A 70,900-nucleotide genomic window follows, 5' to 3' on the forward strand; every position below is an offset into this window, starting at 1 on the left:
TTTCAATATTTATATTTAGCTGCTAACAGCCGTAACGTTTGCGGATTTAAAAATACGATAAGACTTTGTATTCTGGAGAGATGAATGACTGTAATAGAGTTGCAGTTATGAAGTGCTCTTGATATTTTTATATATTCTGGAGTCACCATAAGTAGCTCCATAGTTAAGGTTGAAATGAGATTTGCACTTAAAGCAGGAGATAAATGTCTTTATTTTGTGCAACAAATACAGTGTATTTCCCCCAAATTCACAGCACATAATCGGAGAGTAAAGACTACATTTTCTAAGGCTACTCAAGTAAATCTGTTAATTAGTTTCTGAGTAAAAATTAAATAAAAAGGGTCCTTTAAGACTTATTTTTGTGATTTTTAACAGTCCCTAAAGAGGCAAAAATTCACCATCTGTCATGAACCGCCAGGCCAGGATCCTACAAAGATCTATGAACATAGTTAATTTTACGCTGTGTGATAGTCCCATTGATTTCAATAGGACAACCCATTGGGTGAAGTCCTGCCCCACTGAAGTCGGTGACAAAACTCCCATGGTTTGTGGAGTGTAAAGTTACGCACATGCATAAGTCTTTGCAGGGGCAGAACCACAGTCATTGCTGGCACAAGCCATAAGTTTCCTTTCAAGAAAATGGGCTGTGATTAAAGCTGGTTGGAAAACAACATTTGTAATGAAAAATGTTGAAATTTCACATTTATTTCCATTCCACTGGGTAGGAAACCAAGCTGGTTTTTGTTTTTTCAAAAGTTGTAGTGAATTTTTTAAAATAAAATATTTATTGAAATAACGCAAACAACGTGGAGTCCGGTGGCACCTTAAAGACCAGCAGATTTATTTGGGCATAAGCTTTCGTGGGTAAAACCCCCCACTTCTTCAGATGTATGGAGTGAAAATTGCAGATACAGGCATAAATATCATATTAATTATCAGATGTTTATGCCTGTATCTGCAATTTTCACTCCATGCATCTGAAGAAGTGGGGCTTTTTACCCACGAAAGCTTATGCCCAAATAAATCTGTTGGTCTTTAAGGTGCCACTGGACTCCTCATTGTTTTTGTGGATACAAACTAACACAGCTATCCCTCTGATTATTCAAATAATGTTGTTTACAGGAAAAATGTGGCTTTCAATAAACAAGACGTCAAAAACCACGTAGAGAATGTTTTTACACAAAAATTTCAATAAAAATATAATGAAAAAATATTTTTTTTTAAAAAGGCCACTTTCAGGTGGATAATTCCCAATAGTCTAATTGTAACCAAGCCAATCTATTAATGTTTCTTGTATGCGGTTGTTGTGATTATAATCAGGGCCAGGTCAATAGTTCAGGTCATTCTTAAGCCGTGTCATTGCTTGTGACATCAGAAGTCACTCGGCCAAACCTCGCAGTTCTTCTCCAGTTAATTTACATGCTCCCCCCTTCTCTCGCTTGTATGCTGCAGGGGGTGTGGGAAGGAGAGGCCCCGTGACAAGCCAAAGGATGCAAAGATCCAAATGGAAGATGTCTGGCCTCATCTAGGAGGCACAGGACAACAGCCCTCTCTGCAATCACTTTAACATCTGCTACGCTTTCATGGCATTGCAATCTGATGAAGTGAGCTGTAGCTCACGAAAGCTTATGCTCAAATAAATTGGTTAGTCTCTAAGGTGCCACAAGTCCTTTTCTTTTTGCGAATACAGACTAACTTGGCTGCTACTCTGAAACCAATGTAATGATGATTTCACAGTGCAAACAGAACCAGACATCATGGGTTAAACATTTATATGCCCAATGGCATAATGTGTAAAATGTGGAGCAACTAAAATGTGAAAAAAATCCGACCTTTACGAATCTGCAGATCACTCCTCCCTCCCCCTGTGTAGAGCCAGAGGCCAACTGAAAACCAGCCACAGCAACCACCAGCTTTATCTGGCCCAAAGTCACAGCAGACCGCTCTGTGCCTCAGCACATCCTCCATTGTCTTGCCTTGGCCAGTAACATTTCCAGTGCTCCTTTCGCTACTCTTTAGTCCCTCTAAGGGCACAGCTTTTCCCCCCTCCTTTTTAACAAATTTGCCCTCTCTGTGGCTCAGCTACTGCATGCAATGTACAGGCTTATGGTTCCTGCAGACTGGGAGCATCTGGATCTGACTCTATTTGGATAAGGACAAAAAATGGATGGAACAGAATGGAATGATCCCATTTCAATTTCAAAGGCTGGCTAGCAACCTCCGTCCTTAGCTACCTGAGGCCTGTCAGGTAGTTTACTCATGGCACCTCTTTATTTTAGAGTGTACATTTGTTTGTCTTTATCATTAACTTTACCCAGCGTCCTTCCAATTAGTTAACCCCAATTAATTAACCCTTGAGCATGTGGAAGCTGTACACTACAATGTCATGGAACTTTCCAGTCTGAAAGTCATAATGACCGAATGAATACCAGGCTGCTGTTTCAACTCCAACATTTCATTTTAGAAATGGTCAATTTTCAAACGAAACCTCTGAAATAACATCCAGCTTCCATGCAACGAACTCTCCCACTGCCTGACCTCTCACATCACAACGTCCACTGCCCCACGTGGCTAATGGGAGGTTGGTGTCCTGCTGGGTTGCGGCCTCATGGTCAGCTTCCAGTGCACCATCACATCCAAACCTGACACCCCCCCTCCTGCCCCGCCCCCAGTTCAGCCTGCTGCCTAGACCGGAAGCCCCAGCTTACACGTGGTGCTGATCCAGACGCAGGTGTTTGTCCTTTCGTTGCTTTCTCATCATATCACCCAGGATGTTACTTTCTATTCTGGTTTCTAGTCACGTCGCTTTCGGCACGACTGGAGGGAGCTCTGATATTACAGTGCTGAGCACGTTACAAGAGGAGAATAGAGACAAGACTAGCCTGTGATAAATGGAGCATGTAGTTTTGTGAATCAACATACTGAATTTAGTTCAGATCCGGAAAATTTCCCAAATTTGTCCCAAAAGTTCATTTTTTGTTGTTGTTGCTGTTCTCCTGTTTCAAACAGAATTGAGGAAGCAGGTGCAATATCACGTAAGCTGGGCGACCAATCGTATGACAGCAATCTAAATGAGGGCTACTCAGTGTGACCTGTTTGCAAACGGTTACCGTCTGGTGACAGGTTTCAGAGTGATAGCCATGTTAGTCTGTATCAGCAAAAAGAACAGGAGGACTTGTGGCACTTCAGAGACTAACAAATTTATCTGGGCATAAGCTTTTGTGGGCTAAAACCCACTTCATCAGATGCATGTGGTGGAGAATACAGTAGGAAGATATATGTACATAGAGAACATGAAAAAATGGTGTTGCCATCTTCCTGGGGAATCCTCACAAATGATCAAGCTGGTTGCAGAAACCAGGGCTGTCTCCTGAGCCATTTGGAGCCCAAGAAAGAGACTCCTGTCAGGTGGGTTATTTTTTGAAAGGTGAATTGGGATCAGCTCCATTTCCATGCTTCCTTTGCCTGTGGTTTGCCTATGTGTTGTGCTGTGATTGTGGGGTTCACCGTCCATGTCTAGAGCTTTTGGGAGCCATTCTGTGGTAGAGGAAAGATGAGGTGTCCAAAGAAATTCAGTGGGTGTTGGGTACTTACCCCCCAACCTCCCAACAGTTCCGGATGTCTCGGGACTCCCCCAGCCCCTCTGTCCCAGCTGAAGTAGAACATTTCCTGCACTCTGGCCTGGATTAACCAATCCGCACTCAGCACACTTGCACAGGGCCCAATTTTCAGGGGGCCTGCGACGGCCAGATTGGGTGGGAGGTGGTGTGATGGTCCAATCCTGAGTGGTGCTGCGACCCCATGGGTCAGGTCACAATGCCACTCACTGAGATTTGGCCTGGCAGCCCCTCCATGTGGGGCAGGTGATGGGAGCAAGTGGAGCCACTGGGTGGCAGGGATCGGGAGGAGCCGCCCTGACCCAGGATGGAGCAGAGCACTGAGCCGTGGGGTGGGGAGGAGGAGGAAGATCCCAGGGCAGTGAGTGAGGGGCTGGCAGTGAGTGAGGGGCTACAAGGTGAGGGGTTGGAGGCTATGGGGTGAGTTGCAGGAGCTCTGGAAGGAATGGGGGATGTTGGGTGGTGGTGGGGTGAATTGTGGGGGCTGTGAGGGAATGGAGGGTGTTAGGGGCTGTGGGGTGAGTTGTGGGGACTGGGAGGAATGGGGGATGGTGGGGGCTTTGGGGAAATGGGGGTTGTTGGGGGCTGTGAGAAGAAATGGGGGTGTTGTGGGGGAATGGGGGGTGTTGGGGGCTGTGGGGTGAGTTGTGGGGGAATGGGGGATGTTGGGGGTGGTGGGGTGAGTTGTGGAGGCTGTGCGGAGGAATGGGGGATGTTGGGGGGTGGTAGGGTTGGGGGCTGAGATGTTTGTCAGTGATGGAGACAGATGAAAAATATTGCTTTCATTATTTTGAATGTGTTACTGTTATAGGCATTATACCAACCCTTCCTCAGAAGCATAATTACTGTATTGATGGTTTTTACTCTGTCCCGCTTTAGCCACTTGCAAAGTTGGGAGATGTGACTCCCTTAGGCACCCTTTAAATTCCCAGCCTTAGATATCAGTTAGCCAGTTCTTAATCCATTTAAAGTGTGCTATGTTAATTTTATATCCTTCCAGTTTATTAATCAATATGTTGTATGGTACCAAAGCCAACGTCTTACGGAAGTCTATTACATCAACATTCTTACCTTTATCAATCAAACCTGTAATCTCATTAAAAAAAAAAAAGATACCAAGGTAGTTTGACAGGATCTGTTTTCCATAAATCCATGTCAATTTGCATTAATTACTTTATCCTCCTTTAATTCTTTATTAATAGAGTCCTGTATCAGCCACTTCATTATCTTGCCTAGGATCGATGTCATGCTGACAGACCTATAATTATCTGGGCCTTTCCATTTACCCTTTTTAAAAATTGGCACAATATTAGCTTTCTCACAGTCTTCTGGAATTTCCCCAGTGCTCCAAGACTTATTGAAAATCAGCACTAACAGTCCAGAGAGCTCATCAGCCAGCTCTGTTAAAACTCTTGCATGCAAGTTATGTGGACCTGCTGATATAAAAATGTCTAACTTCAGTAGATTCTGCTTACATCTTCTGTAATGGAAAGAGTGTTATCACCATATGATGAAGCTATATCATGTTTTTTCCCCAAATTCAGAGCAGAAATATTTACTAAACACTTCTGCCTTTTTTGCATTATAATTGATAATTCTATCGTTTCCATCTAGTAAAGGACTAATACCATTATCAGAATTCATTTTGTTCCTAATATATTTTTAAAACTCCTTATTGTCCTTAACTCTGCTGGCCATAGATTTCTCCTTGTGTCCCTTTGCTTTCCTTATCAACTTTCAACAGTTCCTAACTTCTGATTTATATTTGTTATTATCAACTTCTCCTTTCCTCCCTTTGTTATATTTTACAGCCACCTTCACTTCCACTCTAACCCAGGTCATTTTTTTTAAAACCAGCATGTCCTTCTTCCTCAGTTGTAAGACTGTGGCTTTTTGAGCATGGGAAGGTGTTCTTAAATGATTCCCAATGATCATTTACATTTTTCTGGTTAAATTCTTCCTCCTAGCTGATTTGGTTCAATTATTTTCAGCTTTGTGAAATTGGCCCCATTAAAGCACCAAGTACATATATTACTGGTCTGGACTTTATTCTGCTTGCACATCATAAAAGTGATCAAGGCATACTCACTTGTATCTAAGCTCCCTTTAATTTTTGTTCTGTTATCAGTTCCTTTATCTGTTAGGATAAAGTATAAGAAACAATTTCCCTGTGTTGGCTGCAACACTTTTTGAATTAGGAAATTATCCTCTATAACAGAGGTGGGCAAACTACGGCCCGCAGCAGGCCATATCCAGCCCGCGGGACCCTCCTGCCTGGGCCCTGAGTTCCTGGCCTGGGCGGCTCACCCCCAGACCCTCCCCCACTGTCCCTCTTCCCCTGCCGCCTCAGCGCACTGCGCTGCCGGCACAATGCTCCAGGCGGCCAGGTAGCGCAGTTGCAGAGCCGCGGCCTGACCTGGTGCTCTGGGCGGCCCGGCTGTAGTGCCGCCAGCCACCGGTGCTCCAGGCAGCACGGTAAGGGGGCAGGGAGCAGGGGGGTTGGATAGAGGGCAGGGGAATTGGGGGTGGTGGTCAGGGGGTGGGGTGTGGATGGGGGGAGGGGCAGTCAGAGGGCGGGGAACAGGGGGTTGGATGGGGCAGGGGTCCCGGGGGGCAAGTCAGGAATGAGAGGAGGGGTTGGATGGGGCAGCGGGGGGCAGTCAGGGGTGGGGCTTCCTGGGGCGGTCAGGGAGCAGGGTGCAGTGGATGGAGTAGGAGTTCCGGGGGGGGGTGCGTCAGAGGATGGGGGGCAGGGTTGGATGGGGCAGGAGTCCTGGGGGAGCCATCAGAGGGCGAGAAGCGGGGGCAGGGGGTGTCAGATAGGAGGCGGGGGCCGGGCCACAACTGGCTGTTTGGGGAAGCACAGCCTCCCCTAACCGGCCCGCCATACAATTTTGGAAACCCGATGTGACCCTCAGACCAAAAAGTTTGCCCACCCCTGGTCTATAATGTTTAGAAATTCCAAGGATGTTTTAATACTGGGAGCACAAGACTTCAGCCTACTCCAGCCTACAAATTGAAGCCCCCTGTGATCACCCAGCTTTGTTTCCTTCACATTATAAATAGACACACAAGGAGGCGGTCATCCTGTTTCCTAGTGTGATTTGGTGGCCTGTAGCAGATACCAACTAGCACCCCATCTTGAGGTTTACCTGCTAGGACATAAAAGAAAATTATCTTGAATGCATATGGATCAGAGTTATTAGTGACTCAGAAACAGGTAATGCCATTTTTGACATGGAGTGCCACCCCCCTCACTTTTTGCCCACTTGATCCTTCCTAAATAGGTTATAACCATTGATTTTAACATTCCAATGGTGCAAATTGTCCCACCAGCTTTTAATAATAGCAACTAGAGTGAACTGAAGTGCATGAATGAGCAATTCCAATTCCTCTGATTTGTTACTCAAGCTCCAAGCATTGGTGTATAGGCAAGTCAATATTCTGACTCAGTTTGTTCTGACTGTCTTTGTTTATAGTGTGACAGTTCTCGGGGTGCCCAGGACTATGAGTCACTTTGTTACCCCCTTGCCTCTAGCGAGACTTGCTTGTGTTTAACTGGGTGTCAGTTCCCTGACCTCATCAGCATGTGTGCCACCCAAACACTCTCCTCTGGGCAATGCCAGCCCTTACTATGCTTTGTGGGTTAACGATCGGTGCACCCCTTTAAACATTCTCCAGTAACGTCCAGCCTCTACTCCACTGAATACTCAGAGAAATACCAGGCCAGCTCTTCCCCAGGGACTAGTGTGCACCCCAGCTTGTATGAGTCACTCAGGATCAGCTCCTTGTATAACATCGCAGTGCTGAGATAGATTTATAGTGAAGACAGCCCTAAGTTTATTATGAAACATTTGAGATTCAAGAGATACTAAGGATAGAGGAAAACCCACATATCCTCTGCAGCGTTTCAACCATGGTTGTGATCCTGTTTTCATGAGTGTAATTGCCCCACCAGATTACTTCTGAGGTGCAGGATGGAGGGCTGATCATTCCCCGCATATCCCCCAATGGTCTTTGTCTGTTCCTGACTCAGGATAATCCCTCCATAGCTTATTCTCCAGAGCGCTGCCTCCCTGGTGATTTCACATCACCGCCGTTGATGCTGTATGTAAAGGGGCCTCCATGGTGCCAACTTACAATGCTTAGTTTACATGGCTGACCGAAAGACAGGTGAATAAACACATTTTGTCTGGCAGAAACCTGTTTGTCAGCTCTGTCTTGATCCAGACTTCAGGAACGTTTGTTCTGTATCTGTAGATAACTCCTTACATAGGATCTGTACATACCTGTCACAACATTAATGGCCAGCATGACCCCAGCTTTCATTTGAGACCTCAGCCACATTCTGTGGTGAACCAGCATGTACAGACAGCGATCAGGACATTCCGGTAACCCCCTTGCCAGCAGGCATTGGGGGGCTTCTCAGGATCACATACAGGGACAGGTCTGAGACAGACACAGCCCCAATGTTGTGTGTGTGAAAGCAGGTGCAGGCATATGTGCCTGTGTATATATGCAGGTATTTGCATATATGCGTGCGCTCGTGTGTGTGTCTGTGTAGGTGTATATCTACTCCACCAGGGCCCTAACAGTGGTGGATGGTTCCACCACTGGGTCAGCAGGGATCTCACCAAAACACACCGACTCGTTTTCCGGCAGCACAACCAGACTAAAGCCTGGTTTCCCTGGGCTACTTCCATCTGGGAGCAGGGCTCCATAGTCCAAGGGTCCGCCATCTCCTTAGGGTACACAGCTGCCGGCAATCCTGGCAACTCCTCTCCGTGGACAGTCTCCTCCAGGGGCAGGGTGTTGCACAGTGCAATTTTGGCTCCAGAGTTCTGCACCAGGCTGGAGACATCTACCTTCTTCCCAGGCTCCAACCCAACTGAGCTACAGGGCCTGTCTTTTATACTTCTTGCCATGCCACTCTGCTTTGGGCATAGGGGGCGGGGCTGGTTTGACTCCTCCCACCAGGGGGAGTGGCATGGTCCCTCCCTGTCAGGCTCAGATGGAGGCTACTCTGCCTCACTACAAGAGGCCTTGGTTTAAAAAGAATAGCATTTATTTTAAAGTTGAAAGTTTATTGATTAAACATAAGAAATTAAAAGAGGTTTTTATACTGAATTAGAATAAAAAATACTTAATAGGTTTTAATGAAATTTGTTTTGCATAATCACTTTGTTTTGTTTTTGGAGGCAAAATATTAAAGGTATTTTATGTTATTAACAGCTTTTTGTGATGAACAGGAAAGAGTTCATTTTCCTGCCAGTCCTGATGGGCGAAGGGTATTTATGTCTCCTGTTTCTAACACCCAGACTGACACAAGGTGGAGGAGATCCAGGATAGAGAAGGTGGGGGCAGCAGGGCTTTCGGGGACGCTGTTGGAGTGCTGGGCTGTTACAAATGGACACTCTGGCTGGCAGGTCAACTACGACACCTACTGTTTGGACCCTGGTTCGTGTCCCAACCAGGGACGTTCTTGGGGTGGTTTTCAGGGTTTTTTTAAGACAGGGCAGGACTGGTCCTCTCAGCTGGCTGTGCTGATGCAGTGCAGTTGTTTTCAGGAGATGCTGAAAAGGCAAGAGAGTGAGAGGGAGGCTGGGAGGAAGGAAGGTGGGGGCAGAATGTAACCCAAGGGAAGGGAGGCAGAACAGGCTCTCTGTCTCTGCCGTGCTGTCACGTAGGTGGGTGAGGTGACAGTGCTTTCACCAGTGGGTGAGGACTGGATGCTATGATCCTATGATGACTTTTACAGCTCATAGGTGAAAAACCAAGTTCCCTGAAGAAGAGCAAGGCCTGTTGGCATTCTTCTCTGGAAGAAAGTCCTCTGGCCTATTGCTCCTTCTGTTCGGAGTCAGGGAAGATGAAGTGGGAGAAGATGAGCTGGGATGCACTGGGAAGATGAGAAAAGATGTACACCAACATTTTTTATTTGCAGATATCACTGCAGTGGCTCATGGGAGTTGTAGTTACCACATTCTCCTCTATGGGCTAGGCTCCCCAGCCGGACTACATCTCCCATATGGCATAGTGATCTCTGCTCATGGTTTGTCACTGGGGTGCATCATGGGAGTGCAGTGGCCATGGTGCATAGTGCCATTTTCTTGTACTTTTCACTGCTCAGGTGTGCACTGTGGCTCACGCTCAGCATTTCTGACCTTGTGCTGTGTGGTATTATGACACACTGGCCATTGTACAGAATCCCAGCACACAAAACAATCTCATAGCATGCTATGCCTGGAGGTGCCTGGCTGTGTCTTGCACCAGCCATCCAGAATGACTCCCTAAGAGAGAGTCATTTTGGGGTTCATGGTTGAGCTGGTTCCATTCTGTTTCAGAGATGGGCAACACTTGGGTCAGATCAAATCAGACAGAGCTAAGGAATCTGAATTAAAAACGTTTATAACTGGACACTCACAGTGCATGTTTTGGGGGGTGTTAGTGTGTGGGGCTGACAGGTCAGAGGTGGGGAGATGAAGGTGGAGAGAAAGAAAATGGAAAGAAAATGCTCTAGTGCATGATAGGAAAAGGAGAGATTCATAGATGCTAAGGCCAGAAGGATCCATTCTGATCACTCAGGATACATATACACTGCAATTACACACCCGTGGCTGGCCCATGATAGCTGACTCGGGCTTGCGGGGCTCGGGCTAAGGGGCTGTGTAACTGCGATGCAGATGTTCTGGCTCGGGGTGGAGCCCACACTCTAGGACTCTGTGAGGTGGGAAGGTGCCAGAGCTCAGGCTGTAGCCCAAGCCCAAACATCTACACCACAATTAAACAGCCCAAGCCCCGTGAGCCCTGCTCTCTGTCTTGCTTCCAGATCTGCGAACAGTGAGCAGGGTTACTGCTTTGGCTCAAGAGGTAGCAGTGTGTGCTGCGGTGATGAAGAGCTGGGTGCGAACTTCTTGGATGGCATAGGGAGGGGCAGAGAGAGGGGGACGGGGCCATCACACATGATGGAATTTCTTGGCGGTTTCAGTTAGTTTTATTTTACAAATCTAGGAAATTCCCCTACAAAGAGCTATGTTAAAAACATTGTTAAGGTTGCCAAGTCCGGCCCCAACCACTGCTTCCAGGGAGGTCTGGCAGCGCTGCAGCCCCCAGCTCAGCCCCTGATTGAGAGCCCCAGGGGGCTTCATTTGCCCCAATTCTGTCATAGGTTCAATTTTCTTCTGAGCCCCAGGAATAAGGGGGTGATGGGAAGAGACAGCAGTATGCCCTGACCCCAGTCACACAGCAGGGTCAATCGCTCCATCCCAGGACCAGCGAGGCCCGTCTCCATTGGCCCCAGGTGCACGGTCAGCTCGCTGGGGAGCTGCGCTGCAGCAGGACCCCAGTCCAGCAAGGCAGGGGATGGTGCACTCAGCTACCAGCAGCCCGTGAGCGGGGCTGCTCCCGCGCTGAGGGCCTTTGCGAGGTCAGGGGAAGAGACGGGGACCATGAAGCAGCATGATCACAAAGAGCCAGAGGGCACAGAGAAGGCCCCAGGTTGGCAGTGAGGACTCATATTACCACCCTCTGGAGGCATGATGCCACCCAGAGCCTCCCTGGACACAGGCTAAGCGGGCGCATGACACTGCCATTCAGGAGGTGGAGGACAAGCCCTGCCCTGCAGTGCCATGGCCCAGCTCCTGCCCAGCCCTGTCCAGGAGAGGGCAGGCTGCACTCGCCAGTGCCACGGGTGCACAGGGACGAGGAGGGCACTTTGTACCTGCCCCTCCTGCCCGGTCATCACTCAGCTGCCAGAGCCTTGCAGGGAAGGGCAAGAAGGCAGCATTCAGCCCTGGGGACAGCCCCGGGGGTCACTGTGAAGACCAAGCCCCCTGTCCCTGCCCCTGGATGATGTAGGAGACCAGTCACAGCTGGGAGCGACAGCTGTTTGGGGCTCTCAAGGGCCTCATGTTTCAGGTCCTCAACTGGCAGGGAGCCAGCAGGGGCTGTGAGCAGCTCTGCTCTTAAAGCGCCAGGCTGCTCCTTGAAGCTTTCGAATTCTTCCCACAGCCCTGGAATACATCACCTAGGTAACCAGTCTTAACCAGCCAGCCTGCCTTCACCCCAGCAGAGCATTTACAGGCAGAATCCTTGCAGGGAGAACAGCAGCGTTTTCCACCACGTAAGTGATTTCTGAATCCTTCCTAGCAGGCCGGCGGGGGTGGTGGGAATGGTCCCTGTGGAGCCGGGGCGCTGTGTCGGTTGCATGTTAATTGCATAGATGGGGATTGGCAAAGTACCCCAGGTGGCTTTCTCTGTCCTTTGCCTTTGCATCTAGCCGGAGGAGACAGGAGTGGTGTGTGGCTAGGTTTCAGGGCTGGGAGGGAGGCAATGTAGATCCAGGCGGCAGCCCGGACAGCATGGGCTCAGGGCTGGGAAATGATGTTGATACATCCATGGGTTCGGTAGGTGAAGTTTGGAGGAACTGCGGCACCATTGCCTCGCAAGGATTGAAGGGAATTCCCTGTCTCCAACAGAAAGCTGCTTTTGCAACAACACACAGGGACACAAGATGGTTTGGAAATAGCCCACAGCAGAATATTTGCTTTTTCTTTCTATTGTACTGGCTGATGTTTTTAGAGTGCCACTCCATGGGATTATAAACCTGGCTCTGTCAAACTTCTCTGTGCATGGGTGTCCAGCACACTGTGCTCTCAGCCTCCGCCCTTGCAGAGCTCAGAGACACAAAGAGGTGGGGATGTTGGAAATTGATCAGATGAACCTGGATTTTCCTTCTCAGTGGCAGTCCACACTGAGATGCCGGCTGGCTGGTATTTCTGCTATCCGTGCTGAATCTCTAAGCAGCAGCCACTTTGCTACAGGCAACGAAAATGGTGCTATTTTCCCCCCCTTAGCCAAAGGTTCAACCCCTCCCGCATTTAATGGCTCTGGGATCCGGGACTGCGGCATGGGCTGGTGTGTGTGGCTCACTCAGGCTCTGTACGCCTAGCTGATGAAATGCAGAATGCCGACGGACATCTGCACATGGGCTTTGTGTGTTTGCGCAGGAAAAGGCATTCGCTTCACTCGACTTCTACCTCTTCCCCTCTGCAATAAGCAGCGACCTGTGCTCTGTGTCCCCACCAGAATGGCTAAGGCTGGAGAGCATTTTCATCGCTTCATGTCGTTATCGGCAAACCGTGATTCCTATTTTTAGGCACTCTGCTTCCTTGCCCCTCCTTTCGCTAGCGTGCTGAGTCTCAGAAATAACCTGAGCCTCGTTTGCATCATGGGTGTGGGGCTGGACCTTACTCACACAGCTGATGTAGCAGGTTTGGCCGAAGCAGCAGATCTAGCTTGTTTCCACCCAGTCGCTGACAAAGGAGTCAATATGAGAGGTGTCGAGCCCCAGCTGTCAGCCCAAAGCAAGGTTGCCAGGAGCTCTGTCTCTGTTCTGTCTCTTCTCAGCCATTGTGTTAGGTTTGGACAAGTGCTTTGGTAGCATCAAATGGGGAAAAAAACAAGCAAGCATAGTGCAGCCAGCATTACTGCAGGTGCATGGAACTCTAGCATGATAACTGCCGCTCTCGGGGTCCCCCAGCAGCCGTGTTCTGTGCCCATCTTCACTGGCTTAGCATTGGAAGTGGGCCAGTAAATGTTTCCCAAGTGTTGTAGAGAGCATTGCCTGTATGTCTTCCAGAGGACAGATGTCACATACAGGTGGATACGAACCTTTAACGCCCTCAAGAGATTTTGGAAAATCCTTTGGCCTGGCCAGAGGCTCCATGAGCCAGGGCGTGTCGGATAACGGTGTGTGTCTGCTCATCTCTCAGCGGCCCGTGCTGGCTGGCCAATCAGATACCTGGACACGCCAGGCCCCCTGTCGCCGGGGAGCCACCACAGCCAGCATTATTCACAAGCATGTGCTACGCACAGCGATTGATGTCTGTCGTGACACAAAGGCTGCACCTAGGCCAGGTGTTTCCTGCTGGGACAGTGAGGGAGCAGACTTGCCTGATGCCAAAGCAACTGATCACTCTGGGCTCTTTTCCAAGGGAAGTTACTATTGGACCAATTTCATACCAGGTATAACTCCTTTGAAACCCATCTGTGGCTTTCCCCAGGGAGAAGGGTTTGTGGACTAGGCTTTGTGTAGAATAGCCAAGGATATCGGCCAGGGCAGCCTTGAATTGGCTGGAAAACATGACAGTGCCCTAGAGAATGCCAGTTTCCCAGGGCATGCCCTCCTCTGCTCTCCCTTCCGGGGGGGGGGGGGGGGGGGGCGGTTCCCAGCTTGTTGCAATCAGCTCCCTGCACTGCTGCATTACTAATGTTGCTAGCAAGCCCTAACTGGCAAAAACCAGCAGTGGTGTGGCATTTTATCTGTAACTGTACCCCTGCCTGGCCATTGTCACCTTCGCTCACCACTCGTATCCCCTCGTCTGCACGAGGGCTATGTTGCACCGATCCACGGACTTGGCTGCTGCTGAGCTCTTGCCCCCAGAGAAGCCGGCTGTGCTGGCTGAGTGGCCTGGGCGAGAGCTGTGAAGGGAAGCATGACAGTCTATATGAGACCACACAGCTCACATGCTACAGCCAGGGCTCCCAATCTTGCCTCTGTCGCTCACTCTGGCTTTGGTCAGATCACTGACCCCCCAGTTCCTCATATATAAACGAATATGCAGGGCCGGATTTCCAATTAGGCACAGTAGGCCCGTGCCTCAGGGCGTTGGCATTCTAGGGGCACCTAAAAGTTAAAAGTGGGTTAAAAGTTAAAAAGCGAATACATACAGCCCCCTTGCAGGCAGGCAGCTCCTGTCCTGGGCCAACTTTCTAATCGCACAAAACCAAATACCCCTTCCCCTTCCCCGAGGCCCTTTCCCTGTCCTGCCTCTTCTCTGAGGCCCCGCTCTCGCTCACGCCATCCCTCCTCCCTCCATCACTCACTCTCCCCGATCCTCACTCACTTGCACCAGGTTGGGGCAGGGGGTTGGGGTGTGTGGGGGGGGTGAGGGCTCCAGCTGGGGGGGTGGGCTCTGGGGTGGGGGGGTTTGGAGTGCAGGAGGGGACTCAGGACTGCGGCAGAGTGTTGGGGTGTTGGGGAGGGGACTCCGGGAGGGAGTTTGGGTGCAGGAGGGGACTCCGGGCTGGGGCAGGGGATTGGGGTGTGGGGCAGGGTGCGGGGTCCCAGCGGCACTTACTGCAGCTCCCAGGAAGTGGCAGCCAGGTCTCTGAAGTCCCAAGGCAGAGGCATGGCCAGATGGTTCTGCATGGTGCATGCTACCCTCGCACCTGGAGTCGTCGTCCCCGCAGCTCCCATTGGTCACGGTTCTTGGCCAATGGGAGCGATGGAGCCAGAACTAGGAGCAGGGGCAGCATGCGCAGCCTCCCTGGCCACCCATGCACCTAGGGGCCACGGGGTTCTGGCAGCCGCTGTTGGGAGCAGCACAGAGCCAGGGCAGGGCTGTGCTGCCGACTGTACTTTTAACGGCCCAGTCAGCTGTGCCAACCAGAGCTGCCAGGATCCCTTTTCAACTCGGCGTTCTGGTTGAAAACCAGACACCTGGAAACCCTAAGGCTGCTAAAGGTGCTGTGAGCCGCGGCCGGGCAGGCCGGCTTCTGAAGGTGCTGGGAGCATTTCAGCACCTTCCCAATCTCAGCCACCCCACTGCCTTCACCTCGTACCGGGGAGGCAGAGGGAGGAGTGTGGCCAGAACACCATTCACTTGCATGGGCAGAGTTGGAACATGGCTTTGGGAGGGACAGAAGACACCCGGGGACCACTTGCTATGTGGAGAGGTACAGTCCCCGCCTTGAGCCTCACCTGGGGCAGGTGGGCTGTGCCCCGACTCGGGCTGGGAGCGCCATCTGTGGCGGAGGGTCTTGTGCCTTCCCGGGGAGGCTGTGTTTACCTTTCTTTTCCTTTCATTTTTTACGGAAGACACAAAAGTCAGCTGTAGGCGGGGGTGGGGGTGCTGAAGATGCTGTGCCTAGGGGTGTGTAAGGTGTAAATCCAGCCCTGCCAATATGGTACATACCTGGCCAATAAGTTGGGCCAGCTGACTCTGGCGAAGGGGCTGTTTAACTGCAGTGTAGATGTTCCAGCTAGGGCTGCAGCCTGAACTCCAGGACCCTCCCACCTGGCAGGGTCCTAGAGCCTGGACTCTAGTCTGAGCCCAAACGTCTACACTGCAATTGAACAGCCCCTTAGCCTGAGTCAGCTGGCACAGGCCAGCCGTGGGTTGTTAATTGCGGTGTAGATGTACCTTGGAGGCCAAATTCCCAAAGTCATTTGGGCACCTGAAGATGCAGAAAGACACCGAAACACCTATAAAAATTGGGCCCTGGGAGCCTGTCCAGTGGTTCTGCCAGAAGTGACGGGAAACCCACCTGGCCCCTCAGACCAACTCAACTCTCTGCAGACACGGGGGCTGATCCTCAGAAGATGGAAATCATCATTGCGCCATTGAAATCAATGGGGCTGTGGACATTTCAGCGTCTGAGGATTTGGCCCATGGTTTATAGCTGATCGCTGGGACTAGCTATAATAATAAATAAGGCAGGTCTCATTTCTGTCCTGACTGATGCTCTGGGGAGCCCCGCTGAAGTCAGAAGTGGGTGGGTGGGATTTTGCTTTCAGTTTCACAGGGGTAAACCCAGAATAGCTCTACTGAGTTCTCTTCCTGAAAGAAATACTCTAGCTCAACCACAAGATATGGGCTGGATGCAGGAATCACTGGGTGAAATTCTCTGGCCTGTGCTATGCAGGAGCCCATATTACATGACCATAAGGCTTGCTGCTGGCCTTAAATCTGTGACTTCAATGGAGTTATTCCATGGAGTTATTTATGCACTAGAGAGCAAAATCTAGTGGGGTGTGTGTGGAGAGAAAGCAGACAGCAGTGTATGTGAGTGGATGCACCCAAACTTGCTCTGAAATGGAAGGGGTGATTTCCCATTGTACATGGCTGCTTCTCTTTGGGGGTACTAACTGGGGGGATGAGCCATGTTCTTTGGAAATGTCAGCCAACATCGTCAGAGAGTGGTTGCTTGGTGGGGTGTCATTGCTAAGTTGCCCTGGGGATCGCACCACCTTGTATGGTTGTTTGTTGTTGACGGATTGGTTAGAGCAGCGTTTTTCTTTTATGAATATATAATAACAAAATGCTGATTGCTAAGGAAATTGTTCTCTTCTTTCCAGCTGGGGCGGGCCGGCCACACAGGGAAGCATCATTAACAGATTGCCCTGCTCTGCACGAACAGATTAATACACCGAGATTTAGAGGTGATCGATGGGCGCCTAATGAAATACTTTGAGTATGAGCGTGGGCACCATAGAGTTAGCCCCAGTGAATAGGGAGTTGCTGCTGGAATCCTTGTAATGAGCTGTGATTTCAGCACCGATGCCCCATGTCTGGAAACCCCAGGGAGGAAACTGCCTGGTTGTTACTTCCGTGGTGGCATTGAACGTTTTCAATCAATAATTGTGATCGTCTTTAAACATAGCTCTCTGGCCTTAGTTACAAATGAATCCTGATTCCCCCCAGGAGCTGGTTGCTTGTAGGGGCAGTGTGCTGGGAGAGAAGCTGAGCCCTGATTAGGGGGCGGCGTTTCTCTGACTAGGGGTCCTATAAAGGTAGCCAACCAGTCAGGCAGCCGCACAGGAGCCAGCAAACAGAGCTGTAAACAGGGGAGTTTGAAAGGGGAGTTTTGGGGGAAGACTAAGAGCCAGGCAAAGGAACAGACAGGCTAGTGAAGTGAGTGTGTGGTGTTCTGGTAGTGTTTTCGTGCTCGTTGGGGGTTTGTTTTGCGGTGGGTGGGTGTTTTGGTTTGGTTTGTGTTTCCCAGACTAACAAGACTTAGGTGAGAAGGCTATGACAGACACCGAGGCAGCAGTGGTAGTGATCCAAGTAGTGGAAGACACTATGAAGATGACTGGATGTAGAAGCTGTGGCATGTACATGATCCTGGAGGGGGTACCTGTAAAGAATTTCGTCTGCATGAAGTGCCACCTGATAGAGCTGAAGGAAGAGAAGATCCTAGGATTGGAGATGCAGGTGGAGACTCAGTTTGAGTTTAGAAGGGGGTTCGAGCAGATGATGGAGCAAAGACATGAGGAGGCTGAAGGGAAAAGCTCAGACTTGCAGATGGAAGCAGGACCGAAGAACTCTGAGGGGATACTGCTGGGTGAGGAAAGTGGACAGTGGAAGCATGTGACTAGGAGAACCAGGCAGAGGAAAAGACTGGGCAGTGAAGGAGAAATGGAGCTCAGGAACAGGTTTGCAGAGTTGGAAAATGAAGAAGGGGCACAGCAGGTGGTCACTGAAGGTGAGAGGGCAAGGAAAAAGAGAAGAGCAGATAGTCCTATTGGAAGAGGGCAAGAGTCAGTGGAGATAATAACACCAAATATGAGCCCCAGGAGGATACGAGATGGGTTGCAGAGGATTGCAAGGGACAATAGGAATCGAGAGGCCTTGTGGCCTGATGGGATAGGGGATAGACTGGAGAATCGCACCATTGCCAGGAAAAGGCAGGTCTACGTGTTTGGGGACTCATTACTGACAAGAATAGACAGGCCTGTAACAAGAGCTAATCCAGAGAACAGAAGGATGTGCTGTCTGCCAGGTCCTAAGATACAGGATGTGGACCTGAGGCTGAAGAGGATCCTAATGGGAGCCAGAAAGAATCCACTGATTATCCTTCATGTGGGAACAAATGATACGGCTAGATTCTCGCTGGAACATATCAAGGGAGACTATGCCAGGCTGGGGAAGATGCTAAAGGAAATCGAGGCTCGGGTGATCTTCAATGGGCTTCTGCCTGTTCCTAGAGAAGGGCAACAAACATGTGACAAGATTATGATGCTCAACAGATGGCTCAGGCAGTGGTGCTATAAGGAGGGCTTTGGTATGTATGGCCATTAGGAAGCATTCATGGACAGAGGACTGTTCTCTCAGGATGGACTTCACCTGAGTAAGTAGGGAAATAGACTTCTAGGATGGAGGATGGCACAACTGATCAAGAAAGCTTTAAACTAGGAATTCGGGGGAGATGTCCAGGTAATCTCCACGCCAGTTATTCTCTTTGAGAGGGAAGAAAATGAAGTAAGAAAGGATACAGCTGTGGGTAGGAGAATGGACATAAGGTGGAAGGGCAGTGTACATACCAATCTAATAGGTAATATTGGCGGTAGAATGTCTGTGCCCAATTGGGTACAGAATGTGAGCGAAGCCAAACAGCAAAAATTAAGATGTTTGTACACTAATGCGAGAAGCCTAGGTAATAAAATGGAGGAACTAGAGCTACTGGTGCAGGAAGTGAAACCAGATATTATAGGGATAACAGAAACATGGTGGAATGGTAGTCATGACTGGAATACAGGTATTGAAGGGTATGTGCTGTTTAGGAAAGACAGAAATAAAGGCAAAGGTGGTGGAGTAACATTGTATATCAATGATGAGGTAGACTGTAAAGAAATAAGAAGTGATGGAAAGGATAAGACAGAGTCTGTCTGGGCAAAAATCACACTGAGGAAGAAAACTATTAGAGTCTCCCCTGGAATAGTGCTTGAGGTGTGCTATAGACCGCCAGGATCCGCGCTTTGCTGAATCAGGGCCCTGGTCCTGCCCAGACACAAGGGCAACTGGTGCCAAGTAAATAAAAACACCAATGAAGGCTATGTGGAGTGACAGTACAGATGGCATCAGGACTTGTCCCCAGCTGAACCCCTAACAGCAGGAAATTCTTCAGGGAAGGAAAAATCTCCTTCATTCCTTGCCGCCTTCACAGCCACACCCCACTATCAATGCTGCTCACACCTGGCAACACGGTCAGTGCGCTCCCACACTCCAGTCACACCCAACCACACTGTCAGTGCTCTCTGACACTCTATTCATGCCCTGACAACACCCTGACAATGCTGTCAGTCCACTCCAGTCACACCCAACAACACTGTCAGTGATCTCTGACACTCCAGTCACACCCCGACAATGCTGACAGTTCTCTCCCAAACTCCAGTCACACCCAGCAACACAGGCAGGGCATTCTGACAGCCCAGTTGCACCTAGACAACACTGTCCGTGCTCTGTAACACTCCCTTCACACCCAGCCCACACTGTCCGTGCTCTGTAACACTCCCTTCACACCCAGCCCACACTGTCCGTGCTCTGTAACACTCCCTTCACACCCAGACAACACTGTCCGTGCTCTGTAACACTCCCTTCACACCCAGACAACACTGTCCGTGCTCTGTAACACTCCCTTCACACCCAGCCCACACTGTCCGTTCTCTGTAACACTCCCTTCACACCCAGCCCACACTGTCCGTGCTCTGTAACACTCCCTTCACACCCAGACAACACTGTCCGTGCTCTGTAACACTCCCTTCACACCCAGCCCACACTGTCCGTGCTCTCTGACAGTCCAGTCGCACCCCGACAAGGCTGTCATTGCACTTGGACAGTCCCGTCACACTCTGAGAACACTGCAGTGTCCTCAGACACTCCAACCACATGCAAACCACACTATCAGTGCACTCGGACACTCCAGTCACACCCAGACTGTCAGTGCTCTCTGAAATGAAACTTTGAAACATTTTGTTTCAAAATTATCACACCAAAATGTTTCAACTTTTCCAAAATATATTTTCCTCCTTTGTCATTGGGCCAAAAGTATTCACCAAATTGGACCCAAATTCACAAATAGTTTCATCTGACCAAAAAAAATGCATTTTTCAGGAATACTGTTCACAGAAATAAATAAATATTACCCAGCTCTGGTTGGCGATTAGGCCTAACTGGTGGATAAAATAACAAGATACTAGCCAAGGACCTGGGGTTTAGAACCCAAGACTGTAGAGCCTTGGGTAACTGATGTACCCAAAGTACCACGAAGAGCCTATAAAGAAGTATAGCCAGGGAGCACAGTGGAGAATAGGCACAGCAAGAGGTACCACCCACAAGACCCAGATTGACAGTACCCTGTGCCACACCGATTGGCCAAGTGTCCCTACTTAACCCCTGGGGTTGGCCTAGGAAGTTGTTGGGGGCAATTTCACAGACTTTGCCTTGTCTCTGAATCCAGCCTGACCCCAACTTCTGCCTCCCAATTCTAGCCTGGTACTTCCTCTGGTCTTTGACCCTGGCCTAACTCTGACTCTAACTCTGATTTATGGGACCCGGCTTTGTGATCCCTCCAACTCCTGCACAGTGATGCCTGTCCCTAGTGGGCAGGACCTCAGCCCAGCTGTGACTACTAGGCCAGACTGCCCGTGCCCTGGTCCCTTACAGGTAGGCTATTCTGCCTATTGCTCCCTTTTGGGATCCTTAAAAAGAGTCTTTGGAGTGAAGATGGGTGGACTGGAGGGAGCCACTGTTATCATCATGCCACCACCACTGTATCCTGGGATCCACCATGATGCCACGGGCCATTTGTCATCCTTATCCTGAGAGAGGACCCAATCAGATGAGGCCAGAGAGAGGGACCCAGATGACATCTCCACCTCTACTAGCACTGGCTGAATCCTGAACACCACATGGGCTGTGAGACTTGGTCTATTGCTGTCACCCCTCCATGTGTCATGTTTCCTTCCCCACCTGATTTCTTCTTTCCTGTCTTTCTTCCTTTGCTGTTTGTTTAATTGATCGGGCAAAGTGATGCCTAACGCTCAAGTCGATGGCACTTCTGTCTGTCCACACTTCATTGTTTAATGTTGTACCAGTAAATAAGGCTTTTAGTAACATCTTATCCCTTTTTGGGCCAGAGACAGTCCTTCTTCAGAACAACACTCCTCCTGTTCACGTCCCCACACACAAACCTCTCACCTGAGTTTGGTCGCTCGTTCAACCTGGGCATGGGGGTTTGAGTGAAAGCAGAAGTCAAGCTCTGGCTGATAACACCCCCTACTTGGCATTAGCCAGTTAAAGCTTCATCTATGCGGGGAAACTGGTCAGCATAACTATACTTGTGTCAACAAGCCTAAATCACTGGAGTGTTGATAGTCCTCCACTGCCTTCCCACAATTCCCGGTGTGTGCCCAGGAGGACGGACTAGCTCTCCCATAACTCAATGGGAAAGAATCATAGAGTGGTTCCTCTTACTGCAGCACAGACAACCATGGGATATTCCCCGCAGTATTTTCCACTGCATGCATCCGATGAAGTGAGCTGTAGCTCACAAAAGCTTATGCTCAAATAAATTTGTTAGTCTCTAAGGTTCCACAAGTACTCCTTTTCTTTTTGCGGATACAGACTAACACGGCTGCTACTCTGAAACCTGACACATGGGGGAGTGCATCATCAGTTAGGACCCAGTAAATCAGGTAGGGCTTTGCAAAGTGGCTGCTCATACCCTCTAGACTCACCTGGCTGCTGATCACCTGAATTAACTTCACAGTGAAGACATAGGGAGAGAGAAAAGAATCTCCATCTATTAATTTATCCAAGAGAAAGTTCAGAGGTAACTTGATCATGTCTGCAAGTACCTACCCACGGAGAGGATTTCTGAGTATAAATGGCTCTTTCCTCTAGCAGACAAAGGCAGAATAAGAGCCAGTGGTTGTCATCCCATTTCCTGATTCCAGCAGCCAGGGCTTTAAGGAACACACCACAAATCATGATTTGTGATGTGAGGTCAGCTCCCAGACTGCTACGCTGGGCATCACAAAATGGGGAAGAGATGGACAGCCCTCTGTGGAGATAGAGGTGGTTAGGGACTATTTAGAAAAGCTGGACGTGCACAAGTCCATGGGGCCGGACGAGTTGCATCCGAGAGTGCTGAAGGAACTGGCGGCTGTGATTGCAGAGCCATTGGCCATTATCTTTGAAAACTCGTGGCGAACCGGGGAAGTCCCGGATGACTGGAAAAAGGCTAATGTAGTGCCAATCTTTAAAAAAGGGAAGAAGGAGGATCCTGGGAACTACAGGCCAGTCAGCCTCACTTCAGTCCCTGGAAAAATCATGGAGCAGGTCCTCAAAGAATCAATCCTGAAGCACTTGCATGAGAGGAAAGTGATCAGGAACAGCCAGCATGGATTCACCAAGGGAAGGTCATGCCTGACTAATCTAATCGCCTTCTATGATGAGATTACTGGTTCTGTGGATGAAGGGAAAGCAGTGGATGTATTGTTTCTTGACTTTAGCAAAGCTTTTGACACGGTCTCCAACAGTATTCTTGTCAGCAAGTTAAGGAAGTATGGGCTGGATGAATGCACTACAAGGTGGGTAGAAAGCTGGCTAGATTGTCGGGCTCAACGGGTAGTTATCAATGGCTCCATGTCTAGTTGGCAGCCGGTATCAAGTGGAGTGCCCCAAGGGTCGGTCCTGGGGCCGGTTTTGTTCAATATCTTCATAAATGATCTGGAGGATGGTGTGGATTGCACTCTCAGCAAATTTGCGGATGATACTAAACTGGGAGGAGTGGTAGATACGCTGGAGGGGAGGGATAGGATACAGAAGGACCTAGACAAATTGGAGGATTGGGCCAAAAGAAATCTGATGAGGTTCAATAAGGATAAGTGCAGGGTCCTGCACTTAGGACGGAAGAACCCAATGCACAGCTACAGACTAGGGACCGAATGGCTAGGCAGCAGTTCTGCGGAAAAGGACCTAGGGGTGACAGTGGACGAGAAGCTGGATATGAGTCAGCAGTGTGCCCTTGTTGCCAAGAAGGCCAATGGCATTTTGGGATGTATAAGTAGGGGCATAGCGAGCAGATCGAGGGACGTGATCGTTCCCCTCTATTCGACATTGGTGAGGCCTCATCTGGAGTACTGTGTCCAGTTTTGGGCCCCACACTTCAAGAAGGATGTGGATAAATTGGAGAGAGTCCAGCGAAGGGCAACAAAAATGATTAGGGGTCTGGAACACATGAGTTATGAGGAGAGGCTGAGGGAGCTGGGATTGTTTAGCCTGCAGAAGAGAAGAATGAGGGGGGATTTGATAGCTGCTTTCAACTACCTGAAAGGGGGTTCCAAAGAGGATGGCTCTAGACTGTTCTCAATGGTAGCAGATGACAGAACGAGGAGTAATGGTCTCAAGTTGCAGTGCGGGAGGTTTAGATTGGATATTAGGAAAAACTTTTTCACTAAGAGGGTGGTGAAACACTGGAATGTGTTACCTAGGGAGGTGGTAGAATCTCCTTCCTTAGAGGTTTTTAAGGTCAGGCTTGACAAAGCCCTGGCTGGGATGATTTAACTGGGAATTGGTCCTGCTTCGAGCAGGGGTTGGACTAGATGACCTTCTGGGGTCCCTTCCAACCCTTATATTCTATGATTCTATGATTCTATGAAACCTGCGATAAAGTCACCAGAGATGCAATGTGGAAGCAAAGAATGCTGTATACAGCTGTGATTTCCTGGGATATTTAGTAGAAAGGAACGTAAGCCACAAGATTCAGATCCAGATCATTTTCTTAAACTTTTCTATAAAATATCTGCAAAATGCAGCCCAAAGTTTCCTTGTCTCCAGAGAGCTGGCTGTTTTAGGAAAACAAACCAACTAAAGTTGGGCCAAAATTGAGGAAGAAGGTCATACTGGTTTAAAAAAAATGACTTGGTTTAGAGGGGAATTGAAGGCAGCTATATTTAAAAAAAAACCCATAACAAATAGAAGAAAGGAAAAGCTGATAGTAATGAATATAAATCAGAAGTTAGGAATTGTAGAAAAGTGATAAGGGATGTCAATGGAACCAAGGAGAAATCTATGGCCAGCAGAGTTAAGGACAATAAGGAGATTTTAAAACATATTAGGAACAAAATGAATCCTGACAATGGTATCAATCCATTACTGGATGGATGTAGTACAGTAGAACCTCAGAGTTATGAACACATCAGGAATGGAGGTTGTTCGTAACTTGGAACAAAACATTATGGTTGTTCTTTCAAAAGTTTATAACTGAACACTGACTTAATACAGCTTTGAAACTTTACTATGCGGAAGAAAAATACCGCTTTCCCTTTCTTTCTTTCTTTCTTTCTTTCTTTATTGTAGTTTACATTTAACATAATACTGTACTGTATTTGCTTTTTTTTTTTATCTGCTGCCGCCTAATTGTGTACTTCCAGTTCCAAATGAGGTGTGTGATTGGCTGGTCTGTCCGTAACTCTGGTGTTTGTAACTCTGAGGTTCTACTGTAGAATTATCAATAAAAATGCAGAAAAGGCAGAGGTATTCAATAAATATTTATTTGGTACTTAGAGAAAAACAGATGATATACTTTCATCATATGGTGATAACACTCTTCCCATATCACTAGTATCTCTGGAGCATGTTAAACAGAAACTACCAAAGTTGGACATTTTTAAGTTAGCATATCCACATATCTTGCGTCCACGAGTTTTAAAAGAGCTGGCTGAGGAGCACACTGGACCATTAATGTTGAGTTGCAATAAGTCCTGGAGCACGGGGGAAGTTCCAGAAGACTAGAACAAAGCTAATATTGTACCAATTTTTAAAAAGGGTAAATGAGATGAGTTGGGTAATTATTGGCCTGTCAGTCTGACATTGAACCTGGGCAAGGTAGTGGAGCAGCTGATATGGCACTCAATAAAGAATTAAAGTAGAGTAACGTAATTAATGCAAATCATCATGGGTTTATAGAAAATAGATCCTGTCAAACTAATTTAATACCTTTTTTAATAAAATTGAAAGTTTGGTTGATAAAGATAATAATGTTGATGTAACATACTTAGACTTCTCTAAGGCATTTGGCTTGGTACCACACGACATTTTGTTTAAAGATCTAGAACAATGTAAAATTAACATGGGGCACATGAAGTGGATTAAAAACTGGCTAACTGATAGGTCTCAAAATGTAATTGTACAAGGGGAATCATTCTTGAGTGGGTGTGTTTCCATTGATGTCCCACAGTGATGGATTCTTGGTCCTATGCTATTTAACATTTTTATCAATGACCTGGAAGAAAACATAAAATCATCACGATAAGTTTTCAGATGACAAAAAAATTACTGAGGGGGGCTGCGGGTAAGTAATGAAGAGGACAAGTCACTGATGCAGAGTGATCTGCATTGCTTGTAAATTGGGTGCAAGTAAACAATATGCCTTTTAATATGGCTAAGTGTAAATGTTTATATCTAGGAACAAAGAATGTATGCTGTACTTACAGGATGGGGGACTCTATCCTGGGAAGCAGGGACTCTGAAAAAGACTTGCGGGGTCAAGGTGGATAATCAGCTGAACATGAGCTCCCAGTGCAACACTGTAGCCAAAAGCATGAATGTGATCCTGGGATGAATAAACAGGGAATCAAATAGGAGCAGAGACGTTATGTTACCTCTGGATTTGGCATGGAGTGCGACCACTGCTGGAATCCTGTGTCCAGTTCTGGTGCCCATGGTTCAAGTAGCATGCTGATCATTAGAAAGAGTCAGAGAAGAGCCACGAGAATGATTAAAGAATTAAAAAACATCACTTATCATGATAGACTCAAGGATCTCAGTGTATTTAGCTTAATAAAGAAAAGGTTAAGGGATGACTTGATCATAGTCTATAAATACCTACATGGGAAAAAATATTTAATAAAGGGCTTTTCAACCTAACAGAGAAAGGTCTAACACAATGCAATGGCTGGGAGTTGATGATAGACAAATTCAGATTGGGAATAAGGTGTACATTTTAACAGTGAGAGTAATTAACCTTTGGATCAGTTGACGAAGGGTTGTGGTGGATTCACTATCATTGACAATTTTTAAATTGAGATTGGATGTCTTTGTAACAGATCTGGTTTCAGAATTATTTTGGGGCCTGTGTTCTACAGGAGGTCAGACTAGATGATCACCATAATCCCTTCTGGCCTTGGAATCGATGCGTTCTGAGTGCACTTGGCTCATGGCTCTGAGGAGAGCAGGCCTGGGTATCAGACACTGACCAGATGATTTTTCTGTCTGTTGAAGGAATCAGCCCTGTAAATCCCAGTGTCTCATTCACTGGGTGGCATTCACCATAAAAACATAATAACGGCCATATTGGGCCAGACCAAAGGTCCATCTAGCCCAGTATCCTGTCTTCCGACAGTGGCCAATGCCAGGTGCTTCAGAGGCAATGAACAGAACTGGTACTCATCAAATGATCCATCCCCTGTCACCCATTCCCAGCTTCTGGCAAAGAGGCAAGAGACACCATCCGTGCCCATCCTGGCTAATAGCCATTGATGGACCTATTCTCCATGAACTTATCTAGTTCTTTCTTGACCCCTGTTATAGTCTTGGCCTTCACAACTTCCTCTGGCAAGGAGTTCCACAAGGAGTGCATTGTATGAAGAAATACTTCCTTTTGTTTGTTTTAAACTTGCTGCCTATTAATTTCATTTGGTGACCCATAGTTCGTGTGTTATGAAAAGGAGTAAATAACATTTTCTTATTTACTTTCTTCACACCAGTCAATATTTTAGAGACCTCAATCATATCCCCCCTTAGTTGTCTCTTTTCCAAGCTGAACAGTCCCTGTCTTATTAATCTCTCCTCATATGAAAGCCGTTCCATACCCCATATCATTTTGTTGCCTTTTTCTGAACTTTTCCAATTCCAATATATCTTATTTGAGATGGGGCAACCACATCTACACACAGTATTCAAGATGCGGACATACCATGGATTTATTTAGAGGCAATATAATAGGGATATTTTCTGTCTTATTATCTTTCTTAATGATGCCCAACATTCTGTTCACTTTTTTGACTGCCGCTGCACATTGAGTGGATGTTTTCAGAGAACTATCCACACTGACTCCAAGATCTCTTTCTTGAGTGATCACAGCTAATTTAGACCCCATCATTTGGTATGTATATTTGGGATTATGTTTTCTAATGTGCATTACTTTGCATTTATCAACATTGAATTTCATCTGCTATTTTGTTGCCCAGTCACCCAGTTTTGTGCGATCCTTTTGTAGCTCTTCACAGTCTGCCTGGGACTTAACTATCTCGAGTAGTTTTGTATCATCTGCAAATTTTGCCACCTCACTGTTTACCCCTTTTTCCAGATCATTTATGAATATGTTGAATATGTGACAAAGTTCCTGCTCTACCTTGGTGGGTCTTGCGCTTATTGGCAGATTTGCTCGCCTTGGAGCTTCATGGCAGCCCTCAGCTTGGCCGTTTTTCTAAACTCACAGTCCAGGTCGACTCCTCCTGTGTCTGACCAGGAGTTGGGAGGATTTGGGGGGAACCCGGGCCCACCCTCTACTCCGGGTTCCAGCCCAGGGCCCTGTGGAATGCAGCTGTCTAGAGTGCTTCCTGGTACAGCTGTGCGACAGCTACAACTCCCTGGGCTACTTCCCCATGGCCTCCTCCCAACACCTTCTTTATCCTCACCATAGGACCTTCCTCCTGGTGTCTGATAACGCTTGTACTCCTCCGTCCTCCAACAGTCCGCGTTCTCACTCTCAGCTCCTAGTGCCTCTTGCTCCCAGCTCCTCACACGCACACCACAAACTGAAGGGAGTTCCTTTTTAAAACCCAGGTGCCCTGATTAGCCTGCCTTAATTTATTCTAGCAGCTTCTTGATTGGCTGCAGGTGTTCTAATCAGCCTGTCTTAATTATCTGCAGAAGGTTCCTGATTGTTCTGGAACCTTCCCTGTTACCTTACCCAGGGAAAAGGGACCTACTTAGTCTGGGGCTAATATATCTGTCTTCTATACTTACCTGGCAGGGGAGACACCATGATCATGAAGGTGGTTTTCCCAGGATGAGGCTCACTGCGGGTGTGCTGACCACTGCGATTTCCCCAAATGCGGGAAACTCGACTGCATAATTTGTGGTAGTGGGGGACTGCGTTCACGCTCTCCCCTGGAAAAAAAAATTACTCTCCTACAGCCATCTGACCTGACCCTGTCACAAATAGGATTAGGCCCAGTACAGACCCTGGGGGATGCCACTATTTACCTCTCTGCATTCTGAAAACTGGCCATTTATTGCTATCCTTTGTTTCCTGTCTTTTAACCAGTTACCAATCCAACTACACCGGCCCTCTCTGTGCCATACGTTAGTGCAGAGGTACAGGGCAGAAGGAATCACTCTCTCATCATGCATCAGTCTGTGTAGATGGCACAGAGGCTGTTTATAATTGTGGAGTACAGGGGAGGACTGAGGTTTATTACAAAGAAGGTCTTGTAAACAGAAAGAGCATGTGGCCCGGGGGGCAGGTTTAATAGCGATGCCTGATGCACTCGGGAAGTGGATATAGCTGGTTAATGAGGGGTCCCTGCTCCTGGCACCCCTGTCTGTGGCTGGTACATGCACAGTGGGACCCCAGCTGGTACATGCACAGTGCTGGGTCGCAGGGAGCACACATCCAGCACTTTCTGACTCTAGAGAGGTTGTGTGGCTTGTCGGGTCACTGCTGAGCTTCATGGGTCAGAGAAGTTCTGGGTGCTGGATGTGACCCTGGATGCTAAATAGCCTTCCCAGCCATGCCCTTGTCCCATCTTCCTGTCTTGCCGTACACCAGAGCCAGCAGCTGGGATTCGTTATCAAACATCCCATAAGGCCCTATAAGGAATCAGAAGGAAGGAACATAAACAGATGAATGACTTCACCTGGCACAAGCTGCTCTCTTTCTCCTAGAGTGGAATCTGATTCTGGACTGACCCTGTGACACTCCCCCAATGACAAAGGAGAAGGAAATGGACAGAAAGACAGGGAGAGCCGCTGGGACCCTGTGTCAGTAGAATGGGAGGGTTGGGAGGCCTGAGCACTGCTCAGGCAGGAGGAATGTATGGAAATTGCCTGTGAACAAATAACTGACAATAGCAATTATGGCGGGGCTCTGAACTGGGGGCTGTTCTGTGCCCCAGCCGCTCCCCATCCTGATCTCTTAAGCCATTCCCAGGAGAGGGAATGTTCTGTGGGAGTGAGGGCTGAGAGTACATATTAGTGATTTAATGATGAACACTTTCCCAGGGACATTGCAATTATTCCCTAAACAAGAATCAGAAACCCTGGGCATTCAGAGCTAATCTTAAATGGGAAAGAATCCCAGAAGGTCAGGAAATGTGTGGCGAAGGTGTTCAAACAGCTGTAACTGGCCCTCCTTTTTTTTTGTTCTTTTCTTATTTAAGGACTGACCCTATGACTGATGGTTTGTGCTATTGGAGGTGGGAATGGACGGCTTTCGTTTAGGGCTTTAAAAACTCATGGACAATGGCAGGGCACAGCCTGAGGCCAGGTGTAGCCTGAGAACTTTTGCCAGTATAGTAATGATGGTCTAGCTAGTTGGTATAGTTACATGGCAATACCCTCACTCGTGTAGACAAGACCTGAGTTTGGAAAAGACATGGGGGTAGAGGTTTGGATAATCAGCTGAGTACGAACACCCAGTCCGATGCTGTGACCAAAAGGGCTAATGCGATCTTTGGATGCATGAACAGGGGAATCTCGAGTAGGTGTAGCAAGGTTATTTTACCTTCATATTTGACACTGGTGCAACCGATGCTGGAATACCGTGTCCAGTTCTGGTTCCCACAATTCAAGAAGGATGTTGAAAAGTAGGAGAGGGTTCAGAGAAGAGCCACGAGAATGATTCAAAGATTAAAAAACCTGACTTATAGTGATGGACTCCAGGAGCTCAATCTATTTAGTTTAACAAAAAGGTTAGGGGTGATTCAATTATAGTCTGTAAGTACCTACATGGGGAACAAATATTAATAATGGACTCCTCAATCTAACAGAGAAAGGTATAACATGATCCAATGGCTGGAAGTTGGAGTTAGACAAATTCAGACTGGAAATAAGGCATACATTGTTAACAGTGAGGATAATTAACCATTGGAACAATGTACCAAGAGTCGTGGTGGATTCTCCATCACTAGCAATTTTTAAATCACGATGTTTTTCTAAAGAACTGTTCTAGGAATTATTGTGGGGCAGTTCTCTGACCTGTGTTATGCCGGAGGTCAGACTAGATGGTCACAGTGGTCCCTTCTAGCCTTGGAATCTAAGAATAACTGTCCCATGCCCCAGTCTCTTCGATCCTCATCTCTTTGACATCTGTTGTCACCATGTCTCTGAGGTGTTTGCATCCTAGGGCTGAAAAAGTCAGGTGTTTTGAAAGAGCTCTTTGGGGCTGATCTTGTCTCTTTGAGCTGCTCACATTTCTGAACGACATCACAAAACCATGCTGAAAATAAAGCGGACCACTTGCAAAGCAGAATGCTTAAAGTCAGGCTCCGAAGCCCACCCATATCTAGGCACCTGGAGCCAGATTTTCAAAGAGTTCAGCATCTGACAGCTCCTATTTAAAGCACCTCAATGGAGCAGACAGATTTTTGAAAGTGACCAACCCTCAGCAGAGTTTTTGAATAATAACTGGAGAGGTTGAGCAGCCTGCAAGCCTGGCCTCTGTATCTAAGTGCTGAAGAGCTTGTGCTCACTGGACTTTTGCACATCCCATGGATTGATTGCCAATTATCTCAAAATACTTACCATGTATGGGCTGGTTCTGCTCTAGGGGCCTGACGCTGCCCTCAGAGCACCTGCTAAGCTCCTGCCAAAATCCATGGACTTCCCGTCCTGCCAACTTTGGGAATGTTGTCACAAGTCTTGCAGTAGTTGGTGCTTTTCGTAAAGCCCCAGCTCTGGAGTCAGAGGAATCCCAGCTTTCACTTTTAAAAAAGTTTTAGCCCTTCTGATTGCGTAGGAAAGCATGACCCAAGTGTGTCCTAGGGGCAACAAAACAAACCCAGCATTGACTATTAAACAAACCTCCTGGTTTTAACCCAGTACCCTGACTTTGGGACCCGACTGATGGGTTTTGAACCCTTGGAGATGCTGGCACATGCATGCATGAGCCCTTGCTCCAGTCAGGTTGGTTCTGAGCTGTAGTTTGTTTCTGGCTAGTTCAGGAGAGCTGCGCTCCGCCTGTGCGGTGTGTGTTTTTATGGCTTTGAGAGAGATTTTGGGAGGCTTGGGCAGCTGACCGGTAGCACATTCATAATGTCATGGCAGGAATCACCGGAGGTGCCGTTACATACAGCCTGCAATTTCCTGTTCTCAGCCTGCCAGCAGTGTTCAGTCTTGGAAGGAATGCAGTGTCGTCATTCCATCAGTGTTACGGTTTCTTTGTAGGGGAGCTGTGCAAGCAGCAAGAGGCAGAGGGATTGCTCTGCCCCAGTCACTCCGACTAGACCCCTTCCATGAGCCACAGTTGCTCCCCAGGCACTGGGCGTCAGTGTTGGGCACTTAGCTAAGGGGCTGGGAAGGGGAGGCTGGCAGTGGGTGGAGTCTTCTTACTGCTGTTCGGATATGCAAACAGCTGGCAACAGGCATGGTACAAAGTCACCGATCCACCCAGCTCTGAACCTGGTGGCACTAGGTCCAGATCTGAACGTATGGACCCAGCCCCTCTCTGGGAACACAGAGGGATGCTTCAGTGATCACGGCCTGACAAAACGGGTAACCCGCAACTGTCTCTGGAAACTGAGCAACTGTCTGACCTGTTGCCTCTCCCTCCTTCCGTCTCAGCAGCGTTATCTGACCATGGTGAAACTGGGCAGCAATCTCTGCGAGAAGCCGGACAAGGAGCAGGGCGCCGGCAGCAGTGATGACAGCTTTGACAACATCCCTTTGATAACACCACTGGATGTCAATCAGCTACAGCAGCCCTTCCCTGACAAGGTAATACCAGTGGCGCCCCTCGGTGGCCAACACCAAGTGCAAGTCCCCTCTGCCCCTGCTGGCCCCCTCACACTGTCTGATGGGGCAGCGGTGGTGCTTTGCAGCCTCATTTGCCCCTCAGGAGGTATTAACCACTTCCTGATTTTCCCAGGGCCCTGTGCTGTGTGTGAAACCAGCAGCCAAGCCCAGCATGCCCCCTGTGCCCGCAATCCCACTGCTGGGGCTGGTTTGCTCAAGGAGAATTGGACTGTGCCAGTCAGGATGCACGCAGCCATGCCCCCACACGTGCAGGGGAACTCAATGATAGTCAGCGCAGCAGAATCCACCCCGGGCCAATGACAAAGGGGCCACGGTTTCCTTCGTGAGTGAAAATTAACTCATGCAATTTTTTTCCGAAACGGAAAAAAAAATGAAGTGAATAAAATTGAGTTTCTTATGGATTCGGTTATGTGGGGGCGTGATTAGCCAGGGGCGCCTCACCTTTTTCCATAGGAGAGCCAAGCTCTCAGACGGTGTAAATTGGGCTCTTTGTGCCAGCTGGGGACCTGGCCCAGAATTGCTCTCTGGCCATGGTGTCTGTGCCTCTTTATTTGCTGGTTCCAGAACATGGACAGATGCTGTGCTTAGCCCGTAGCTAAGCTTTGAGACTAAAGCTAGCATTCAGAACTGGCAGCACCCTGATAGCAGCTGCATCTCCCCATCACTGCAGGCCCCTCGCTCTCCCAAGGTAGGTTCCTCCCCCTGGGGCTCACTGAGCAAACATGTCATCTACATGCTGGCTAACCAGTGTGTGCAAGCCAATGTGTGCAAATAGGTCTCTGGTTCTGTGCAACACTTTTGTTTCCCAGGAGTGAGGGATGAACACTTTTGTAGAAACGAACCAATCCAGGGAAATCCAAACTTCTTTGTGAACAGTTGGCAAACACAACAATGGGCTAGAGCCACCAGACAAGCCATCGGTTGTGGCAGAGGTGAGCAGCCCATCTTTGCCTGGGAAATATGAGGAACAGCAAGTCTTGAAGGCCCTGGGCCTTAGTCTCATTTGCACTAAGGTCGCTATATGTTGCTGTGCCACTGTAAAGGGGCCTTACAGTGTGCATATGTACCCTGCCAGAGCAAATGATGGAAAGGCTCCTTGGTGTGAATGAGATTCAGCCCCTGTGTGTTTGCTGGGGCCTCTGTGGAGGGCTGGAGGACAAGGCTGGAGTGAGGCAGGAAGGCAGGAAGCAGGACCGGGTGGGAAGGCGGGGCTCAACAGTCAGGCAAATAGGCAGGGTCCTATTTCCCATAGTAGCAGCTAGTCAAAATTCTAATACTTGCTCAGAAAAGTTCCTGTATCTCTTTCTGGTTTATATAGAGCTTCCCAGCCAATCGGTGGGCTTGTGAGCTTTGTGAGTCAGGAGCTTTGTGGGCAGGGCCCTTTGTGAGGTAGAGCTTTACTGGCACCCTTCTCCAGTCATTCAGGGGAATGGCTGGGTAGTGGCCATAGTCTGAGGAGTACTGCCCGGGTTCGAGGCCTGCCATCTCACACCTCATTCCTTCTCCTAGAGCACCCTTGGGCGGTCATGGGCCAGGTTTTCCAGGGTGGTTTTTGTGGAAGGCATTGACCAGGTCCAGGAGTATGGACAGTGTCCACCAGTTCCCAGGAGCGCTCTTCAAGACCATAGCCTTTCCAATTCACAGAATAACCGAGTCAACCCCATCTGATTCTGGCCTCAAGGATCTTCTGGACAATATACTGCCCTTCCCACACGTACTGGTGGGAGGGGCAGTTTGGAGTGGTGAGGGAATTGGTCCTGAATGTGGGGTTTTAGGAGTGAAATATGGAAAACTGTTTTATTCAGAGAGAACCGGGAAAGTCGAGTTCAAGTTGACTGCATTGATTTGCTGGTGAACTTGGTAGGGGCCAAAGAACTGGTAGTTCAGCTTATGAGATGGCCTGTCTGCATGTAGCTTTTTCATTGAGAGCCATACCTTCTGGTCTAGTGGAAGGGCGGGACCCTCCTGTTGTCATCGGTCTGCATGTTGTTTCTAGCTCTTCTAGGTGTCCTCCAGGCAAACTTTTGGGTCACTTTGGGTTTGATATATCTGTTGTATCCAGTCCAGGGCTACTGGGTTGTGGAAAGTTGCAGGTAGCTCTGGGTATAACCAAGGGTGGAACACATAGTTTGAAAAAAAAAAGGGTGGGGGGGGGCTTTGACCCATAGATACATGTTCTGAGTTATTGTATGCAAACTCAGGATGAGGTAGGAGCAAGGACCAGTCATTCTGGTGGAAGTTTACAAAGCATTAAATCTACAGCTGCAGGATGTGGCTGGTTCTCTCTGCTTGACCGTTTGTCCAAGGGTGGTAGGTGGAGGCAAGGCAGGACCAGATGTCCAAAATCCAGAGAACTTCTTGCCAGAAGCAGGAGATAAATTGCACACCACACTCAGAGATGATGCGCTGTGGGAGACCATGGAAGCAGGCAACTTGGTCCACCCAGAGCCAGGCAGTTTCCTGAGAGGAGAGTAGGCCAGTGCAGGGGATGAAGCATGCCATCTTTGTGAGGTGGTTCACAATTGTCAGGAAGGTCATGAACCCACTAAAATTGGGTAGTTCTACTACAAAATCTAAGGCAGTGACTGTCCAGGGGTCAGGTGGAGTGTGGACGGGTTGTAGGCATCCAAGGGGATTATTGTGCAGTGTTTTGGAGCAGACATTTACATTGTACAGGCCTACACTGTAACCCACATGTGAGGCCACCAGAAGACATGAGAGAGAGATGCTGAGTTTTAAAGCAGCCAAAATGTCTGCCAGGAGGGAGTCATGACTTACCTGCAAGACTGTAGTCCTCAGAGGCTGGGGTGAAAATATATACACCTTTTTTGTAGGTTATGCAATCTTCTTGGTGGGAAGCTGCACCCAGAAAGGTATGAGGCTTGAGGATGCATGAGGTTTTCGGGTTCAAGTCCTTTAGGTCAGTGTAATATTTGCCCTTCGAGGACAAAGTGTCCTTGCTATTTTTCCTGGATGATAGGAGGTTATGAAATCAAAGGGCAAAAAAAAAAAAATAAAAGGCCCGCTGAAGTTGTCACTGGTTGAGGGCCTTGGCACTGCACAGATATTCAAGCTTGTATGATTAGTGTACACCTGGACAGGATACCAGGCCCCTTCTAGATAGTGACGCCACTCTTCAAAGGCAGTCTTAATTGCTAGGAATTTTATCCAAAAGCTCATTATTTTGCTCTGTGAGTAGGAGTTTCCTAGAATAGAAGGCGGGCACGGATGTAGCAGTTGTTGAGAACAGCACTTTGGGATAGCGCTGCTCTGATTGTCACATTGGAAGCACCCACTGTGGTGAAGAAGGTGTGCGAGGTGTCGGGGTGGACCAATATCGGAGCAGAGGTAATTGTGAGTTTGAATTGCTTGAAGGCCTGCTGGGCCTTGGGAGACCAAAGGAACCTGGTGTTTTTGTGGAACAGGGCAGTGAGAGAGGTGATTCTCTCTGAGAACTTTGGCATGAACCCCAGGAGACACTGTCGTTCACAAACGCTCTGTGGCACCACCCACTGGAGGACTGCTGTTACCTTGCACACGTCCAGGCCAGTACCAGCAGGGGATAGGATGAACCCCAGGAATTTTATGGGGGCTGAGGAAAGGCCTATTTTTCTAGCTTAGCCCATAGGCCATGTTGGCATAACCTCTTCAGGACAGAATGGACGTGCATTCTATGGTGTTCGTCCTTGTCTGAAAAAATAAGTGTGTCATACAGGTTTGCTACCCTGTATTGGTCCACAATGTCTTGGAGCACACCATTAATACAATGCTGGAACATCACAGGTGTGTTTGTCAAACCAAAGGGCATCAAGAGATATTTAAAGCGACCTTAATGCGTTCAAAAGCTGGTTTTCTATTCGTCCCCAGCTCTAATGCGTACTAGGCTGCATGCCCCCCAGACTCTAGTGTTGTAAATACCCAGGCGATGCTCATGCAGTCCATTAGCTCAGGAATTAGTGGTAACAGGTATCAGTCTCTAATGGTGACCTGATTCAGGGCCTGATAGTCCATACGTAGTCAGAGGCTTCCATCTTTTTTTAAACAGAGGTCTAGTGCCCCACCAGTCAACATGGATTTACAAATAAAGCCCTTGGCTAGGTTCTCCTGAAAGTAGGTATGCAGCGTGGCTAGATCGGACTCCAACATGGCGTAGAGGTGCCCGAACAGAATGTTTACTACTGGTTGTAGCTTGATCAGGCAAGCTGAGTCCCTGTGCGAGGGCAAGGTGTCTGCGTTCTTTTTTTCAAAGACATCTCTGCAGTCACTGTATTGGGATGACAGTTGAGGACCAGAATCAGTGGGTGGCTCTGCTGGGCCAGCTACCCTGGCATGAAACTGCTGGGAAACTACTGCCCATTTCCTGGGGTCAAGCAGTGCTGGAGACAGTCAGGTGCCAAGCCAAAGATCACAGCTGGAATCGGTGTGGGGGTAGGGCGTAGGAATGGGAACTGGGAACAGACACCGATTTGGGATAAGGAGAACAGGAACCAGGAACAGGTGGGAAGGCAGGGCTCAGGAGAAAGGCAAGTAGGCAAAATGTCCATAGTAGCAGCCAGCCAATGATTCCTCTGTGTAACCCTTCTGCCCGTCAGAGTTGGCAGCAACAAGGGCCGGGTTCAATATCTAGGGGTTCCATTCCAATAACACAATGCAAACCGGCTCGAGCCCCCACCCAGTGACCTGGGACAAATATATACCACCCCCGCTGGGCGCCTCCAAGAGGCAATACTTCCCCTCTCGCAAGCACATGGTCTGAGTGTAGCAAAAGCCTTTTAATAACAGAGAGAAACAATGTGGCATTATGTTGGGGAAACACCACCAACAGGATTCATAACACAACCCATGAGCAAAAAAAAGAACCCACCCCAGGCAAATTGGGGCATGCCCTTTTCCCTTTGGTTCTTGAGTCCAGCAACCCCAAATCACCCAAAGTCCCAAAAGTCCAATGCCCCAAAAGTCTCTGACCCTGGTCAGGGCAGCCCCAGAGTTCGAAAGTTTATCTGCGGAGCTTTACCTCCCAACCTGGGTGGAAATGGGACGGGGGTAAGAGGCACCTTACGTGATCTGAAGCTGACCGCCCCATAGCTCCATAGCGGCACTCCGCTCCGCCAGCCGCCCCACAAACTCCTTCGCTCAGCTGCACTCCGCTCCGCCAGCCGCCCCACAAACTCCTTCGCTCCGCTCCGCCAGCCGCCCCACGAACTCCTTCACTCAGCTGCGCTCTGCTCCGCCAGCCGCCCCACGAACTCCTTCGCTCAGCTCCACGGCCCACAAGCCGCTCCTGCCATCCACACACTGCTCCGCGTCGAACTGCTTCACCAGCCGTCCCGCAAACTGCTCCACAATATATCTTCAGGCTCCCCCACTACTTAACACAACACTCAGTGATTTCAGCTCTTAGGTGAATTCAGCTTGTAGTAGGGGAGCCCCAGTGCTGGTGCACTGTCAGCCCAAAGTGAGCTCAGCAGCCTGTAACTAGACTTCTAATGAAATCAAAATTAGCTCTGATATTCCACAGTGGAGAGAGGAGGAAGTGCAATTAGCATGTAAGGCCCTCACCAAGGGGCCCATGCCACCAAGTATTAATACTTGTCCCCAGCCTCTCTCCATTCACACAGTTTTGGAACCCATGATCCTTGCCTAGCGAGTGCTACTTAGTTGATGGTGAATCCCTCCATCATAACAAAAGGCCACATACAGTTCCAAGCACAGTTCCCATAATCAGGGTAATAACAATTTATTCTTCCTGCCCCAATAACAGAGACACTGGGGATCCCACAGCAGCCAAAGTGACCATTTGGGCAGCTATGGTCTCATTCTAGGTGGGGTGGGTGTGCCTATGCAAATGAGATCGGCCCCTGAAGTTCTTTTCCACAATTTGCCACACCTCACCACCAGATGTCAGGGTGGAGCTCATCCTGACACTGCTTACATCTGCTTGCTCAGACAACTTCCTGTGCCTCTTTTCTGGTTTAAGTAGAGCTCCCCAGCCAATCGGTGGGGCTGAACATCTCCCCCAGTCAGGAGCTTTGTGGGTAGTTAGGGCCTTTTGTGAGCTATAGCTTTGCTGGCCCCTTTCTCCAGCCAGTCAGGTGAGCTGCTGGGGGGTGGCCATGGTCTCAGCACTACCTGAGGACTCGTGGCATGTGTTCGAGGCCTGTGTTCCCTTACAGACCTCTGATCGGACCATCCAGGCGTGTCTGTCAGGAATGCATGTTAAACCATCTTTGACCAGAGTAAACCTGATGGGACTCAGCCTCCCATGTCGGCCTTATCGAAATGCTCATGCAGTTGGCTTTTTCCAACCAAAAACCATTGTTGGAAAAATGGCCGACCAGCTGTTGGCTGAGCGCCCTCTGCCTGATGGCCAGAGTTGGTGCCTTTGGGTTGGGGACTTTGGGCTGTCTCTGGCGTCTCTCCCCTTAAGCCCAATTTCTCAGTTGTGTTTTGGATGGACAGTCTTTGCTCCTCTCTGCTAATCTGGGGTCAGTCACTGGGGGGAGCGAGTGTCTCTGCATTTCAGTCTCCCCTGGCCCTGGCTTCTCCATCACTCCTCTCGCTTTGTGCTTCGTGGCCCCCGTTCTCCGCTGCAGCAGAGGAGCGCTTGGACAGAGCGGAGAGTGGGAGTGCAGAGAGCCAGCGACAGCTTCAAGCCCCTTGGCTGCCCAGCCCTGGAGAAGGTTAGACCCGTGGGGACTTATTGTAATGTCACCAGAATAAGCCTGGGCCCACAACACCCTGACCGCACCCTCTCCTCATAATTGGTATGGGGAGAGGGTGTGGAAAGTGGCTATGTGATCAGAGAGTCCCCAGCATGGGGAGCTCTGCTGGGAATCTCTAGCTTTTCCATGCCGCATAAGAGGCTGTGTCTGACCAGAGAATATGGCCCAGTGTCTCCTGTGTCCCACTTCTCCCTCGGCATGTGGTGAGAGTTTGCCTTGGCTTTGCGCACATCTCTGTTGGGGGCCCGATGCCAGGCTGCCGGTCATGGGCAGGGAGTCATAGTTTGCTGTTGCCTTATCTCTGTTGGTGCCAGTCACTCATCTGTTGGCCTCCAGCGTCACTGGTTCTGGAGATGGAGAGGAGCCAAGTTTGGGTGAGGATGTACAGAAATGAATGAGGGCTCGCTCTGGACTGAGTGTGTGACTTTGGGTTGGGGGGTATTTGCTGCTGCAGCTGGGGTGGTACCAAGGGGCTGGTGTCCTCATGCGGTGTTGATCGAGGGATCACAGCTGTTCTTACCAGGAGTTCAGGGCACAGACTTTGTTGGCACATTTGCTTTTGGGAGTTTTCTCTCAGTCAGGGTGATCGGCTGTTACCATTGGGCCCAGACCTCGCTCTTTATTGGAGAAGGAGTTGCGTGACGTGGCAGAAGGGCATCAGCCAAGGGCTGTATTCATCCAGTGGTTTTTTTATGGCACAGGAGGTCTGTAGGGCTTCTCTGGGGCCGTGACAGACAGTCTGCAGCTCCTCCGGCCATCTCCACACTACAAAATTATGACGACCTAACTTATGTCACATACAGCCACCGCGGTTATTAAATCGCTTGTGTGTGTGCACACTCGACTTCTTGTGCCAGCGGTGCATGTCCTCACCAGGAGTGCTTGTGTTGATTGCATTGTCAGCATGGGGACGGCTGCAGGAGGCCAGTAACAGTCGACATAAGCAGCACAGTGTCTACACTGACACCTCGTCAACCGAATGACATTGAGCATGACTCCATGCTGCTCAGGGAGGTGGCGTCACTAAATCGGCATCAAGAGGCATTGAAATGGGCGGGAGCCAAATTGAAGTGAAGACACTTCCACAGCTAGGTTGATGCGAGGCAGCGTACACCGACCTAACCGTGTAACATAGACCAGGCCTCCATCCGTCTGGTGAAGCGTGCGTGTAGCACACGTTGTGATCAGCTGCTGCTGGGTGCCTGCAGGCAGAGAGGACTTTCGTGGGGCCCTTCAGGGCTTGACTCTGAACTATCCTGGGGTTTGTTATTTTCCAGGTTATCCCTGGTTGGCACATTCTCCTGTGAGCGGTCATGAGAGGACACTAGAGTAACGTGCTGGGGAGTGGGTGTGACAGGTCCCCACTGCACTGATCTGCTGAGGCTATGTGCCTGTTACAGCCCCAGCTACGCAGCCTTTTGCTTTTTGCCCTGGAGGTCCCCACTTCAATCCCCAGGGTGCTGACTGTCACAACAGCAGGACCCCGCCACCAGCATTCTGCACACCCTGTGGCCCCAGTTCTCGGCTGCCTGGTGCCCCAAGCGAAGGGAGGGCAGAGTGCTCACCCCCAGTTTGTGCTGGGGTCTGACCACATCAGGTGCAGGGAAGGCTTTTGGGCCAGTTTCTCAGCCCCACTCCATCCCATTTACATTGCTCCTGCAGAGCTTCAGGGATAGAGAACTGCACCGACAGGCCAGCAGGCTAATCCCTTTGTACAGCGACACCCTGGCAGGTGTGGACCTGCGTGTGCCAGCCGAATCTCATTTCCTCTTGGCCTTCCCAGAAATAAGGTGCACTTTTTTAACAGCGAGGGTAATTAACCATTGGATCAACTGACCAAGTGCCATGGTGGATTCTCCATGGCTGGCAATTTTTAAATCAGGCTTGGATGTTTTCCTACAAGATCTGCTCTAGGGGCAGGGACAGGTCTCTGGCCTGTGCTGCACAGGTGGTCAGACAAGATGATCACAGTGATCCTTTGGCCTTGGGATCTATGACGCTGTGAACATGAATCCCCCGCTGTGATGCAGTGCCCAGGGCGGTCAGCCTCTGCAGGCTCCACTGTGCCTCTGCAAGCTAGCGATGGGCCCGCTCCAGCCGCTGAGTCCTCCAAGCGTCCCCTGGAGCGTCCAGCCCCTGGTCCAGTGGACACTCACAGTATTCACAGATACACTGATCCCAAAGGAACAGTGCCCCCAGCCTACCAGTTCCATCTCAGATCACAGTTCCGCCTAACACACAGCACTTAGATCTGACTATCGTGAAAACAAGTACAAGTGTATTGAATAAAGTGTAGAGAGTTGAGTAGCAGCAAGTCAAAGTATTGGAAACAAATGGTTGCACATTAAATCAAAACAAAACACGCCTCTGGAGTTCAGATTGAATTAATAAGATGTTGTCCTGCCTAATTCATTGTACCTCCCGTAGAGTCTTTGCAGCATTTGCCAGCCAGACTGGCTCTGATCCCCACTCCCCTTTCTTAAGACAGAAGATGCTGAGGGTTTGGCTCCTTGGCAAAGGATGCTGGCTGTACCTCAGTATTCCCAGTTACACCCCAAGAATCCATTGTCTTTGCTTGTTAACAGATCGCCCCCTGCTGGTTTTGTATTTTCCTGCAGCATTCCTCTCATAGGTTTTGCACTCTTTTGATTAGCATCAGGCTCGGTAACGCAGAGAGGCCTCCATTGTGATACATGCAATGCATGGGACACACCTGACCAGCCAGAGAGATAAGTGTCTCCTGCCCCTGCCTGAACAGAATCTATCCAAGCCCTGTCACTTCCTGGTGACCTGCTTTTAATATCAAGGCTTTAAGGACATAATTCCCACTCTAAATACATAACTTCTTAACTATTACCCGTACATGCGTTTCACTATGACTAGGAGGACCAGTGGGCTACTGGCGCTCAGAAGAGACCTGACATGCCACCCTTGGTGAATTATTAGGGATGTACGTCAACCAGGGGATCCCTGTAAAGCTCCATGCATCCCCTCTGCCAGCTGGCATCAAGAGGCCCCTGGGTCACTCTTGGTGTAGGGGTCATGTTGAGGGTGGGAGAGGCATGGGGCCTTTGTTTTGGTCATCACCAGCCAGTGGCATGGTTCCTAGGAGGCTGTTACCAGAGTGTAAATAGAGCCCTGTGACTGCTCTAATTTATGCTGTGCTCCTGGCTGCCCCTAGGGTAAGGGGGAAGGCTTAAAGCCGCCTTTGCTCCCTCCCCTCCCATCCGGTTCTGAGCCAAGCACTGCTCAGCCAGACCTGAAGTTCTGGCCCTTTAAATTCGAGTTGTTTAGCAGGAGCCCAGGCAGAGGAATCTGTTTCACAAGGTTCGGTCCAGACTCAGTGTACATAGTGGAAAGAGCAGGGCTGAGGTTAGCTCCCTGACTGGTTCACGTGGCTCGTGTTTGCACCATACCATTCTGACTCGGTTCATGGATTTAATCAGCTCGTATGTTTTCCCACAGAGTCAACGTTGTCGTGATTTAAGATTCAGGTTTCAGTGCCGGAATAGACAGAGTCTTTCTGGAGCCCAGAAAGCCAGTGCAGAGCTTTACCTGGTGCATGGGTTTGTAGCGTACGCTGTTGTTAATGAGCACCATGAGGCCCAGCCATGGATGCTAGCTGGTTTCTCTGGCAGGGATCCATCTGCTCGGCTTTCCCACATTATGTCACTGCTGGTCAGTTACCTGGGATTCTGCAGCAGCCTCTGCAGAAAGTGCTGTTACCACAGCTGTCTCTGTGGATCATGGGCACTCTCCTGCTCATACGTTGGGTGACGAGCCCTTCTGACCACCTCTCAGGGAAGTTTCCCAATTGGGGGGCTAGTTTAAATGGGTGGGGTTTGCCAAAGTGACTTAAAAGCCATTGAAAGTCAGTGGGAGCAGGGGGCCTTGCCGTCCTGTGCGCCTTTGAACGTCTCCCCGTGGCGCTGGTGTACCTGCGCCACTTCTGCGCTTGTGTGGATACCACCCACTAGCTTCGATGGTGCTTCCTGGAGGCGCCCAGTGCTGTGTAACTGTGTCCGGAGTGACTGGCCCATCGCAGGTGGGTAGATCTCGATGGTATGTTCGGGTGCAGCGAGGGCTCTTTTTAATGAGGCTGTTTGGGTGTCAAACCAAGTGTCTTTGGCTTGGATTCCTTTGTAGAGGCTGTGGACGTGTTCCCTTGAGATCTGGCCATCCCGCATTGCTGTCTGTTGGGTTTACGTTCTTTTTAGACCTGCCAGAAGGACCCTCTCCTGCTGGAGCCGGGTGCTGTGTTGTAGGGAGCATATGCAGTGGCTCTCCCTGCTGGAGGCTGGCGGGTTCCAATGCTTTCTTCATCTATGGCAGCATCTAGGCAATCATTTTACCATTCAAAGCATGATCCTTCCTCACTGGCTGGGGATCGCCTGGCTGTTCTGCTGGGGACTCTGTGTCGCTGTAAGATGCCTTGTGCCCTAGTGTGCATTCAGAAAGGTCTTTTGGGTGCCCAGTTTTAGATGTGAATTGCTACCCCTCCACACCACGGGCTGTAGTCATGGCTGTGAGTGACTCTGCCAGCACATCATCGCCTTGGGGAATCCCCACCCCCTGCTCCCCACAGAACTACATACCTTGCACTGGGGGCCTTGCAGAGAACGGGGTAGGGCATTCGGTTGTTTCCTCTAGTGCAGTGATGCATCAACATCAAGAGATTGTACTCATGGCTGGCGGGCCCATTGTGTTCCCACTGGCTAACCATCCGTCTCCACTGATGATTTCTATGTCATTCTCGCTCAGCTGGCAAGTACAGAAAGGATGGCCCACTCTGAGTGCCTCCCTTCTGGGGCCTGGAGATGCCTTGCGGAGACCTGTTTCCGGAGAGCAACTGCTCAGAATTTGCTGAAAACCAGCCCCTCAAGTCAGGCTCCCCAAGTCATCTGTGACAATAATGACCATGGTTTCTGTCTCTTGCTAGCCCCTGCTCAGCCTGGCTCCTGATGGCCACGGTGTGTTTTCTCTGCACCCCACACCATATCTGCAGCCAACCACAGCTCGCACCATGGAATCTGAACTTAGGCCGGCTTTGGCAAACGTAGGGACCAGAAGTTCGGCTCCTAAATCCACACCCAGGCATGTGAGTCAGAGATTGTAAGCGACACTGAATAACTGGCTCCTTCTGGCTTCATTTGGTAGGAGCAGGGGGTACGCAGCACCTCTGACAACCAGGTCACATATGGAGTTACTTGCCTATCTTTAGGCATCCACGCTAGCAAATGGTGATCTGCCCTGCATTGAATCTGGCTGGAGGTCAGCTTGCTTTTTGGCTATTGGCCTCACTACCAAATGAGCAAGACTCTTGGGAGGCCACTTATTGCAGTGTCACTGGGAGCAGAACTCCCTCCTGAAATATGCTGAGCCCTCCTGGAATTGCCAGCAGCTCTGGGCTGGGGGGATTAGGGCAGGAGGAGGCTACAGGTTGCTCTCTCTTGGTCTGAGCTTTGCTGCCTTACTACTTTTTCTGCCCTCGGCCTCCGAGCAGCCATGATGATCCATTAGGGAAGCCCCAAACATGGTGAGATCCCACAGCAAACTCAGGGCAGCACTGGTGAATCACTACTTGCAAGTGGCCCAGGCCCGTTGCCCCAGGCCTTGTGAGCTCAAATACCAGGCATCTTCCAGCAAAAAGTCTGCTCTGCTTTTTGCCTCTCTGAGCAGTTGTTCCATGCAACCTTGTCCAGCTGTATACAGCTCGCCGCTCACTGATTCCTCTCCTCACAGGTGATTGTCAAGACCAGAACGGAGTACCAGCTCCAGCAGAAGAAGAAGAGAAAGTTGCATGTCCCCGGAATTAAAAAACTGAACATAAACCTGTACGATGAAGTATCAGAAAAGGTCAAGGTAAAGCATTCTCCTGTCTCCCCTCCCACCCCACCTCAGCAGGGATTGTGATTTGAGGGATTGTCTCTCACATTGACACTGAAATGGGGAAATTGAATAATCCAGATTAACTCAGACCAGCCCTGTTTTAGCCAGGAGAGGGGCCAATGTGTCACCTCCCACTCTCTGTCCTTAGGGGAGAAGCCAGCAGCCTGAAACCAGAGCAAGCCGATTTACATTCCTTACAGAACAGTGCATGGGCCGCTCTGTGCTCTCCACGGGCAGGAGGCTGGTGGAGATCCTGCCTCTCTCATGGGTGGTGTGAGGGCAAAAGGGCAGAAGAGGAAGAGGGACAAGGGAGGGCCTGTCGCTGTAGAATGGTCTGTTCCTGGGGCTGCTTCCTCTGCTGGAGAGCAGAATGGGTTAACAACAGTCCTACAGACAAGCCAGGAGGAGGTGGCTAGCATGGGATTCCCTAGGGATGGCCAGGAGGCCCTGGTGCTGACCAGCCCCCCAGGAGGTCACTGCAGTGAGTGTGGCAGGAAGGGGCCCTAGTCCAACAGCACAGATGGGGTGCGGGGCTGCTCCCAGGAACAGGATCTGGTTTTCTTCAGGAGATGCCACCCCCCAGCATCCCAAAGAGGCTCAAGTGGCAATGGAGGAGGGAGAGGGAAATGGGGCTTGCTGGGAAAGGGCTTGTTCAGGGGACAGCAGAGGAGTGGGGCTGTGGGTGAGGGGCAGACTCAGACAAGCTGGGTTTGAATTTTCAGTGCTCGGCCAAACCAAGTGCCAGAGCTGCAGCGTTTGCCCATCTCTTGAGCCCCTCCACCTTGGGGTCCCTGGGCCTGGGGCAGTGCCATAAGCCTGGACACCACAGATCCCTGTAGTTCATTCACCTCAGGCTTAGAGGAGAGGCAGGATGGAGCCTGGGGACGAGGGGTTTGTAACCATTTCAGCACAAGGGTGTGGCTAGCTGGTCACTGCTGCTGTTCCCGCCCCCCAGGCTCACACACCCCCTGGCTCTGACATGCACTTGGCAGGGGCATCTGCAGGGAACACCAGGTGGAATGGGCAGTGACAGCAGAATCCCTTCCACACGGCTGATGTGGACTGGCATAATACACTCCATATGAGCCGGTTTCACTGCTACTGGGTTAACCGGCTGTCCGGTGACTTCTGCCTCCAGACATGCAGACTGTTTGGGGGGGCCCAAGTCCAAAGGTTCTGCAGTGTCCCAATTTCCCTGGCGTGCTTTGTCTCTGGTCCCTTGAGAAGCCACACTGGTTGTTTCTTGTCCCTCTGATTTTTCCAGGATCATTGTCCTTAGCTGCACATTATTTAGGGCCCGTTTTAGGACTCAACTGTCTTACCTCTCACTCCTGAATTTCGATCCTTCTCCCCATTGCATGTAGAGGTCTCTGGGGGCCATATTCTGCCCTCCCTATTCACACTGAGTAGCCCCTGGCTCAGGGGGAATCTGACCGTAGCTTTCTTCATTCCCCCACATGTGCTTTGTGGACACTTGAAACCCCTGAGCTGTGTCAGACTGTATAAGTGCAATAACGTTCCCAGTAAGGTACAAGAGACACACACCCTCAGGCAGGGCATTAACCAGACAAGATGGGTCAGGAAGACACCCCCACTCTCCCCCCGGACAGCTTATTCCAGACATGCCCATTATGCTTTCTTGCCCCTCCCTCTGCAGCCTCTGGTCCTGACTATTGTTGGGTACCAGACCCTGGGCTGTTGGTCCGGTGTGCTGAGGCCATAACCACATCCACACCTGTACAAACACAGCCTGGTTTTCAGTCCAGTCTCAACCTGATCATCTCTTTGACAGCCATGGGTTAGTTCCTGCGGTGACATGTGCCCAGGGTTGGTTAAAGCTGTTAGGTGCATCTAGCTGTGTCTTTGCATCCACAAACTGAGAGCCCGGTCTGAAAACCAGGCTCATGATGCATTTCCTTTGCCCCCTCCCCCTACTCAGATTCCACCTCATATCTTCTGAGGGGAAAAAGAAAAAAAAGAAAAGAAAAAGAGAACGAGCTAATGTGTCTCTGAAGATCAGCTTCATCTTATCTGGGAGTAAACCCGCTAATGTGCATAAATGTAGGGTGATTGCACGGCATCTCTGCACAGCCGAGTTAAGGTTGTTTGGATGCTTTTCCATATCCTATTACTATGGTAGGATTTCTGTTAAGTTAAACTTTCCCTCTGAATTTCCTGGATTCATAACACTTATTTGGGGGATAATTGCACCATCCCTATAATGTTTTTACCCTAATTACTGACGTACTCTTAGCTTTAACTCCATCTTGGGGTATCTTTTGGTTTGCAAAAAATCACAACAATTAGATACAACAGCCTCAATAACTGTGTTAAATTATAACCTAATTTCTTCAAATGGAGTCTATGCACTTGATTTCAGTGAGTTTTAACTACATGGGAAGCCTGAAGAGGCTGGGCTGTTCTAATAAGGCCATTTGGGACAAGAACATGTCGGATGCAGCATGTTTCATTTCCTAAAGGACTCATTTGTAGTTTAATTTTAACTTCTACACTAATGTATGGGTACATTTGTAAATTCCCAGGCAATCCATTCGATGCGCGCTGAGGATATGGTGTGCTCTTCCAAAGAGGATGTGTCCCTTGTATGAGCGCAAAACTCAGCTTGGTCTTAACTCTGGTGTCCTCACCAGCATCTTCCTGGTGTACTGGTGTATTCTGTTCATTGGCCTGGTCCCAGAGGCCCATTTCTCCCCCAGGTTCCCGTGGGATATGGAAAATTCCCTCTGGCATTATAAAAACCAGGACCGTGACCTAGTCACATTCAAGTCATGTACCTGAATGCAGCATGCTCTGGTAGTGGGGAATTCCTGCTTCCCGTACGGAGCTCTGCAACACGTCTAAGCATCAAGGTGAAATAAATGGCCATGGGATCCACGTAGCACTCACCTAGCATTATCTAGGAATCACAGTGAAGGGAGTGGGCTGGCTGGCCACTCCCTGGAGAAACAGAAGGGGCTATGTTACAATCCACTGGGTCTGCCAGAGCAGCTGGGTCTGTTGGGGAGTGGAGGAAGCCCAAGTCGTCTTCAGAAGCTGTGTGACCCTCACAAAGTTTCCACTGGCTCTGAGTTCCACCTGTGAGTTCCTCATAAGTCTGGGAGCTGCAGCACATCCCCGCACGGAGCGGGGTTGCGGGGAGGTCGGTCCCAGAGCTGGGTGAAAATTTCCAGTAATTATTTTACTGAAAAAAGGCAGATTTAGATCAACCGAAACATTCTGTGAATTTGTGTTGAATTCGCTTGTTTTGATAAATAAAAATCCCTCCAAATAAAATGTTTCCTTTTGAGACGACGTCTCATTTTGAAATGGATTTCAATTTTATTTTGGAAAAAAAAACAACTGAAAAAGGTTAAAGCTCTAAAAATGAAACTAAATGTTTAGTTGGACTCAAAACCATTTTTGGGGAACATTTTGGTTAGGGCAGCGAACTGGAAAATCAGGTGTTTGCAGAGCTCTGACCGTGCCCTCATCTACAGTATACAACCCCTGTGGGATCAGGGAGTTTGCACCGGTGCGGGTGATGGAGAGGCCAGAGGCTGAGCCACAGAGGCTGGCTCTGCACAAGTGGCACAATCTGGAATGGGCAGAGATGACGCAAGAGATCCCTGTCTTCACTGTCTGACTCACACCTGGGCCCTGGTGCTTTAATGCAGCTGTAAATAGCAGCTCTCACACTATGAGTCACAGCCAAAAATAGAACTTCAGAACCAACAAGCCAGCCCCCACAGGAAGCTTTCTGTTGGAGGAAGCAGTGAAAGTTCTTTGCAGCCACTGCTGCAAATAACATCAGACCTTGCACCGCCCAGAGCCAGCCAGGCAAGGTCTGGAAGTGAAAATGAGCCTTCTCTTGCTGACTTTCTCTCTTCATACCCATGCAGACTGGGTGCCTGGTCTTAGCCGGTGTGCCTGAGGCAGGTACTGTGACACTGCCCATGCTCTGCAGCACCAGCAGCAGCGGGCATTTCCATCCCATGCTGTGGAAGGAGAAGCGGCTTTATTGAGCGATGTATAAATGATGTCACACACGTTCTGTCCGGGCCAGTTCCTGGGGGCCGTTTCTCCCCCAGCAGGGTATGAGTAACTTGCCAGTGACGTCACTCTATCTACTTATCTTGGGTCGACATGTATTCCCCACCCCGCAGCTGCAATGGCCATTTGCTTCCCTCTGGAATCCATAGAGACCAGAAGGGACAGTTCTAACCATCCAGTCTGTCCTCCTGCCCACCACAGGCTAGTGAGCCCCCCTCCCGCCAGTGACTCCTGCAGGCAGCCCAGAACATGCAGTGGAGTTAGAGCAAATCCCTTTGAAAGAGACATTCTTTCCAGACTCCAAGTGATGGAGAACCCTCCATGTCTCTAGGTGAGCTGTTCCAGGGACTAACTAACCTCCATTTAAAATGTGCTCCTTATTTCAAGTTTGCCCGGCTTTAGCTTCCATCCACTGGATCTTGTTCTCCCTTTTCTGCAAGATTAAACAGCCCTCTATTATTAGAAATTTCTGCCCCAAGGAGATACTTGTAGACCATGATCAAGTCACTTCTTAACCTTCTCCTAGATAAATGAAACAGACTGAGTTTCTTTAGTCTGTCACCGCAAGGCAGGTTTCCAGACCTGAATCATTTTTGTCGCTCTCTTCCAAACCCTTTCCAGTTGGTCCAATTGATCAGAAGTCCAGACACCAGACCTGGACGTGGTATCCAGTGATGGTCCCACCAGTGTCATATACAGAGGTAACACCTCCCCTCTTGCTATAAGGTCTGTGTGGACACCTGGCCTGGCTATGGTGATGGTCTCATCAAGGCAGGGTACCCTCTCTCATTGTCTGTCAGTGCCTTCAGGTTTGGGGATTTTTGCCAAAAATTTTCATCTGGGTTCATGCCAGTTGTTCTGTTTTGTTCCCTTTCCTTCCAGCTGACAGGGTTGATTCTCATCACGGTGGCCTTCCTGGCCTGCCTGCTCATGCTGGTCATGTACAAGGCGCTGTGGTATGACCAGCTAAGCTGCCCAGAGGGCTTTGTGTTTAAGGTAAGATGACCCCTGTCTCCCTCCGGCCTGTTTCAGTTATCGCCTTACTGATGGTGGTGCTGGGCAAGGAAGAATGCTGCTATCTCCTCAGTGTCAAATGTTTGCATTATGCTGAGCCCGGGCTCGTGTATGGGCCCCAATCTTGCCTGGTACTGAGGGCCCTCCGCTATCCATGCTCTCAGCTTTGCAGGATGAGCTCCCTTTGGGACTGTTGGGAGAAGGCCAATTGCCGAATCCCGACACTGGCCTGTCTCTCCCAGTAAGTGTCTTGTAAGCAATGTTCACATGGAGGTGGAGTTGAGCGTGGGTGAGCGGTGTAACCAGCTGGTCACAGCCGCTGGCTGTGTTCTTCCTTGGGACACCCCACATCCGCAGGCATCCTCCAGAGGGACCCCGGCAAGCATCTGACCTGCAGAGCAAAATGCCTGTTCCTCTTGACTGGGGCGAAGTGTCCCATGAGCGATCTGAAGGAGAGATCTGCTGATACAATTTGCCCAGTGGTACAAGCATATGGATTGGTGTAGCGATTTGCCTACCTTCTTCTGCTACTGCGATGCCCAGAACTGAACTTGGTGCTCTTGTGTTGTACCTGTCTATCCCCAGGGAATCTGAATCAGCTCCCTCTTCTGACTTGATGCCCTTTTGTATGCAGCCCAAAACGTAGGGGCTGTTTTACTGCTTTGTGTGGCAGCTCGCTGGGGCTGTGCTTTCCAGCACACTTCTAGCTCTCCCCCCAGGGCTTTTTTCCAAGCTCACGAAAGCTTATGCTCAAATAAATTGGTTAGTCTCTAAGGTGCCACAAGTACTCCTTTTCTTTTTACTGAGTACTTGTGTATCACGCCCTCTCCCAACCACTGGTTAGCTTGCATTTGCCCAGGATCAGTCCAGTGTGTTATTTCTCCCCCTTGGCAGCACTCTGGCTTTGTGAGCCATTTGCACACCATTGCTGTACACACCCAGACTGGCCTCCAGCTGGTGCCCCTGCTGGGCGATTTCAGAGTGCAGTGCAGAGGTGCAGGATGCCACTAAGACTGGCCCTTTCCCAGTGGAAACATGTTTACTGCTTTGGGAAAAGAAACCCTGTGTCTGTGCCACAAGCAGCAGAAGCCAAGTGGGTGGTTTCATGGGGCGGAATATCCCCCCATCTTCAGGCCGGCAGGCTGTGACTGCTGGGCAGCTGAGGTACAAAGGGTGGGGGGGGGGGCCTCCAGGGTGTGGTGTTGGAGCAGAACTCTCCTTGTGCTTCCTCCCGGTGAGCCTTGACTCCTGTAATTGGCCTGTGGGGGGAAAGGGGGGAGGGCAGAATATCAGAGGGATGCAGCCTGCCATGTCGGGCTGGAGGCGGGTGGGGGGCGGTAAGGAGAGACCATGCCGAGGGCCCAATTCAGTGCAGGGCTTTTTGCCAGTGGAAGCTGGTGCTGACCCAGTGGGAGGAGCCCACCTGGAGGAAAGTTCACAAGGAGGGGACAGCAGTGGCACAAGGTGCCAACAACTCCGGTCCTGCCAGGGGCCCATGGCCACCCTCAGTGCTGCTGTCTGGGGAGGGGCATGGCCAAGGCAGCTGGGGTAGGGCTGGTCAGAAATCTTTTTTGATGGAAAATTGGGGTTTTGAGGGAATGAAATATTTCATGGGAAGTGCCTGGTTTCCAAGGAAAGGTCCAGAAACGGGCAGCCTGAAAACCAAAATATTTCCATTGTGAGGTGCTGCCACGGTGCCTTTTGGGCATTGTAGTTCGGGTGCCTCTAGCTTCCCATTCTCCTCTCTGGTCAGGCCACATTTCCCTAAGTGAGGGGTGTGAAGGTCGAGTGCTGACGTGCTGTGTGGGTGGGGCGGCACATGCTCACGCCGTGAAGAGAGCACTGTGAAGCTGGGATGAACTGTGGGGTGTCACCCAGATACCCAGGCTTCCCTCCTCTCTCGCTGATCACACACTGTAACCCACCAGCCAGTGCATTCGCTTCGTGTCCCCCTCCATGCCCAGTCCACACAGGTTATGAGTCTGTGACAATCCGAGCCTGCGGAGTCTGGCTTCTCAGCCCAGGCTACAAAGATTCGTGTTTAGGGGCTGTGCAGTAGGCAGCCTGGCAGGTGTAATGCAGGGCAACCTGCTGCTGCAGCCTCCCCTGGCGGTACCTAATTCTGGAAAGTCCAGGAGAGGCAGGGAGTGTTTCGGGGAGTGATTAATGGCACAGAGGGTGCCACAGCAGATGACACTAAGCTGCGGGGAGAGGTAGATACACTGGAGGGTAGGGATAGGGTCCAGAGTGACCTAGACAAATTGGAAGACTGGGCCAAAAGAAATCTGATGAGGTTCAACAAGGACAAGTGCAGAGTCCTGCACTTAGAATGGAAGAATCCCATGCACCGCTACAGGCTGGGGACCGACTAGCTAAGAAGCAGTTCTGCAGAAAAGGACCTGGGGATTACAGCAGTGTGCCCTTGTTGCCAAGAAGGCCAATGGCATATTGGGCTGTATTAGTAGGAGCATTGCCAGCAGATAGAGGGAAGTGATTATTCCCCTCTATTCGACACTGGTGAGTCCACACCCGGAGTACTGCGTCCAGTTTTGGTCCCCCCACTACAGAAGGGATGTGGACAAATTGGAGAGAGTCCAGTGGAGGGCAATGAAAATGATTAGGAAGCTGGGGCACATGATTTATGAGGAGAGGCTGAGGAAACTGGGGTTATTTAGTCTGCAAAAGAGAAGAGTGAGGGGGGGATTTGATAGTAGCCTTCAATTACCTGAAGGGGGTCCCAAAGAGGATGGAGCTCGGCTGTTCTCAGTGGTGGCAGAGGACAGAACAAGAAGCAAGGATCTCAAATTGCAGTGGGGGAGGTCTAGGTTGGATATTAGAAGGGTGGTGAAGCACTGGAATGGGTTACCTAGGGAGGTGGTGGAATCTCCATCCTTAGAGGTTTTTAATGCCCGGCTTGACAAAGCCCTGGCTGGGATGATTTAGTTGGGGATTGGTCCTGCTTTGAGCAGGGGGTTGGACTAGATGACCTCCTGAGGTCTCTTCCAACCCTGATATTCTATGATCCCTCCAGCTGACCGCTAAACAGGGAGAACTGCTCTTTCAGTAACTTTCCAATGGGATACAATGTTAACAGACACAGAACTGAATGAGGCATGTCATTCAGCTACTCACACCCTTCTGAAGGGTCGACCTAGAAGCAGTCCCAGCACCATAGCTTCTCCCTCTGATTCTCAGGCAGGGGCAGCTCCCCTTCTCCTCAATTCTGGGAACAGCTCAGCTACTCCAAAGCTGGATGAAAAAAGTGTGAAATTAGCAAACAAAAACTACATTCAGTGGCAGTTAATGTTGCATTAAGACTTGTCACTAACCCAAACCCTTTAAATGTGACCTCATATCTATTATATGACCAAATCAGCCCATCTGACTGTCACACATTCCATGCATTTGGGAACATATTCTGTCTTAACACAGCTGAGATCACTGGTAAGGTTTTGTGTTAGATGCAAATTTGATGCCATTGGGGCCTGTGCAAGTATTGGCTGAAGACGGAAGTGAGCTCTGTGGAGCATTGGAGGTGGCAAGGAATGCTGGAATCTTCCCACTTAACTGCTTATTTCCAAGCTTTTAAGTTTTTGGACGGATGGGATATGTCCTGCATCAGCCTGAACTGTCACTAAACGTAGATTTTGTTTGTTGTTAACATGTATGATAAGTTACACACATCGATGCACAGACAGACAGACACACACAAGTTAAAAGAAAATTAAGGTTGCAAAGCCAAGCACTCAAAAGTTAGGAAATGCCAGAATGCCTGTACAACCTTAACTCTGCCCCCTTGTGCATATGCATTCTGATACAGTTTGTAATGATGTGATCACAGACTATTTTTTCCACAGGAGGCAGTGGGGAGATGTGAGGGGATGGAGCATGCTCAGTGGGGCAGAACCTTTGGAGATTTTCCTGCTAACATCTATGAAGTTTCTATGGAGCATGTGTGAAATGCGATTTTTTGAAGGTTTATAACTTGGCCAAATTTAAAAAAGAATTTGCTAACCTGGGCAAAGCAGTTCTCTGAAACAGCTGAACTGTTTTGACTGAAATTTCCCTCCCAAAATCAGCCTGAGGCAAACAGCTGGCAGGGGAAATGTCAGGCCTGCTTGGCCAGCGTGTTGAAAAGAGTGGGAGCTGTTGGTTTGTTGTGATGCTTCCCCAGCAACAGGCTCAGGGAGCAGTGGCAGGGGCAGGCTGTGTTGGGCGCTCCATCAGCACAGCACAGACTGGCCTGTTGGGAGGCAAGTCAGCCAGGTGAGGGGTGGACAAGGGCAGGCCCCAGCTCAACATCTAGCCCCCTGGAGAGTCCCAAGGGTCAGAACTATGAGGGGGCATCTAACCCAGCTCATTGGGACCAGTCTCAGATTCCTCCTGTATAGTGTGCCATGCAAGACCCATAGAGCTCGGGGTGATACAGGGAGTCCTGGCCCCAAAAACTGCCCTGGCCTCAGTGGGGCCGGGATTTCAGCCCCGGGGTCTTTTGGGGGACTTGTCTGTCCCCAGCAGCGTTTGTGTGGGGATCCCTGCCTAACTCCAGCAAGTCCTATGGGACACCATGGGCTGCCCAGTTCTGCTCAGCCAGTCTGTGGAGACTGCAAGGTGCCAGCAGTGGCCCCCTTCCCCCACCCTCCTCCACTTGGCCAACATGGACAGCATAGACCATCTTCTCATGGGTCCCTGAGCACAGGGTGTCCATCTTCTCTGAGGGCTTCAGAAAAAGGGGCAAAAGCAGGGAAGATGCACTGAGCTGGGATCCAGGAGCGCATGAGTTCAAACCTCACCAATTCCACTCACTGCTATTGATAGATTATCTGTGTGCATGTCACAGCCCTGATTATTGGCCAGTGCTGGGTGCCTCGGCTGCAGTGAACAATCACATGCCCGTTACAAACAAAGGAACTGAGAGCTTGCTGGAGAGGCTCCCCCGCCATGTGACAGCACTGCTGGGGCAGAGATGAGGCAGAAGGTCCCCCCGTCCTTCCTTCCCCCTTTAGCCCCCCTACCCTTCCCCATCTACCTCCCAGACCATGTTGCCTCCCACGCTGACACCGTTGAAGCTAATAGTCTAGGTTTACCCCACTCAGGCAGGCAGGAGTTGGCCCATCTAGCACATTAAGGACATCTGAGGCCTCTCCCCACTGGGATAAAAGGCAAGTTTTAAAGACACGCTCCCTAGCAGGCTTGAACTAATATGTTCTCAAACTACAGGGCAGCCAGGGAAAGTTGCAGTTAACACGTGTTAGCTGGTCAAGGTGAACCCTAGCGGGGAGCCACCAGCAAACATGGGTTAAAATGCAATCTGCCCTGCCTGCACGAGAGTTTTAAACCAGGTTACTTCAAAAGGGCTGGCTGCCGTGTTTAAACATACGCTTGCTGTCCTGGCATGGAAAGGCCCTATCTGATGTAGGACAGCAGCCGGGATCCTGCTACTAAATCACTTAGAGGCTTTTGAAATTCCCCACCGTGCTCCTTCCCTGGGCGGGCCCAGCCTTTCTCTTGTCCTAACTCCTGCGTGTGCTTCCTGTGGGGAGAGCGGCTCGATGAGATTGGGGACCCCTCAGAAGCTGGAACCAGCTCTGCATAAGATGTTTGCCGTTAAATCCCAAACTCAGGGGAAATCACCTGGCTTCAGGAATTTGGGATTGTCAAAAATTCTCAGTTGAAATGATTTTTGACAGAAAATGGGGGTTTGGGCTTTTCAAGAAAAGTGCCTGTTTTCTGTGGAAAAACCAGATACTCCCAAAATGAATATTTCAGCATGGGGATCCTGATGCAGGGCCTCAAGAGAGTTGTAGTTAAGATGCCTCAGGTCCCAACTACTTCATATCTTCTATGGGCCAGGCTCCCTGACCAGATAATATCTCCCATAATGCAACACAGCCACGAACTCCCATGATGCGGCTGCCTCCCAGCACCAAGAGGGGGATCATGGGGGACGTAGGCAGGCAAGGGAACCCAGCATATATAGGGGAATGGTCACCGCGGCAGAATTCAGAGCCCACCCACCCTGTTTCCCAGCTCGGACAATTGGACAGGGAGCAGAATTCTGCTTCCTGGTGCTAAACCAGAGGAACCCGTGTTGTCAGTGGAGTTATGCCAGTGTAAAGAGATGCCGCCCCAGGGAGTGGATCAGCAGGCACTGCAGTGGGTTGAGCTATCTGCATCCTTTCTCTTGCCACATGGAAGAGCATGACCCAGCACAGTTATTGGTTACAAGGGAGCTTGGGGCCCAGCCAGTGTCACTGCTCCCTCTGCTCTCTAACCAAAGCCTGCAGGTCTCATTTGCTCATGGCATTTTCTGCTCTTTTCCCCAGCACAAGCACTGTACTCCCGCCGCACTGGAGATGTACTATTCGGAGCAGGAAGTGGGACCCCAAGGAAGTCTCTACACGGCCATTAACCACTTAAATCAAGGCAAGAAAACCATCCCTGAACTGCCATCCCCTTGGTTACCGGTCATTAATGCCTTGAAGGAAGGTGAGAAAGGCAAAGAGGATCCGGCTGGCATTCAGCAGTAAGGGACAGGAGCCAGACACACCTGGACTGTGGTTCCGGGAGTGCGTGTATTAACTTCAAGGAGAGTATTAACCCATTCAAAGCTAGTTTTGTGTCCCAAATCAACCAACAAAAAGACAATGCTGAAAGGGCGCCTAGGGCAGGAACAAAATTGTTTTCTTTCTGGCACAGAGAAGAGATTTTGCTCCATTCTGAGAGATGCCCCTCCCCCAATCTCTTGAGCATAAAAACGTTGTCTGAACGGTTATTCTTTGCTTTTCTTTATTTCTGTGTATTTATAACGGGGGCTGCAGGGGGAATCTGTCGGCGCGGTGGCCGAGTAGCCATTAGAACGCCATGCCATGCCAAGGCTGAGATGCGTTTTTCTGCACCTCCATGGATAATTTGAGATGGACTGAAGTAATACTCTTCTTCATGCTATATAGGGGTTAGCTTTTGTCTGCACACATTGCATTAGCCCCAGAAGGACCTTTCGGTCCCTGTCCAGTCGTGTTTCGTTAATGGTTTTTTGACACGGTGGTTGCTGAGTGCCCATGACCACCTTCATGGCAGGAGGGAAGAAAATAGGCTATGGGCACACCAGAAAAACAGCAACCTTTTAGAGCAGCTAAGTGCTTCAGCGTTGCTATCCAGTGCTGTATGGAGGCAAATGTTAACACGCATTGCACTTTAATTTGAGTAAGCTTTTAAATGTCATTTATGCTTCGCTAGTCTTGGTTGCAATTTGATTGCTAATTACCAGGCTAAATCTGACACCATTTAATTACATTGCTGCTGGCTATGGTACCTTTTTTGTTTGGTCATTAACACATCTTCAAGGATGTAGGATCTGGTTGATGTGAAATCATTGTACCACTCTCGTTTGCACCGTGTGTTTGTCTGTGTGTGTGTGTGTGTGTGTATACTGATTTTAGGCCCTCGCGTTGTGGAACATCATTGGCGATTTTACACCACTTTGTACATTTTTATAGAGATTGTGATTTGTCACCTTGCAACAAAGCATTTCCAAGTGCCAAAATGAATGTGGTGATCAGCAGCTTTTCTGTAAGTAAAAATAAATGTTCATCTTCACCGTGGCTTATTCATTCTTCTCCCGGTTGTAATTGGTTTGGGGGGGGGGTTTTGAGTCTTTCTTTGCAAGAACTCAGCAATGCTGACAGCTGTGCCAAGTCCAGCCACCTAACACGGAAGTGTAAACAGTGATAATCAAATTCACTGTCACTGCAGCATGGTCCTGTGTCAGGAGCCCAATGCAGTCATTGCTCTGGCATGGGGAAAAGTGCCATGGAATTTAATAGCTTCAGAGCGTCCTAGATTTTAAGGCCAGATGGGACCATTCTGATCACTCAGTCTGACTTCCTGTCTAGCACAGGCCAGAGAGCCTCACCCAGCGACTCTTGCACCAGCCCAGAACTCCTGGTTGAACTAGGGCATGTCTGATTTTAAGGAATGCCCCACACAATTGTCCTCCCTGTTGAAACATCTGTGCTGTTAAATATTTCATTTGCACGCCCCCAGGTTCTTGGTTTTGGGTTCAATGCAAATCTGAAAAGGGCCAATTTTGCTCGTTTGGAGTCTGAACCCAGACTCTGTCCAGACTGAGCCTCAAAATCAGAGCCCAAACCCTGGGCTTGCCCTAATCTATATTCAAACACTTCCTTACTCCCTTTCTGCTGTAGGAGTTGCTTGTAAAACAGAGTGGTTGGGAGAATGCCCAAGGAGAATCAGCCTCCTCAGCCTTTCCCCAGTAGCAACAGGCTCTTAGCACCTCTGGGGCTGCCAGGTGCCACAGAGAAGGTTTACAATGCTGCAGGGTTGTCAAGATTTTTCAGTGCGTGCCGCCGGGTGGGCTGTCTCTCTCTCTAACCTCTGGCTTCGTTCGTTATTATCCACATTTGGCACAAGAACAAAAGTCATCCATGACCGTGACACACTCCTGGCTCTGATGCTGCACAGCACTGAACAAAGGAGCCCAGTATTGTCACTCTGTTTCACAGAGAGGGGGTGTGGAGAGGTAGAACTCGAACCCATGTCTCCTGCCTTAGCCACAGGCCCACATGCTGCCTGTGTTATTTAGCTGTTCCCTGGAGTGATGGAGAACCCCTAGCTCCATGGTGCTGACCCACGTAACAGCTAATGCAATAATATGAGACCTTTCCAATCATCAGTGTGCCCTCTAGGGCCCAGTACAGTGCGGCAGGGAAAGAACAAACACTCCCTCAGCCAGCCGCTAAAGTCACTTCCTGCACCTTTGGAGTTTGTCGGTGGGTTCTCCATCTGGTTTTCATCCTTTGCCAAAGATGACAGACCAATCCAATTGCACTCCCTCCCTGTGCGCAGACAGAAAGGCTTTGAGCTGTACTTGGCAGGGAGACTTTCCGAGTCTTGGTAAAAGAGCCCAGCTTCTTGAGTCCGCTTTTGATTTTGCATGTTTTCATTGGTCCCTCCATATGGTGACCCAGAAGGGAGTCTCATCATCTTCCCCTGGGCTTGCAGCCAGAAAGAGCCCACTCTGGGTCTATCATTCACCTGTGGGGGAGACACCCCGCTCTCTGCAGTGATGGGTGGAGATCAAGATTCCCTGTGAGACTCTCTGGTCTGTCAGCTGTCTTGGATGTCCCTCCCCAATAGGGTTAGGTATCATTCACATTTACATGGAAAACTCTTCTCCCAGCATCTGCTGAACTCCTTGTCCCCAAAGCAGAGTTCAGCGTGCTTGTGCCAAGTGCCGGTCGAGCTGGTACAGTCATGCAGCAGTTGGGAGCAGGGGGGTTTCAGGCAGGTGGGAGATATGCACAGCTTGCAGAAGTCTCCACTTCTTGCTCTCTGAAGAGCACCATGCAGGTGCCCCGAGAAGGGCTGTGGCTAGAACACGGCTCCCCTTTGGAGTTCCAGGCACAATCCACACAGATCTGTGCTCTGTCCTCTTGGCTGCCTGGTGAATGAGGAATAGAGAGCTTTGGCAAGAAGTTTTTTGCACTGGATACAGGTGGCCTTGGTTCTCCACCAGTCCTGAGGTTCAACAAGAAGTGACATATGCTGGTAGCTGCGTTTTGTCCTGTATGCAGAGATTATAGCTACAATTCCCAGCAATCTCCCCTTCTTTTTCTCTTCTGCAGAAGTTCCATGGACTTGCACAAATTTCAGGCCTTCTTAAATAAATAGTTCACAGTGGAGCAAGGTAAATAGCAGGGTCCCCCAAGGATCTGCACTAGGACCAGGGCTGTTCATCTGGAAAAAGGGGTAAACAGCAATGTGGCAAAGTTTGTAGATGTCCAAAGCAGACTGTGAAGAGTTACAAGGGAGGGGTCTCACAAAACTGGGTGACTAGACAAAGTGGCAGATTAAATTTAATGATGATAAATGCACATTGGAAAACATAATCCCAATTAGAAAGATAAGGTGGGTGAGATAATATATTTTACTAGACCAACTTCTGTTGGTAAGGGAGACAAACTGTCGAGCCACATGGAGCTCTTCTTCAGGTCTGCTTTCCTATTAGGCAAAATGGTTAAGGATGCAACCCCATGCCCTGGGTGTCCCTAAACCTCTGACAGCAAGAAGCTGAGAGTGGATGACAGAGGACAGATCACTCGATAAATTGTACTGTTCTGTTCACTCCCTCTGAAGCTGCTGGCACCAGCCACTATCAGAAGACAGGATACTGGGCTAGATGGACCATTGGTCTGACCCAGTCTGGCCGTTCTTATTTCTTTCTATGTACAGTTATATTTACATGTAAATAGACAGGAAATGGAGATAGGTATCTGATACTCCATGTAATGACATGAGTGCAGTAAGAAAGCAATTTGAAGTACTCTGCTCAGAAATATACACTAACAGAATACAATTATAGATGTGAGTACATGGCCCAGTCAGGAATTAGACAGGAACAAAGGTTTACTTTCAACTGCAGTACAATTTCCAAGGGGACCTTGTAACACTTAAACATCAGGCCTTCTTCCAGGAGTTGTTTCTCTAGCTGTGCCCAGGGCCATGTCAGTACAAAGGAAATGGAAGTATCTGCCTGGGAATTCCATGTCAGTCTAGGAGAGTGTGGTGGGAGGGTGTGACAGGTTTCGGTCGGTCCTCCGAGCCCTAGGGGCGATGGAGAGCTATGGTCTCACTGGCAGGCCTCAGCCACACCTTCCGGGCGTTGGAGAATTAGCGGGGAAGGTGTGCCGGCCGGAGTCAGTAGCGCACCCCTCAGGCCGGGGAGCGCCGGCACGAGTCAGTAGCATGCCCCTCAGGCTGGGGAGCGCCGGGGTAAGGGAATGCAGGCCCACCCAACTCCACTGCGTTCCAGCCCAGGGCCCTGACAGTGGCGGGAGGCAAAAGTCCCGCCGCTGGGTCAGCGGGGCCGTCTGCACCCGCTGACCAAACACACCCACCCCACGGTGCAGTTCGGCCCCTGGGCTACTTCCTACCCGGTCTCTCAGGCGGGTCATTCCGGTCCCTCCATCTCGTCCAGGTATTCCGCTGCGGGCAGCTCCGGTCCCTCCATCTCGTCCAGGTATTCCACTGCGGGCCACTCCCGCTCCCCCTCTGTATTGGACTCACGCTGGCCCGGGCTGCAGTCAGGCCCCTCCAGGTCCTCTGGGTATTCAGCGGCTGGCAGTCCCGGTTGCCACAGCCCTTCCTCCCGGTCAGGCTCCTCCTTGCCCAGGGCTTTGCCTGGGTCAGCAGCAGGATCGCGAGGGAGCAGCCAGCAGCCTGTGTCTGTCTCCCTCCCTGGTGCTCTCTTCACTGGGCAGAGGGCCCCGCCCTTTGTACTTCCTGTCCCACCCTTCCCCTTCCGGGGATTGGCGGAAGCTTGGTCTGGCCCCACCCACTCAGGCTGAGAGGGTGGCTCTTTACCCTCTGGTTCGGAGGGGAGCCACCCTGGCTCCCTACATACCCCACCCCTCAAATCCAGCTCCCAATCTTCGGAGCTGGCGTCCTCACCTTCTCCGGGACGGGATAGGAAATCTGCATTGGCGTTGTCTCGTCCCGCCCGATGATGAATCGTGAAGGCATAGGGCTGCAGAGCGAGATACCATCGCATCAGCCTGGCATTATTGTCCTTCATCTTATTAAGCCACTTCAGGGGTGCGTGTCCGTAACCAGTATAAAGGGGGCCCCGAGGAGGTAGTAGCGGAGAGCATCGACTGCCCACTTAACGGCTAGGGCCTCTTTCTCCACGACGGAGTAGTTCCGTTCTCTGGGGAACAGCTTCCGACTGAGGTAAACAATCGGGTGTTCCTCCCCATCCACCTCCTGCGAGAGGACCGCCCCAAGCCCAACGCCTGAGGCATCTGTCTGGACAATAAAGTCACGATGAAAGTCGGGGCTGAAGAGTATTGGATCGCTACACAGCCGTTCTTTGATAGTTCGAAAGGCCGTCTCGCACTCGTTGGACCAATGCACCTGGCGGGGACTGTCCTTGGTCAAGAGTTCCGTTAGCGGGGCCGTAATGCTTGCAAAGTGGGATACAAACTGCCGGTAATAACCAGCTAAGCCCAAAAATTGATGTACTTGCCTCTTCGTGGTCAGCACCAGACATTCCTGGAGTGCTTGGACCTTCCCAATGAGGGGGCGGACCTGTCCCCGGCCCAAGGTGTACCCCAGGTAAGTGGTTTCCTCCCGCCCAATTCGGCATTTTTTCAGGTTGGCCGTAAGCCTGGCTGCGCGGAGGTCCCGGAGGACTGCCGCTACTTGGTTAAGATGTTCCTCCCAGTTATTGCCATAGATGACCACATCGTCTAGGTAGGCCGCCGCATATTTCGTGTGTGGTTGCAACACCCGGTCCATCAAACGCTGGAATGTTGCCGGGGCCCCATGTTGGCCAAAAGGCATCCAGGTGAAATGGTATAACCCTGAAGGGGTGGCAAACGCGGTCTCCTCCTTGGACCTGGGATCCAAGAGGATGTGCCAGTACCCCTTGGTGAGCTCTAAAGTGGTGATATAACAGGCTCTCTGAGCCGGTCGAGGAGCTCATCGACGCAGGGCATCGGATAGGCGTCAAATTTTGAGATGGTGTTTACCCTCCGGAAGTCAATGCAAAACCGCTGGCTCCCATCAGGCTTCAGTACTAGGATGACGGGGCTCCGCCACTCGCTCTGGGAGGGCTCAATAACACCCAGCTCCAGCATCGCCTGGACTTCCTCCTCTACGGCCTCCCGCATTCGCCTAGGCAATGGCTGGGTTGTCTCTCGGACCACCACCCCGGGTTCCATCTGGATCACATGGTAGGTGAGCGTAGTCCGCCCGGGTTTCGTGGTGAACGTCTTGGGGAATGCTCTCACTAAGCAGAGCGCCTGTTCTCGTTGCTTGACGGTGAGGGTCTCTGCTAGCTGGGGTTCACCATTATCCGACTCCTCGGGTGGTTGGGGCCCCCGTTCCGGTTCGGGGGGATATGGGGCCACTAGGAGCCCTTCCCGGTCCTGCCAAGGTTTTAAGAGGTTTACATGATAAATCTGCTTTTCCTTACGGCGACCAGGTTGCCGAATCTCATAGGTTACTGGCCCTACCTGGCAGAGGACCTCATACGGACCCTGCCAGCAGGCAAAAAGCTTTGATTCCTCCAAGGGGAGCAGGAGGAGTACTTGGTCCCCTGGCCCGAATGATCGAGCCTGGGTGCCCCGATTGTAGTGCTGCTCCTGGGCTCTTTGGGCGGTGTTTAAGTTCTCCCTCGCGAGCTCGCCCACCCTCGCCAGCTGCCCCTGCAGTTGTAAGACATATTGCAAGAGACCCTGTGTTGCGGATGGGTTGTGTTCCCAAGTCTCCCTCAAGAGGTCCAACACCCTGCGGGGTCGCCGCCCATAGAGGAGCTCGAATGGGGAGAACTTCGTGGACGCCTGTGGGACTTCTCGAATTGCCAGTAGTAAAGGAGGGAGCAGCTGGTCCCACTGGCAGAGGTCCTGGGTGGGGAAACGCCGCAACATTCCCTTCAGGGTCCGGTTGAACTGCTCGACCAATCTGTCAGTCTGGGGATGGTAGACCGAGGTCTGCAATTTCTTAATCCCCAATAGGGCACATACCTGGCAGAACAGCTTAGACATGAAGTTGGTCCCTTGATCAGTGAGTATCTCCCGTGGGAGGCCCACCCTTGAGAAGATCTTCATGAGCTCCGCAGCGATACTTCTTAAGGGGATGGCCTCCAGGAAGCGGGTGGCGTAGTCCATCAGGACGAGGATGTATTGATGGCCCGCCTTGCTTTTTGGGAAAGGCCCGACCAGGTCCATTGCTACCCACTCAAATGGCACACCTACGACTGGTAATGGGACCGGGGGGCCTTCCGTATCCCGGCCGGGGCTGCATGTTGGCAGTCTGGGCACGACGCACAATACTCCTTCACCTTCCGGTGGACGCCGGGCCAGAAGAACCTGGCCAGGACCCTGGCCACAGTTTTTTCCTGCCCTAAATGGCCGGCAGCTGGGATGTCGTGTGCAAGCTTCAGGACCGCCCGATGATGGATGCGGGGGACCACAAGTTGGCTCCGGACCTCTTGGGTCTGGGGGTCTCGGTCAAGGCGGTAGAGCCGCTCGTGGTTGAGTTCAAACCTGGGCCATTGGGTGGCGCGCTGCGCCTCCACGACCTCACCATCCACCCGGGCCAGCTGCTCATAGGCAAACCGGAGCGTAGGATCCTCCCTTTGGTCTCAGCTAAAGTCCACCAGGTCAGGAGGGGGACCCGCCATTTCCAGGCCATCCTGCCCGGGGGTGGAGCCTGGTTCAGCTCCAGGGTCGGAGCTCAAGTCAGGTCCTGTCTTCTTCTCAGGCGGGGCCCCCTCGAACGCCTCTTTGGTGGGTAGGGATTAGAGCACCTCAACGAAGTCTGGCCAGTCACGGCCCAGGACCACTGGATAGGCGAGGGATGACGCCATCGCCACATTCATTAACTGAGTTACTCCATGCACCGTGATGGGGACCCGCACCGTGGGGTACGATTTTACATCTCCGTGGATGCACTGAATCTGTACTTCCCCGATGGTCCGCTTGGTGTCCGAGAAGAGCGCCTGGAGGACAAGGGTCTGCCCACAGCCCGAATCGACTAGACCCACCACGGGGACCCCTGCGACTTCCATGGGAGCTGTCAGTTTGGCCACGGAGGGCAGACGGGCCTGTCGCTCCCCAGCGCACACCAGGCCAAAGTTGCAGTCCATGGCAGGACAGCCCCGTTGCAGATGCCCATACTCGCCACATCGGAAACAAGGTCCTACCTCTGGGCGCGCCGGCCGCGTGTGGGCCCCAGTGGGGCCACAGAGTGGGCTGGGGCCTGGTGGTCGGGTTAAGCGTCCTGGGCCGGGGAGTCGTGTTGACTCGGGCCATCGGGAAAACTCGGTCCGGCCACCTTCTGGTCGTCGGGTACGGTGGGGTGCGTTGGTTTGGGAGGTGGGCCCCCCCCCTCCGTTCAAGTCTCTGTGCATTGGGTCCAAGGTTTGGGGGGCGGGCGGCCAGTCCTATCGGGGCCTCAGCCTCGAGAAAGTCCTCCATAAGCGCGACGGCCGAGCTCAGACTTTGTGGCCGGTGCCGTAACACCCAAGCCCTCCCCTGGGGTGGGAGGATGTGCACGAATTGTTCGAGGATGACCTGTTCCGTCACCTCAGCTGCGGTTCGACGCTCGGGTTGGAGCCATCGGGTACCCGCGTCCTTCAGTTCCTGGGCCACTGCCCGGGGTCTGGCGCCTGGTGGGTAGACCTTTTCCCGAAACCGTCGCCGAAAGGTTTCCGGGTAATGTCGAAGGCATCCAAGATAGCCGCTTTCACTCGAGCATACACGCGGGCCTCATCATCTGGGAGCCCACGGTAAGCCTTCTGGGCTAGCCCCGTCAGATATGGGGCGAGGAGTGTCGCCCATTGGTCAGGAGCCCAACCAGCCACTGAGGCAACCCGCTCGAAGGTCACTAGGTAGGTTTCCGGGTCATCCTCAGGCCCCATCTTGGTCAGACGGATCGGTGGGGCAGGAGGGGTCGGGATGGCTGCCCGCTCCGGTTGAGCACCACCATGGCCCGGCCACAGGGTTGCAAGCTGTTGGAAGCACTGGGTTTGTTGTTCCTGGTGCTGGGCCCACAGGGTTTGAAGCAACTGCTGCTGGTGGGCGCCCAGCTGCTGCACGAGTTGGTGCTGCTGCTGTTGCTGGCTCTCAGCCAGGAACTTGATAAGCCTTTCCATCTCCATCTTTCCAGTAGGGGAGCTTCAGAGGCGCCCTCGCACTAACCCCTTTTGGCAGGGGTTGGGATCGCCTGCCCACATTCTCCACCACTTGTGACAGGTTTCGGTCGGTCCTCCGAGCCCCTAGGGGCGATGGAGAGCTATGGTCTCACTGGCAGGCCTCAGCCACACCTTCCGGGCGTTGGAGAATTAGCGGGGAAGGTGTGCCAGCCGGAGTCAGTAGCGCACCCCTCAGGCCGGGGAGCGCCGGCACGAGTCAGTAGCATGCCCCTCAGGCCGGGGAGCGCCGGCACGAGTCAGTAGCATGCCCCTCAGGCCGGGGAGCGCCGGGGTAGGGGAACGCAGGCCCACCCAACTCCACTGCGTTCCAGCCCAGGGCCCTGACAGTGGCGGGAGGCGAAAGTCCCGCTGCTGGGTCAGCGGGGCCATCCGCACACGCTGACCAAACACACCCACCCCACGGTGCAGTTCGGCCCCTGGGCTACTTCCTACCCGGTCTCTCAGGCGGGTCATTCCGGTCCCTCCATCTCGTCCAGGTATTCCGCTGCGGGCCACTCCCGCTCCCCCTCTGTATCGGGCTCACGCTGGCCCGGGCTGCAGTCAGGCCCCTCCAGGTCCTCTGGGTATTCAGCGGCTGGCAGTCCCGGTTGCCACAGGCCTTCCTCCCGGTCAGGCTCCTTCTTGCCCAGGGCTTTGCCTGGGTCAGCAGCAGGATCGCGAGGGAGCAGCCTGTGTCTGTCTCCCTCCCTGGTGCTCTCTTCACTGGGCAGAGGGCCCCGCCCTTTGTACTTCCTGTCCCACCCTTCCCCTTCCGGGGATTGGCGGAAGCTTGGTCTGGCCCCGCCCACTCAGGCTGAGAGGGTGGCTCTTTACCCTCTGGTTCGGAGGGGAGCCACCCTGGCTCCCTACAGAGGGTAATTAACAGGCACTGCCATGAACCAAGTTAAGCCCTGGGGTTAAACTTTGGTTTGTAGGATTTTGCAGTAAATACATGTATCAAAAAGAATAACTCCGTAGTAATTACCCTTTGGCTGCCATGTAGGTAATGTCCCAGGATTCTTATGAATATGTGTTCAATATGAGACCAAAGGGGTAATATTAAGTAATTCAGGCATTAAAGTGAAGTTTCTCATTATCTGCAATAGCGTTAATTACAGGTATCAAAAATTAGAATCGCCCTGAATTACAAAGTAACTGTACTGTGATCAGTGTCCCTGTATTTCCAAATCTCTATGGCACTGGAAGAATACATGGATAAATACAAGAATAAATAACAGTTACTGTTCCAAAGAGCTCAGAGCACTGGAGTTACAAGTGTTGTTATTCACCTTGTACTCAGATACCTACTGATTGTTTTCTTTAGGAAAATGCTGAGTTTTAAGAAACATACTCCAAACAGACGAAGTAGATCCAATCCCTGATAGCTGAAGAGCCATGCACTGCAGCTTAGCTCTCCAGCATGCAGTTCCTACACTTCCTTCTTTCTCCAGAAAACAGGGGCGTTAACATGGAACACTATTCACTTCTTGAGTGTGGGACCCCTCTCTGAGCATCGCCCTTTTATACACAGGCTCTGTCCTACCCAACCCACAGAATGTCATAAGAATGGGGATCACATACTAAAGCCCTCCAGCTGCATACGCATGTAGTCCGTGCCTCCATGAGCTGTCCCTAGGATTGCCAGGCATCCGGTTTTCGAGCAGAACACCCAGTCGAAAAGGGACCCTGGCAGCTCTGGTCAGCACTGCCGACCGGGCCATTAAAAGTCTGGTCAGTGGTGCTGCAGGGCTAAGACAGGCTAGCCCCTACCTGTCTTGGCACCACGCTGATCCCCAGAAGCAGCCAGCAGGTCCAGCTCCTGGGCAGGGCAGCCAGGGTGCTCCACGCGCTGCCCCTGCCCCCAACACTGTCTCTGCACTCCTGTTGGCCGGGAACTGTGGCCATTGGGAGCTGGTGGGGGCGGTGCCTGCAGGCGAGAGCAGTGCGCGGAGCATCCTGGCTCCCCTGCCTAGGAGCTGGACCTGCTGGCTGCTTCCGAGGCCCAGCGTGGTGCCAGGACAGGCAGGGACCCTGCCTTAGCCCTGCTGTGCCGCTGACTGGGAGCCAGCCCAGGTAAGCTCACACCCCATCCCCAACCCCAACCCCCTGCCCCAGACTTGAGACCCCTCCAAACCCAGAGACCCCTCCTACACTCCAAATCTCTCCAAACCAGCCAGAGCCCTCACCCCCCTGCACCCTAACCACCTGCCCCTGCCCAAGCCCAGTGAGGGTGGGGGAGAGCGAGCCACCGAGGGAGGGGGAATGTAGTGAGTGGGAGGCGGGGCCTCAGGGGGCGTGGCAGGGGGTTGGGGCATGGATGGTGCTAGGGTGTTCGGTTTTGTGTGATTAGAAATTTGCCAGCCCTAGCTGTCCCACTAAGCCAATGAGATGAGTAAGAACTGCCTGGCAGAGTAAGGGGTGCAGGGACAGGCACAAATTGATCTGAAAAGTTCACTGGGGAAAATCAGTTAAGGTGTAGGCTGCATAGCAGAATAAACAGACCCTTCAAGTGCCGTGGAGAATTCACTTCTCCATGTGCATCGCACCGCCATGCTGGGCTGAGTTAGAAGGGACATGCTCAGGGCTCTGCTCAGCATGGTGTGTAGATATCCCAGGAAGTGGAGATCAATGCTGTGGAGAAGGCAGGCTGTTAGATCTACAATGCAAGCCAAGGCACAGCATAGGGAAAATCAATTTGAAATGGTGAGTTTGCAATACAAGCAAACATTGGCTGCTCTTTGAACTACTGCTGAAGGAGGCCACAAGAGAAAGTTCTGACTTCAGCATATCTGGCTTAGCTACACCAGCCCACCTTTACTGGTTGATCCTCGAAGCTCCTAATGACTGAGAAGTGAACAAGCAAGTGTACAGGTCAGCTGTTTAAATATTTAATTTAACACAGTCCAAACATCAGGAAGCCTCTGGCCATGTCACATGAGACCCTCGTTGTTCCTATAATCATCAGATGGAAAACCAACCACACCTTCACATCTTCTGTTGTCTGAGATTTCTGAGGCCTGGTCTACACTACAAAGTATTTTCACCATAGCTACCTTGGTCAGGGGTGTGAAAAAATCACATGCCCCTAGCCATCATATCTATGCCATCACCCTCCCCGCCCCGGCCCCGTAGCAGGGTGCTGGTGCAAAAGCACCTAATTAGCCCCTGCCCAGTCAGCTCCAATCAGGGGAAATAGATTGGGGCTGATGGAAAAGGCCTGATGCTGGCCTGAGGATTGGCAACACCTGCTGGCCTCACAAGCCAATGGCTATAAGGGGGCAGCCAGGGAGGGAACTGGAGGTCTCCCAGCTGAAGGCTGATGCTGTCTGTAAATGAGACTGAATAATCCTGTAAAGCTTGTATATCGATAGACACTGGTGGTGGGATAACCTTAAGTAAATAAAGACAAAGGTGTTGCACAACCCTGAAGCCTCTCTAAGCCTCATTGGGGCAGCAAGCGGGCCCCAGGAAGAGGGGTGGGTTGTGGACCCTATTACACATGGGGGCTTGTCCAGGATCCTTTGCTGGTGACCTGGAGATGGAGGGCACTCTGCAGTGGCTCACAGAGCAACATAGGGAGATGCAGAAGACACTGCAGGCCTTTCAGCAGTCCTACCAGCTGGAGAGGGCAAGCTTTACTGGCTTGGCAGGCCGAGCAACAACAGACTTTGCAGGACTCAAGGAACAGGCAACGGTGCAGCAGCAGCTCCTGCAGAAACTGCTGAGTCCTGTGAGGGGAGATGGCACCCGGTCCCTGGGCCTTAGCCTCTGTAAGGTGGCCCCGGCAGATGACCCTGACTCCTTTTTGGGCACCTTTGTGCGGGTGGCCCTGGGTGCAGGATGGGACAGGACAAGCTGGGCCCTGTGGCTAGCCCCATATCTTGCTGAGGAGGCGCAGGTGGCGTATATGGCCCTGATGGATGCCCAGGCTAGAGACTATGATACAGTGAAGGCAGCCATCTTGAACTGCCTGGGGCTTTCATCAGAGAAATACCGGCAAAAGTTTCGGGCAGCCCCAGGCCTTCGCCCAGAGATTGACGGACTGGGTGACGTGGTGGTTGAGGCCCGATGCCCAAACAGTGGGGCAGATTACGGATCAGGTGATACTCAAACAGTTTGTACAGTGCCTCCCAGATAGAATGCTGGTCTAGCTGTGGTAACTTTAGCCTGCCCCCACAGAAGCCACCGTGGAAAGGACGGAGGAATATGCAGAGGCAGACTTCCCCTCGAGGGAGCATCGGACCCTGTGAGATACAGAGGGAGGCAAGAAACCCCGTGAGCACCCCTCTGGGAAGCCGGTAGACAAGCGACGGGAGGAGCACAAGGGAACCCCTAGACGCCCGGGACAACTTGTATGCTGGTGCTGTGGACAGCCAGGGCATAAGAGCCTTGACTGCCTGGTGATGGACTGTGGGGATGCTGAATTTTGTGGTTGGACCAAGGTTGTGGGGCGGAAGAAGAGGCGTGGGATAGCCTCAGAGGGGTCTAGTGGATACGGCCTCAACCCGCTCCCTCATACAGCGGCACTTGGTAAAGCCGCATTGGCTTATCCCTGGGGAAAGGATGCTGGTGGAATGCATCCATGGGGATGGGAAGTATAGTCCTGTGGCCCAGGTACCCCTGGAGGTGCAGGGAAGGTTTGCCTGGAAGCCGGTGGGGGTAATAGAGGGGTTGCCCTACCCCGTGGTCCTGGGGTTGGACTGGAACCCTTCCGCAAAAGGGAAAGAGGGCAAGGGGGGGAGACCAATGGAGAAAGCGAGAGAGAGGACCCTGGAGGGAGGGGGCAAGGCCCCTAGGGGGTGGACCCTGAGAAAGGGGAGTCCCCACAATCTCAAGGGGAGAAAGATACAAACCCTAGACAACACAGCCAGGATAGAGACCCTACAGGAAGGACCAATGAAGGAACAAATGTCCCAGGACGGGACCACCCAGGGGAGGGAATCCCTGTGATAGAGGCAGAGAAGCTAAAGAAAGGTCAGAGGATAGAAACCCACAAGGGGGAGGCCTAAACTCCAAGAGGGAGAGGGCCCGAACCGGGGATTGAGTAGGCTCAGGGCAGTTGGCTCTGATCTCTTTCCTTCCCTGGTGGGGGAGATGGAACATCTGGGGCGACCCGCCCAAGGTTCCGACTGGTGTGATGACTTCTGGGAGGAGGTGGACTTGTGGCATGGCCCATCCCCTTTTGTGGGTGGGGCATGCCAAAACCCCACAGGGTTGAGCTCAGGGACCACCCAGATGGGCAGGGAGGCCACTCCCAGAGTGGAACCACAGGCTGAGAAAAGCAGG

The 70,900-nt window shown here is 50.9% G+C and overlaps 1 protein-coding gene and 1 pseudogene across 3 annotated transcripts; both read left to right on the top strand.

Moving 5' to 3' along the window:
* Positions 1-11,527: 11,527 nt before the first annotated feature.
* CALY (calcyon neuron specific vesicular protein) lies at positions 11,528-57,495 on the top strand. Of its 3 annotated transcripts, none has more exons than XM_048859109.2 (5): positions 11,528-11,736; positions 32,030-32,182; positions 44,686-44,805; positions 49,765-49,878; positions 56,223-57,495. In XM_048859109.2, the coding sequence occupies exons 2-5, from the start codon at positions 32,045-32,047 to the stop codon at positions 56,424-56,426; spliced, it is 576 nt and encodes a 191-aa protein (XP_048715066.1). In that variant the 5' UTR covers positions 11,528-11,736; positions 32,030-32,044; the 3' UTR covers positions 56,427-57,495. The 3 variants fall into 3 exon arrangements, with proteins under 3 accessions (XP_048715066.1, XP_048715067.1, XP_048715065.1); XM_048859110.2 differs by having other exon boundaries at positions 11,529-11,736; positions 32,033-32,182; XM_048859108.2 differs by lacking the exon at positions 11,528-11,736 and adding an exon at positions 11,962-13,640.
* On the top strand, positions 28,206-28,360 carry LOC125640735 (U1 spliceosomal RNA; annotated as a pseudogene).
* Positions 57,496-70,900: the final 13,405 nt, after the last annotated feature.

The sequence above is a fragment of the Caretta caretta genome, chromosome 7 (assembly GCF_965140235.1).
Source record: "Caretta caretta isolate rCarCar2 chromosome 7, rCarCar1.hap1, whole genome shotgun sequence".
NCBI classification, from domain to species: Eukaryota; Metazoa; Chordata; order Testudines; family Cheloniidae; genus Caretta; species Caretta caretta.

Bases quoted from the DNA above. Each gene is read 5' to 3' on its own strand.
- CALY (XM_048859108.2), top strand. From the start codon at position 13,476: ATGTGCTACGCACAGCGATTGATGTCTGTCGTGACACAAAGGCTGCAC. The intron at 32,183-44,685 runs GTAATACCAGTG...CTCTCCTCACAG, and splicing joins AGCAGCCCTTCCCTGACAAG to GTGATTGTCAAGACCAGAAC. The intron at 49,879-56,222 runs GTAAGATGACCC...TCTTTTCCCCAG, and splicing joins CAGAGGGCTTTGTGTTTAAG to CACAAGCACTGTACTCCCGC.